The 72089-nt window shown below is 37.4% G+C and overlaps 3 protein-coding genes and 1 long non-coding RNA gene across 7 annotated transcripts in view; 2 read left to right on the top strand and 2 right to left on the bottom strand.

Moving 5' to 3' along the window:
• Positions 1–4608: 4608 nt before the first annotated feature.
• Positions 4609–11107, bottom strand: LOC131530097 (uncharacterized). Its single transcript, XM_058760218.1, has 5 exons — positions 11045–11107; positions 10460–10545; positions 6465–6621; positions 5121–5216; positions 4609–4932 (listed from the first exon to the last, which is right to left on the bottom strand). The coding sequence occupies exons 1-5, from the start codon at positions 11105–11107 to the stop codon at positions 4618–4620; spliced, it is 717 nt and encodes a 238-aa protein (XP_058616201.1). The 3' UTR covers positions 4609–4617.
• Positions 11108–15087: 3980 nt separating this feature from the next.
• Positions 15088–16392, bottom strand: LOC131531316 (uncharacterized). Its single transcript, XR_009268627.1, has 3 exons — positions 16266–16392; positions 15617–15984; positions 15088–15226 (listed from the first exon to the last, which is right to left on the bottom strand). It is a non-coding gene; the product is annotated as an uncharacterized LOC131531316 (long non-coding RNA).
• A 40-nt stretch (positions 16393–16432) lies between these two features.
• Positions 16433–59744, top strand: LOC131531290 (ribonuclease inhibitor). 4 transcript variants are annotated; one of them, XM_058761980.1, is made up of 8 exons: positions 16433–16569; positions 18731–18847; positions 42298–42468; positions 44873–45046; positions 55614–55787; positions 57807–57980; positions 58159–58320; positions 59117–59744. In XM_058761980.1, exons 4-8 carry the CDS (start codon positions 45015–45017, stop codon positions 59163–59165), a joined length of 591 nt encoding a protein of 196 aa, XP_058617963.1. In that variant the 5' UTR covers positions 16433–16569; positions 18731–18847; positions 42298–42468; positions 44873–45014; the 3' UTR covers positions 59166–59744. The 4 variants fall into 4 exon arrangements, with proteins under 4 accessions (XP_058617963.1, XP_058617960.1, XP_058617962.1 ...); XM_058761977.1 differs by having other exon boundaries at positions 59114–59744; XM_058761979.1 differs by having other exon boundaries at positions 59043–59744.
• A 4014-nt stretch (positions 59745–63758) lies between these two features.
• Positions 63759–72089, top strand: part of LOC131531227 (NACHT, LRR and PYD domains-containing protein 12-like) — a 17972-nt gene continuing 9641 nt past the window's right edge. The window contains 10 exon segments of the mRNA XM_058761866.1: positions 63759–63847; positions 64320–64454; positions 65684–65788; positions 66286–66370; positions 66539–66563; positions 66566–66733; positions 66957–68787; positions 69527–69697; positions 70873–71043; positions 72088–72089. The exon segment at positions 72088–72089 is cut by the window's right edge and continues 172 nt beyond it. Coding sequence (XP_058617849.1) covers positions 64411–64454; positions 65684–65788; positions 66286–66370; positions 66539–66563; positions 66566–66733; positions 66957–68787; positions 69527–69697; positions 70873–71043; positions 72088–72089 — 2602 coding nt within the window. The 5' untranslated portion in view covers positions 63759–63847; positions 64320–64410.

The following is a 72089-nucleotide window of genomic DNA, read 5'->3' as shown; positions in this document are numbered from 1 at the left end:
TTCTTCACTAAGCATTCGTGTGTATGATTGTTTCAATGTTTGGAGCCAAAAACTAAACGATGAATATGTGAGGGAAATTAATTAGACATGCTGATGCAATTTTAATGTTATTTATCATTCTTTCTTTTTTGACATTTATGTTTGTCAAATAAAAAAAATAGTTTTAGTTACTTTACGTTTTTAAATAGCCTATAATTGAAAAGGATTGCTAACAAACTGTAAAGATAAGTGTGTCAGTCATGTCAGTGTGAGAAGTGTGTGTTTTCTTCAATAGAGCTCTGTATTGCTGGAAAGCACTCAGACTCAGAATAAAGTGAGATGATCTGCTGCTGATCCTGAATGGCTTGTTTAATGAGTGTTAACAGTCTGAGGCTCATCAATAATAATAGAGCTGCTGAAAATCCTCTAGGCTATATTTGTTAATAGCTCCTGTTTTCACCTCATATTATGCAGATCTCCTGTAAACTGTCAGTTAAAGTTCATTTCATTCTTATCGCAGACTTAAACTATGCAGTTACTATTATGATATCTACAAGACACAAATGTCCTAACAGCATTTATTTCATCATTAGTCTGTGTTAGACTTTGTTAAAGTCTGTTGGCAAAAACGTGTGCAACAATTTTATAATCAGTATTTAACAAGGTTATCGGACGTAGATTATCTATATATCTACAGTTTTGTTTTTTTCGAGTTTAATTCTTTTAAATCATCCAAAAAAAATCTATAAAAGTTAGAAGTTATCCCATCAGGACCGGGTGATTTATTTAATTTGAGGTTTTTCACAGCTATATTTGGCACTTTTTTTTAAATAAAGAAGAATGATGGAACATTACAAAAATATATTAACAAGTAAATCCAGATACACAAAATATAATAGCAATCTTAAACTGTAGAGCAGGGTTTAAGAGGAGAAATTAAATAAATCAAATAAACAAATAACCACATAGGAAAAACTAAATAATAAATAAACATTAAAAAACACAGAAACAACTAAACAAGAGTACAAATTTTCTTCCTTTATCCTTGGGACATATTCAAAGACTGCAGCGGGGGAGCTATACCAGAAGAAGAAAAAAAATCTCCATGAAATCTAACAATATAAAGGGGATGGAAAAGTTGTAAACATGCATAAAGTCTTCATAAGACAGAATGTTTCCACTCTCATAGAACATATCTATAACAAAACACAGTATATATTCCTTTCAAACCACCTATGCAAAAATAATGATTTATTCATAGAAACAGGGCCTAAAATTAACACTCGCCAAGCGCCAAATGCGAGTAAAAATCGTCGTTGGCGAGTATATGTAACAGTGTCAGTCGCCAGTTGGCGGGTAAAACATTTTCTGAAATATAACAATGCGATGTAGTGGGAACAACGGCCAGTTTTAAAAAGGATTCGCTGTTTCTGACGTGAGTGAATAAAATAATATTTTCCGAAGACAAGATCCTCGTGAAGATAAGCTACAACAGCGAATCAAATAATAGGATACAAACAGGCTGATAAGGTCAGAGCAGTGTGATGGCCCGCTTGTCCCTAGACACGGTTCTAATAACTTTTACCTGAGAAGATATTGCTCATTTCGGAAGATTAACTTTTCCCTTCTTTATCCTTCATAACCCGAGAATGTGGCGACACATACCTGGGCTTACGATGCAGTGAAGTTTGAAAGGTTGCTCGTTCGGCTGAACACAACATGATTGTAAAACATACTTGACTGTTTATTTAAGCAACATTTTAATAGGTAATTTCTGAATTGTTTTGTTTCTGTGTTTGCTGACTAAAACATTTATCACAGCAGGCGACGAGCATGTGAGGGAAAATGTTCAGATCTGAGCGATTTTGTTTTGTATGTTCGTTCGTATGATTATCTTGATGTTTGAGTGATTATGTTGCTGGTAATGGTCTTTATTTTTAAAGGTTTTATAATTTGTCAGTTTCTGGACATACCAAAAAGATGTGTTTGTGATCCAGTTACTAGTTCATGCTTTGAATCAAACTAAAACAATATGCAACAAATTTCAGTGATATCATTATCATTAGTGTCAGTCTTTATATTACTGATATATGTTCTGTATCATTTTATGAGACGATCATATTATGCTTTAATAGAGCAGTTTTATAGTCTTTCAACAAATATTCGTATGGAAATAATCACTATCCACATACTTGTATAACAAGTGAGATGTTCTGCTGCTGATCCTGAATGGCTTGTTTAATGAGTGTTTATAGTCTGAGGCTCATCAATATTATCAGCTGCTGAAAATCCTCTTTATTTCATGTCAATAGATCCTGTTTTCACCTCATTTATTATGCTGATGACTTCAGATCCGTAAATTGCCACATTAAGCTCATTTTATTGGTGTGAACAGACTTAAGCAAACGACAGACATCAGCTATTGTGCCTCCCTTTAATAAGTATTATTGAAATTAACTCTCCTGAAAATACTGGTAACTTATTTGAAATCCTTACTTTTCTGGAAATGAGTAATTTAGGAATGACATGCTATACCTACTTGATCATTATCTGGATTTTTCAATGCATCTGAATACACTTGTATTAAATGTCCATACTCTATCCACTAATATTCCCTTACCCGGATTTCCTCAAATTCCTGCCTGTTTCTAGCATTTTTAGATCAACTGTAGGTTGAGGCAGAATCTAAAACTGTTGATAAGGTCATTCTAGGGACAATACTTAATCCCTTAATACCTAATTATTCTACTAAACCTTCAGTTATCCATCCAAATCTGTTACATTCCCGTTATCCATACTCCCAACATTTCTCTGGAACATGTATTGTGGGATGTGAGTTATCCCGAGCCATTAAGTTTGCCCAGTATACTGCAGTTAACTGTTGTCTTCTTAAATTGAGAGGCATCTCACCCAATTCTACTTGTAACACTGAAACGGGAGATGACCTATACGTATCCTTAATGCATGTGCTTGAATTGTTTCTAATTTTCCAAGATGTGTCTTTGCTACAGAGCCACATACTACACAGACATAGTCCAGTATAGATCTGATTAACATTATGTAAGTTGTTTTTAATGCCACACATCTAATTATATTCAACACTTTCTTGCATTTATCGTCCATCCATTTAATGTGTTCTTTCCATGTAAGTTTACTGTCTAACCACACACCTAGAAATCTTATTTTAGACACCTGTTCTAGATTATGATTTTTGTGTCAACTCCTTTCCTTTTGTTAGTGAAGAGGACTACCTTTGTTTTTTTCCACAGAGAATTTGAACCCACACTGAAATGACCATTCTTCAACCACTTTTAATGCACTTTGCATTTTCCGCACCACATACTCTATATTTCCACCCCTGCCACTGTAAAAAAAAAAAAGTTGAGTAAACTTAAAATAATAAGGCAACCTATCGCAAGCGCTTTTTTGAGTAAACTCAACAAACAGGGACTGAAGTCCACGCAACTTAAAAGTTTACATTAACGTTACAAGTTGTCACAACTTAAATAGTCATGTTTACCTAATGAAAAACAGAACTAAATATTTTTTGTTCAATGAACACAAATAGGCCTATTATTTATAGGCCTAGACTGATTCATTATATAATACTTAAATAGTCTAATTAAAGAAGAGACCATAACATGGGTCAAATAACTTTTTTTTTTTTTATTTAAACGTTTTGCGTCTAATACACAGCAATAACATAACAGTATAAATTATTGCATTTTAACTTTGTTCATTTTACACTGAACTCGATGCATTGTACATACTAATGCATGTTAAAGAAATCCACAAAACAGGTGTTAATTATACCATACAACATTAGGTGTCCTGTGCCATGATGCACATGTACTTAAAATTTTTGGTTGATTTTTAAATTAACAAATATGTGAAAACTACTATTTTGCATATTTTAATATCAACCTAAAAGTTCAAAAAGTATTTACTATTATATCCAAGAAACAAAAAATAACATAGCATGAGCATATCACAAACCCTACTCAGCAGCTATAAATACACTGTACATTTTTCTTGTCAAAACATTAATATCGAAACAATTATGATATGCCTGTAATCCAATCTTGACCTAGATCCTTGGACATACCAGTGTCTACACCTAAATAAAATACAATTACTTTGTCCAGGAAAAAAAGGTGAAAGGAGAAACTCCAGCCTGAAGAGATCGTTCACCCAAAAATGAAAATCCTTTCATCATTTACTCGAGTTTACAATCAAGTTGTTCTAAACCTGTCTGAGTTTCTTTCTTCTTTTGATCACAGAAGAAGATATTGTGAAGAATGCTGGTAACCGATCAGTTAAAGGTAGCCACTGACTGACATAGGATTAAAATATTATAAAAGTCAACTCTTTGGTTGCATTCTTCACAATATATTATCTGTTCAAAAGAAGAAAACCACACAGGTTTGGAACAACATGAGGGTGAGTAAATGATGAAAGAACTTTCATTTTTGGGTGAACTATCCCTTTAAGGCAAAAGCTGAAACCAAAAAAAAAAAAAAAAAAAAAAAACTTAGCATCGATTAACACACTGAAAGAAAACAGTAGGTGTTTTTTTTTTTTTTAGGTCAGTAACTACAAAAACCAATGGAAGAACGTCATTCGAATGGCTTCATCCATTTAGCAAAGTTTGGATTTCAATGACTGCACTTTCGCTGAGCAGGTACCACCTAGATCCATGAAGATTTTTTGGATGACTTCAAAAGTATACTTCAGTTCTTTTGGATATTCCATGTTAAGTACATACAAGAGGCCGAACAAATATGCAAATGCAGATGGAAGATCTTTAATGTCCTCAAGCACAATGGCCTCTTCCAAGATTATGGCCATGTTGGTTACAGTAGGCAGTGATGTGACAGCGGCAACATTATCTTCGACCACAGTAAGGATTCCGATCTTTACATCTTTGGTGCTGCGGTTCACCGGATCCGTATCCTGGGAGAAAAATGGATGGGAGGTGGGTATTAAAAGAAGTGCAAATTTACATATAATAATAATAATAAGAAGAAGAAGAAGAAGAAATTATTATTATTGCTATTATTTGTGTAAATAAACTGAATGCATGTAAAATATACATAGTTTACAAATGGTTTTGGAAATAGGGTATGAAAATGGTAATTTACCAGGCACATCTTCAGCAAACACGCAGACTTCTCACGCAGGAAAAGTGGCAATCCCTCAAGAACAGTTTTTTCCCGATGTGTGGTAATGTCACTATCCTAAAAAGAAAGGGAAAAAAACAAAACACATTTTGTTTATAAAATCTGCAGACTACTATGTCCTTAACTGCTCAACTGCTTTAGGAGTTAAAGGTACAGTACACCCAAAAATTATTCTGTCATCTTTTACTCTCCCCCATGTCATTCCAAACCCATAACTTGCTCTCTTTTATGGGTTCTTCTCTCTTTTAACACCAAAGATTATTTTTAAAAATGAAGTAAAGATTGCTCTTTTCTGTACAATGGCATCAAAAAGATGCAAAATCATGAAAAGTCCACAAAACTCCTGCATTTTTTCCTAATTGACACAGACTGACTTTATTCTATATCCCTAATCCTACCCAATACCTAAAAGATGTTATTGGGTATTAAATTAATGTGTCAATTGTATATGTTATGTCAAATGTCAATTGATTTTATTATGTTTTAATTACTGTTATGTGTTTAGAAAGCTGTAAGTACTGCAGTATTTTGAATATATTAAATAATATGAATACCTATTCATCCAGCTTGTCCAGAAGACTCTTCATTCCCTCTCCAAATGCATCTGTTCTCTTTCTGTAGAGTTTCAGGAGAGGTGTTGTGTATTTTTCAAGGGACGTGTTGAACTTCCCCAGGAGGTCAACATTACAGATACGAAAAAACTCCATGCAGATCTATAAATTGGGGGAAAAGAAAGGAATCACCAGAAGGTTTAGCTACTATAACTAAGATTTTGTTTCTAATAGTAATAAAAATTAAAATAATAGTAATTAATATTGACTCTAAAATAAGAAAACAGAACAGAACATAGCATAGCATAACAACAATTGCTATTAAATGGCTTACCTCGTCCTTTAGAAAAAGTGCAGGCCATCTCTCTCTGATCTCCTCAACTAATGGCTGGATCTCTACAACCTCTTTGCGGCGAAGAGAAAATGTTTCCTGCATCTTCTGTTGAATGAACGCTCAATCGATCCTTTTTTTTTTCTTCATTTCACCAACCATACTTAGTCTCACTTCCTCAAGCGAGTCATCTGTCTGGCCCTCTGGATGGTCTGGTAAAAAATTTACCTCTGCTCTTTTAGGCCTTTTTATGTTGGTTGTCACACCCTCATGCGATTTTCTTTTAGTGTTGACGCTTACTTCTGAACAACCAGCCTCTCTCAATTTAGCTCGATAATTGCCAAGCTTAAACTTTATACTCATAACCCATCCATCCCAACCTGTGCGTTTGCCAGGTTCTAGAAGGCAAGGATGTTTTTGTACTAGAGCAGAGGCAATTGACTGGATCTCATAGGCATCGGGGTAGGCTTTTATTTCAAAAATTGCCTGCACAATCTTGTCCAGAATCTCACACTTCATGTCCCTTGGGACAGTCAGAGGCTTCTTTGTCTGATGGTAGATGTCATTGGCTTTACGCAGTCTGAGTTCCACATCCAGAGAAAAAGTAGGTATGTTAAAAGTAGAGGGCCACTGTTCAACACTTCTAAGATTTCTTGACGCAGACGATTCAGGGATTTGGACATCACTTTGACAGCTTGTTATGCTTGTATCAAGTGAGGATAATGAACTTGTATCAGTTAAGTCCAGTGGAGAAGATGTTTCTTCCCACAGAAGATTAGATTAGATTAGATTCAACTTTATTGTCATTACACAAGTACAGGTACAGGGCAACGAAATGCAGTTTAGGTCTAACCAGAAGTGCAATAGCAGCAAGTGCAGATATACAATGGTTGAATAAGTGCAGGACAAGGATATGTACTGAATATATGTATAAATATATATAGAAAGATGGTTATTACTAAAAACAGAATTTACAGGTGAATATGTATAGTGAATAAATATATAAATGGCTATTACTATAAACAGAATATACAGGTGATATGTACTATCAATATAATATATATACAGATGGCTATTACTATAAACAAGGTGTAAAAGTGCAGTGGAAGTGATTGCATATTACAATTAAGACATACGGTGCAAAATGTTAATGTAAACATTGATAATGTAAACAACAGTCGGCAGTGCAAATGAGCATAATCCAATTTAGGTATGGTAGTGCAAGATACAAAAGTAAACAGTTGTTACTGTAATAAAAATTTACATTCAGTAGTGCAAATAAGGCCGATGTGAGGTAGGAGAGAAGAGTTAACAATATATGAGGAAGTGGATCAACGGGGGTTAGAGTTCAGTAAAGAGACAGCTCTGGGGAAGAAACTGTTCTTTAATCTGCTGGTCCTGGTCCGGAGGCACCTGAAACGCCTGCCGGAGGGCAGGAGAGAAAACAGTCTGTGGGCTGGGTGAGAGGAGTCCTTAAGGATGCTGCGAGCACGATGCAGACAGCGTTTCTTCTGGATGTGTTCGATGGCAGGTAGTGGAGTCCCTGTGATGCGCTGGGCAGTTTTCACCACCCGCTGCAGTGCCTTGCGCTCCGCAACAGAGCAGCTCCCATACCATACTGTGACACAGTTGGTCAGGATGCTTTCTATTGCGCAGCGATAGAAGTTCACCAGGATAGCCGAGGAGAGCTGATTCTTCCTCAGTGTCCTCAGAAAGAAGAGGCGCTGGTGAGCCTTCTTGACCAGGCTGGAGGTGTTGGTTTTCCACAACATGTCCGCCGAGATGTGGATCCCCAGGAACTTGAAACTGGAGACACGCTCAACAGCCATTCCATTGATGTGGATGGTGTCGTGTGTGTCTCTTGACTCCTTCCTGAAGTCCACGATGAGCTCCTTCGTTTTGGTGGTGTTGAGGAGCAGGTTATTTTCAGTGCACCATGTGGCCAGGTGCTGGATCTCCTCCCTATAGGCAGTCTCATCGTTGTTACTGATGAGGCCAATCACCGTGGTGTCGTCTGCAAACTTGACGATGGAATTAGATCCGTACACAGGCTTGCAGTCGGAGGTGAAGAGGGAGTAGAGAAACGGGCTTAGCACACAGCCCTGTGGTACACCAGTGTTAAGTGTGATGGATGTGGAGCAGGTGAATGCTGATCGAACATTCTGGGGTCTGTTGGTCAGGAAGTCCAAAATCCAGTTGCACATTGAGGTATTGATGCCCAGGTCTCCAAGTTTGGCTATTAACTTGGTTGGAATGACAGTGTTGAATGCTGAGCTGAAGTCAACAAACAGCATACGTGCATAAGTGTTCTTATTGTCCAGGTGAGTGAGCACAGAGTGCATTGCCATGGAAACTGCACCCTCTGTGCTCCTATTGCTACGGTAGGCAAACTGGTGTGAGTCCAATGTGGATGGTAGAGAATCTTTTAGGTGTTCCAGGACCAGCCGCTCAAAGCACTTCATGACGATGGGTGTGAGTGCTACAGGGCGGTAGTCATTAGGGCACCTCGGACTAGAGTGTTTTGGCACTGGCACAATGGAAGTGCATTTAAAGCATGTTGGTACGGCTGCTTGGGCAAGAGACAGATTGAAGATGTCTGTAAAAACCCCAGCGAGCTGCTCCGCACATGCCCTGAGAACACGACCAGGGATGTTGTCTGGTCCAGCAGCCTTGTGCGCGCTGATCCGGCTCAGTGCCTTGCAGACATCTGTGGAGGAGAGTATGATTGGTGGGTGGTCAGCTGAGGGATTGAGCTTGGTGGCAGTTTCTCTGTTGTCTCTTTCAAAGCGAGCATAAAAGTAATTTAGCTCATTCAGGAAGTTGACATCAGTGGCTGCGGGGGTGGAGTGGGTGGGTTTGTAGTCACTGATGGCCTGAATGCCCTGCCACATGCGTCAAGGGTCAGAGTTGGAAAAGTGTCCCTCTATCTTTAGATTGTAGCAGTGCTTGGCCTTTTTGATGCCCCTCTTCAGGTTTGCTCTGGATGTGCTGTAGGCTTGTGCATCTCCTGATCTGAAGGCAGTGTTGCGTGACTTCAACAGGAGTCGCACTTCCCTGTTCATCCAAGGCTTCTGATTTGGATATGTGGTGATCTGTTTCTGGGTTGTAACACTGTTGATGATGATATTGATATGATCCAATACAGAGGAGGTGTAGGAGTCAATGTCTGTGTGAGCGCCACTGGTGGCTTGAGAAGCAAACATACTCCAGTCTGTGTGTAGAAACCTTTCCTGGAGTGTGGAATCTGCCCCCGCAGGCCACACCTTGATGGTCTTCACTGATGGCTTCACACGGTTGATGAGGGGTGCATATTTGGGGTGAGGAACAAAGAAAGGTGATCTGACTGTCCCAGGTGGGGAGGGTGTCGCAACGTAAGCTCCAGCCATGTTTGTGTAAACATGGTCTAAGGTTTTGTTTCCTCTGGTGTGACAGGAAACATGCTGGTGAAACTTGGGTAGCACTGACTTTAAGTTTGAGTGATTAAAGTCACCTGCAACAATAAAAGCCGCTTCCGGGTGATCAGTCTGTTGTTTACTGATGGCTGCGTGAAGTTCTTTCATAGCAAGCTTGGCATCAGCATCCGGGGGAATATAGGCTGCAGTTATAATGGTGGAAGTGAACTCCGCGGTAGATAAACGGTCTACATTTAACCATGAGAAACTCAAGGTTAGCTGAACAATGACTCCCAACAATAGCAGAGTTTGTGCACCAAGCTTTGTTAATGTAAATGCACAATCCACCACCTCTGGTCTTACCGAGCCATCTAATGTTCTATCCGCCCGAGTGTGTGGCGTCCCGCTAGCTCAATAGCGGTGTCCGGTATTCCGCTGTTTAACCAGGTTTCCGTGAAGATTAGGACGTTACAGTTCAAAAGTTTCTTGCTGTGTGTGATACTGAGTCGAATCTCCTCCATTTTGTTCACTAGCGACCGTACATTGGCAAGGAAAATGCTGGGTAAAGAGAGCCGGTGTGGTGTTAGCCTTAGCTTAGCTCTTAGTCCTCCGCGCTTCCCCCGCCTTTGTTTACGATCTCGACGCCGCCTGCGAGCACTTCCGCCCGGCCGGGTAGGGTGCATAGCCTCGGGTGTCCTAGCGATCTCAGGAAGGAGTCGAAGATTGTCCATAAAAGTGTCGGAAATTCGCAAACCGATATCCAAAAGCTCACAACGGGTGTACGATGTAAAGGCACAACTGTTCTGCACGAACAGGCCCGAGATGAGTAAGAAAAATACCGCAAAATTGCAGAATCTGGAGAGACCCAGAGCCTCGCGATGTACTCGCGCCGCCATCTTGGGAACTGATAAACTGTCATTCAAGTTACAAAGTTCATTGTTAAAGTCCGGGTCTTCAAATTGTAGTGAGAATTCAGATTTCAGCTGTAATGTCTCTTTAAGGAAAGACGTCAAACTCTCCACAGACTCAGGTCTTTCAGGCAGCTTCACCCTCCTGATGTTGGTAGGGGAAATGTGAACCCGCAGCAACATGCTCTCTATAGAAGGCAGAACCTAGAATCAGTCAAAATCATTCATTCACAGGGACACATTTATTTTTTATATTTAAATGAATATATACAAGTGTGTGGAATATAGTGACGCAACTCTCAACTTTGATCTCCTAATGAGCTAAAAACACTTTTGGAGTCACAAGCACTTTCATACCAACTTTGTATGCTGTCAATGGATGGAAGTCATTCAGCATGTCAGGATCAAGAACAAGAATGTCACTAAAACTGCTTTCCTTTATCTCAAAGGACCTGAAATGTTCAAGATACCAGGCTGACATTTTTTTACAAAGGAATGACACATCTTTGGGGGTCACTACACAGTTCAGTATTTTGTAAAAATCCGGCAAACCACTACATTGTCCTGCAGAGATAATCATGCCAGCTGTATATTGAACTCCATGCAAATGAATATTGGAGGAGAGACACACCTGGCTTGTATTTGGATAACGTCTCTCAATTGCTGACTTAAGTGGGGCTTCAAGAGAACCAAGTGTGAATACCTTTGCTTTCTCCACATATAGTGATTGTTTGAAAAAGTCCTCACCATCCAGATAATAAGCCATCATTTGTTGATGCTTCATGGAAAGTGTCAGTAGAACATTTTTAAAGTTTTTAGTGTCATGGATTACTTTTTTTAAAGTAACTGTGCTTCGCCTCGAAGCGCATTGTCCAAAGTGACACCAGTGGTCCAAAACAACGAATCAAATGAGGGTAATGGTTTATGAAATGATGTTTTGGACGTAGAGAAAAGTTTGGAAAAGTTTCAGTCAGTAAGTTTTGGTGGTCTTTGATTTTGCTCTCTAGGTAACAAAGAGACTCCTCTGAAAATTTTGAAGATAGAGCTACCTCAATAATGACCTTCAGGTCCATTAGAATCTCCCAAGAGGGTTCATTTTCAGGAATTTTGTGACCTATCATAAGAGGTAGCAAACGTAATAGCGTCCAGTTCTCATGTGCATTACCAATTACTGTACCCTTGGTGAAACTCGACTTGGTTAATACCTTTGGCTTGTTAACCCTGTCTGAATCTTTGTACGGGAAGGACTTAATGAAGTGATTGATCTCATCAAATGAAATGTTTCCTTTCGAAATTAAATCTTTCATGCACAAAGTCAATTCTACAGGTACAATGCCTTCCAAAAAATCATGTAAGGCATCAGGAGGGAAACCAGGGTTCTGGTTTCCCTCCTGATGCATAAAACGAGTGTGCCATGAAATATGTAATGTGTGATGTAAAGATCGCGAGTGAAAACAAAAGAAAAGCTTACAGCGGCATGAGTCATGACTGTCATGTTAGTCTGATGGGAACAAACTTCCTCTGTAAGTGATTTTAAAACATTAGACAGTACCCAGATTTGAAGAATACAATAAGATTTCACTTCTATTGTTAATAAAATTTTGGTAGGCTACTATGAGATGGATAGCGTAAGTGTCATATAATTCAGATGGGCTACCTGTTATTTTTATGGTATATCAAAAAGTGTATATTTTTAAATGTCATTGTTGGTACATTTTACCAGTACTTACCATACTTTCAAAACAAAAATTAAAATAGGAAAAATATGCAATATGAAAATAATTTAAGAAAAAATGTGTTTTACAGAGAGAGAAACAAAACAAAAACAAGATTTGGTTTTCAAAAAGCCTTTTTCCAAAAGGTACATCTGGAAAAAGGGGGTCGTCTTATATTCGGGTCAATACGGTATATTACATAATGAATAATTATTTGAAATTAAAACTGGCCAATATTTTTCAGTCAACACAGTTTCCTTTTATCTCTTCCTTTTTAAAGCATTTTCTTTTTAATGGCAGCATCCAGGAAGTGACATCATTTGAACATTTGAGTTTCAGTCCCTATTTTGTTCCCCTGAGATAGAAAGTCTCCCCTATATTATTTATTAGTTTAATTTTTTCCCTTCATTTTTTACAATTCTTAAGGTATTTTTCTACTTTAAACACTAAACCTGATGAATTACTTTATAACCTAATGTTTCTCAGTCTCACTGATGAAGCATCAAGAATAAACACCAACCTGTTTGTTCTTCAGTGTGTTTCATTCTGCAGGGTTCTGGATCTCTCATGTTCTCTCTGTCCTTCAATAAACTCTGTCTCTGCAGATTTCACTTCTTCCTGATGCTCGTCTTCACTTGTAGACTGATGGGAATATTCCAGCATTTATTGCTGAACTGCAGTGGGAGGAGCTTCACTGAAGGTGTGATTGTTGTGGGAGGAGCTTCACTGAAGGTGTGATTGATGTGGGCGGAGCTTCACTGAAGGTGTGATTGTTGTGTTTCTGTTTGTGTTAGATTTGTAATATTTACAAATATAAAAATTTTAAGAATAAAATCAAAAGAATAAACAGAATATTTTCGCATGTGTTTTTGCGGGGGTTTTGTATTCGTCATCCTTTCCTATCAAAATGCATGCTACGGATGCGAAAACGCTGAAAAAAATCCTGATCCAAATTTTTTTATGACGGACGAAAAGTTTCGGAGGCAGTGTGTAAATGTGATTGACACAACATGAGGTTGTATTTATTTTTTAACGTGCGAACATTTCTGACAAAATTTTCGGACTCTGTGTGCAATGACCTGTACAGGTATGTAACCTGATAGTGTTTCCATAATTCCTTTCATTTGAGTTTAAAGTTTTGTTCATCAGTTTTTACTTTGTTTTGTTTTACATTAAACAGTTTAACACAGACTAATGAAATAAATGCTGTCAGGACATCTGTATCTCGTAGATATTAAAGTCTGATGATAAGAATTAAATGAACTTTAACTGGCAATTAACAGGTGATCAGCATAATGAATGAGGTGAAAACAGGGGCTATTAACATGAAATCGAGGATTTTCAGCAGCTGATAATATTGATGAGCCTCAGACTATAAACACTCATTAAACAAGCCATTCAGGATCAGCAGCAGATCATCTCACTTTATTCTAAGTATATTATTCTGAGTGCTTTCCATTAGAAATACAGCTCTATTGAAAAAAACATACTTCTCACACTGACATGACTGACACACTCATCTTTACAGTTTCTGTTTGCAGTCCTATTCAAATATAAAAACGTAAGGTAACTAAAATTTGTTTTTTTTGTTTTTTTAATTTTACAAACATAAATTTCAAAAAAGAAAGACAGCTAAATAACATTAAAATCTTGAGATTGATTTATATTATTTTCCCTCACAGATTCATACTTCAGCTTTTGACTCAAAACACTGAAACAATCATAAACACGAATGTACAGAAAACAAACACTGGAAGAAAATGAAAAGAAAAAAAAATCGCCCATGAATTTAAATAAAAAATGGTTATTTTAGTCTTTTAGCCGTTGATGGAAAAAAAATCCATGCATCTCTCGGAAGAACATTAACACGATTTCATTAACAAAGCACTATAGTGCAGTATACTGCTATAAGAAGCCCACGTGAGAGAACACGTCATCATCGAACGTGAATGAGAACAGCGACGAGGGTGTTTACAAATGTATTATAAATCAAAAACACGGTTCCTTGTGTTTAAATCGTGTTTGTTGAGCTACTGTAGAGTAAACTGTTAACTTGTTGAGGGTGTAAGACGCTAGTCAGTATATTTGTGATTTTTCTGTAAAAACATGTTTTATTATGTATAGCGAACAGGGGAGCTCCAGAAAACACGTCTGCAAAGTGAATTTACATGAACCATGTACATCTTAAAGACAATTACTAAATGTCTATTTAATATGTGACAGGAAAATGTTTGAAAATAATTTCATATGAGCACATCACAACATGAATCAGACATGATCTGAGTGAGGTATGTGTGCTATTATCCTAGAATTCACTGTCAACACTGTTTATATGAGATGAATGGAATGTAAATGAACACATCTACATAAAGTAACTAAACACAAGTTATCTGTTTTATTTGTCCATTAGTATTGTTGATAAATTGAGGAGCATTTGTGTTGGATAAATTGTTAACACATCAGCAACTACCTCAACATGTAAATATAGTATTGAGCAGATAAAGCACAGAGGTGACTGAATCTTGTCTGATGTTACAGAGACAGATGAGACACACGTGTGTTTATCCGGTGAAGAGTGACTGATGAAGGAATGCTGCCATCAAAGACTTTGAATGAGTACACTACAGAAATGAATAAAACATATTTTAAATGTTAAGTTGTAGTTTATTTTAATTACTGTAATTTTAAACAGAGTAAAGAGCCTTGCTGAAGGACACACTGATGGTGACGACTGCAGAGATCAAACCAGCAACCTTCTGCTGACCAGGTCACTACACCACAGTAATAAAGTAATGAAGCCATATCAAAAATTATCATGCTATTATAAACATGAAATTAAATTTTGCAAGAAATGGAATGCTAAAAACATGAAATGTAAAATGTTTTACTCTGTGTAAATGTGTTACAGGTAGTGGTGTTCATGGAGAGCAGCACACAGATGTTTGGAGCAGACACAGAGTTCAGGGGCATCATCGTGGTCTTCCTCATCCTCTCTGTGTACTCAGGCAACGACAGACTCGATGTCTGTTTCCCATCCATGATCAGATTCAGTCTGACAGGAGCAGTGAGGGGTGTGATGGACGGCAGAGACAGGTGAAGGTGGACACGGTGGTCAGCTGCTTCATCAGAATAAAGCTGTGTTGAGATGCAGTAGGATGTGGGTTCACCGTCTGTAAATACATTATTGTTAGAATAATGAATAAAGCTTTGTTTCATGTGTCGTTGACTTAATTATTTTCATGGTTACTTTTATTCTTTTACTCATATTCATGTTAACTGTTGTTGTCAGTAAATAAAATATAATTGTTTCATTAATGCATGCATTCATTCTTACTTGACTGAACATTGAGATGTATTCACCTTGGCTGCATTTGTCTAGTGTGTATTCATGCATAGCTATGGCATATGACAAAACAAATTACATTTTGCTTATTTTACTAAAATTATATATATAATGAATTAATTATTGGTCAGCATTTATCATTACTATTGTAAGTGTTGGGGTGGGCTAGCAATGCATTCTGGGGTAATCTTATTTTTAAAATAGTAGTAATACTTACATTTTTCAAGTATAATATCAGCATTCTTCTCCAAAGTCAAGATCTTCCAGCAGCTGATCGACGTCTCCTTTGTGCAGATATTGCAAACGCTGCAGAAAACTGTACTATGTAGGGTTGTGGAGTTACTGATGCTATTGATGCTTATTATTATTATTACTGCAGACCTTATAATTACATTTAAGCTCAGGGAAAGATGGTTCTATCTTTAACAATGAACAATCATAATAGAAAACATAAATATAATGGGTTTGCATAGTATGAGAATATACACACAGCAAAAAAGGCACAGTTACAAGGGTAAATATATTTGAATAATATTCATATAGTCATAATGCATCAAAAAAAAATCATTTGTTGTTGTTATAAGCCTGAGGGATGAAACAAACAAAAACAAAAAGTTAAATTCAAAAAGAAAAAGATGAAAACAGGAGATTTAAGCTGGTTTGTGGGTGAAAAATCTTGAACATAAAATAAAGAAATTAACAACATATTCAAAAGAGAACAATAAAAAAATAAATATAAAAACTTAAATCAACCCAAAATGTTTTGGTTATACTACAATCACAATAAAAGGGCAGCTGTTTCTTCAAGACCACAAAATGAGCAAATTTCATCAACATCAAAATATTAACAAATAGATTAATTAAACCTGTGGCTCATATCTTTTAAGTTGATGTTGCTCTTGTAACGTCGTAAGTCACATGATAAAGTCACCATGGCGGATGAAGTCGGGATCGCATTCATAGTTTAAGGAGATTTGTCTGTAGAGAACCTACTCTTTTAGGGCTCGATAAACTAGTACTTATTGAAATTAAGTACCGACTCATTGAGTGCGATTCCGAACGCAGCCAGAGCTTCGCCGTTTTAATCAGGATTTGGCGCGGTTTTGATATTGGTTTCGCCTCGCGGTGCTGACGTCATCACTCACGCGCGTCAGCTTGGAGGTTTCTGAGGTGAGCAGTTCACGCTATTTTATGTAATTGTAAAATACACATTATACAGTTTGTTTCATCAATATTTTACGGTGCTTTTTTTGTGAATGGTTTCATCCGGCGCTGTTTGTGTATCTGCTAACTACATCACTTTAAAGAAGAAGGTTTTACGGTGTGTCTGTTTTTCTTCACACAATAATTGGTAAGATGTTAACTACTTTGAATGTTATTAATGTAGTAATAAAAAAATCGACTATATTTACATTCATGTAGACAAATCACAATGTTTGACAAAGGGTTTATACCAGCAACCAAAGTGAGCTGATCTGCTGATCCTGAATGGCTTGTTTAATGAGTGTTTATAGGTTCATCAATATTATCAGCTGCTGAAAATCCTCTTTATTTCATGTCAATACATCCTGTTTTCACCTCATTCATTATGCTGATGACTTCAGATCTGTTAATTGCCACATTAAGCTCATTGTATTGATGTCAACAGACTTAAGCAAAAGACACAATCAGTTATAGCGACATTAGAAGATATAAGTCATTAATCTGTGTAAGCATCATAACGACATTTATTTCATAAATCTGTAATAAACCATGCTTTAAACACAAAACTAAAACACAATAAGTTAAATAATTTGTTAAGTAACTCCACTGGTAGGTTATTTGTTTCTTGCAAATTTGTAAATTTATTTTCCAAAGTTTATTGTATTTTTATTTTTTCTTACCTTGTTTATATATTTGGTATCTTTTAAATTCTGTAGTCCTTAGTTTTTACTATATTATGTTATCTATATGTTAATGAAAGGCAAGATAAAATGTAGAAATAAAATATGTGGATGAAATTGACTTGGTCGGCATTGCTGGGAACGCCCACAAAACATCATATCCGTTTATGCCGTGGGGAAAACAAACCGTTCGAATTAATGTACGGAGACCTTGTTAGACGCTTTATCTTTATGATTTATCTTTTTGTTATGATTTCGATTGATTTTTGCTTGGTGCAATGCTGAAAAGTTGCTGTGTGGCGTTCTGTACCTCTAATAAGTAAAAAAATAAAAATAAAAACCCGATCTGAAGACTTATATACTGCCGAATAAACTGACGGAGGTAGCACAATCTGAGTGGGTAGCACACAACATCAGAACTCCGACAGCAGTTATTATGGATATACAACGTATGAACATATCAAGCTTAATATTCATATTTATGTAATATTCATCAACTTCAATGACCCGTCAATTAGTCCCGTCCCCTTGCACCGCAACCCAGTTCTCATTACAGCAACCCTCCTTCACATTTTTGGGGCGTTTTATTACCACTTGTAGCTTATAACCACAGTTTTACTACAAATACCATGGTTAAACTATGGTTAGTGTAGCAAAACATTTTAATTAGTTTTTACCATGGTTTACCTATAATAACCATGTTTTTTTTGGTTGTAACCACGGTTAATTTTCGTAAGGGATATTTTCATGTTATTTTATATCTTTTTATTTTACGGCGTGTATTTGTGAAAATGATGAGGCTATACGTTTAGCACACACCACATAATGCTGTGCATTTCACTTCAGTAGACCTTTAATGTTACCTATGTTTTGTCAATGTTAAAATTATTTTTAATATATAAATAAAAAAGTATGACAGGCTTTTACTCTAGTCTTTATCACTTTATTAAGATTAAGCAAAACAAAACGACTAATGTTTACTTTCACAAGCCGTCACGTATAGGCTTGTAGTAAGCTGTCTCTTGCCTGGAGACTCAATCAGGTAAAAGTATCGAAATGACACCTCTGGTCATTTCATTGGGTCGTTTGTCCAGTCACAGATACCGTACAGACAGTCCGACACAATACGGCTCAGTTTTTCGACGTATCGTGCTCTGTCGAGCAGCAGAAATGATTTTGCGTACACCATTCTGGGTCAACACCATGCTTTTCCAATGAGGGGGAAAGGTTCGTTTTCCCCCACGCTGACTCTGCCCACACAGCTATGACACGACACCGACCAAGTCAATAGCCTATTTTAGAAATAAAAAGAGAATTTGTGGATTATTATGAAATGCTTTGCAATTAATTTACTTAAAAGAGATTGATATTTGAACATAAATACTTAAATTGTGTGAATTAATGTAAAAATATAAACTCAGTAACTGATTTATCTTTCATTTTGGCAGATCTCCTCTTTCAGTGAAGCTCCTCCCACAACAATCACTCCTTCAGTTAAGCTCCTCCCACTGCTGTTCAGCACTTAATGCTGGAATAAATGCTGGAACACACTGAACAACAAACAGGTTGGTGTTTATTCATGATCCTTCATCAATGAGGCTGAAGAACGATAAGAATATAAGGCGTCAATCGGTTCAACAGATTTAGTGGTTATGGTGGAAAAAAACTTTGTGAAGTAGTGGAAAAACATAGTAATATAGGGGAGACTTTATATGCGTAGGGTACAAAATAAGCCTTGAAATTCAGTTGTCTTTCATTTTCTTGTTTTGATCAAATGATCAGTGAAAGGAGGTCTGATAAACATTCACTCTGATTGTCAACATCAGAAAGCCAAGACATACCCTTCACAACCCTGACACTGATTTTGCTTATATATTTTTTCAATAAATAAACATTAAATGTACTAAAATTAAACCAAATTCAGAAATGGACAAGTGGGTGGCAGATTTCAGGTCATTGCACACTGAGTCCGAAATTATCGCACATTAAAAAATAAATACGACCTCACGTTTTGTCAATCACGTTTACACACTGCCTCCGAAATTTTTGTCTGTCATAAAAAAATTCGGATCGGGTTTGATTTTCTGAGTTTTTTTGCATCCGTAGCAAGCATTTTGAGAGGTGTTTTGACAGTTCAGAACCACCAAACAAGTGAACGCCAAAATCCAGAATGGTGATTGTCAAGTTCATCCACTTTGTTTTGCAGCACAAAGCACTGCAAAGGTCCTTGCACACTGAGTTCACAGAAACTGGTGGTGTTCTTTTTAATATATGGCTCCAGTAACGCTTTTTTTTTTTTTTCTTCGCAACGTATGAATTAATACGCATCGGACTCAGTGTGCGTTTCTGCGTGTGACAAATTTTTTGAATGACGAATACGAAAAATGCATAAGAAAATTTTGGACTCGGTGTGCAAGGACCTTTAGCATAAAAGTTTTATTTTTAGATAAACTTGTATTTCATAGTGTAACGTTCTTTTGCTTATTACTTTGGTAACAGGGTTTGATGAATGCAGTCAACATGGATTGAGATTTTCACATCATACTCTAGAAAGCATGAATGCATGATATATTGGCAAACATGTTTGTGTTTAATATTATTATGATTAAGGCCCCTTCACACCAAGGAAGATAACCCCAATAGGGTCTGGCTGCAGACATGCACTTGCACTCTCAGACACCTGCACTTCCGCAAGTGACGTCACTTGCAGTCTTTTTTGTTTTTTATTTTATTTTATTTATTAAGCATTTTTTAAATCGAATCTCTCAACATTTTACACAAGTAACCAGGTGATGAAGACAAGAAAAAATAAATTCAATTATGAAGTCACTTGCACTCGTTACTTGCACTCTTGGCTGCCTGCGACGTCACTTGCAATTCACACAAATCATGTGTGTTGCCATGGAGACATGACACTGTGGAGGTTAAACGATTAAAACTAATTTAATATCATAACATACAGGGTCCTGCAAGTCATCTGTAAGAGAAAAAGACAAGACCCACAAATCCGTCGCCACAGAACAGCGCGCTTTTAAACCTCCCGTAGAAAATCATAAACACTTAATATGGCTTAATGTGTTAAGATAGTGCTATTAAAAGATCAAATTCAATATACAGTTTATTTATATAATGTATATGTATTTCCTCCCATATCGCAAAACGTGGCATAATGTGGCATAATGGACTGAGATTATAAAGACCAAACTCCTCTTCATTATTAAAACATAATTAATAAGCATTTTCCCATTTTGAATAAAATGTCTACAGCCCTTTTGTATCATTGTGTTTGTCCATTATGCTACATTACTGTTTTATTTATAAGTATTTTCTACGGGAGGAAAATGTTTAATGTGCAACTTAACGCATTGCGTTCTGGGCTCGCTTGCCTACACGCAGTTGGTTCTTTTAGTCTTAATGCGCGTTCATATTGTCTGTATAGTTTGCATAACAATAAGAAATTAAAGCTGCAAGCAGCGATGAATGGGCCCTCGCACCCGGGCTCACCGCCGACCGGTTGCTTCAGGGAGAGAGGGAACGGTGAGCAATATGCATTTAAAAAGGCAAACATAGAGGAATATGTCAAAGTTATTTATATGTGCCAAACCTGCTGCCAGCTGGTGGCGCTATGTCTATAACTGAATATTGGCATGTAGATGTCTTCAGGGCAGCACTTTTATCAAACATATGAAGTTTGATGCAGATTGAAAGTAGTATGTTTGAGTTATTATAAAGCATGACATTTCCTATTGCCAAAAGGTGGCGCTATGATTATAACTGAATATTGGCCTTTAGGTGTCTTCAGGCCATGACTCTTACCAAACATGTGAAGTTTGGTGCAGATTGGACATTGCATGTTTAAGTTAGTGTAAAACAAGCCATTTCCTGTTGCCAGCAGGTGGCGCTATGACTGTACCCGAATACGGGAATGTAGATGTGTTCAGGACAGGCCTCTTATCAAACTTGTTAAATTTGGGGCAGATTGAACACAGCATGCCTGAGTTACAGCAACTTCCTGTTTCACTGCATTACTAGCATGCTTTAGCACTAAGCTAAGTGTTGCTAGCATGTTTTAGTATGCTTGTAGCATGCTGCCAGCCTATTTATCACTTGTTGACACTTTTTAATATGCACCTAGGAGTCCATTACAATGTTAAACATGTCTCTTCCTGTTGCCAGCAGGTGGCGCTATGACTATATCTGAATATGAGCATGTAGATGTGTTCAGGACTGAACTCCTATGAAACGTGTGAAGTTTGGGGCAGATTGAACACTGCTTACCTGAGTTACAGCAACTTCCTGTTTCACTGCATTACTAGCATGCTTTAGCACTTAGCTAAGTGTTGCTAGCATGTTTTAGTATGCTTGTAGCATGCTGTCAGCCTATTTATCACTTGTTGACACTTTTTAATATGCACCTAGGAGTCCATTACAGTGTTAAACATGTCACTTCCTGTTGCCAGCAGGTGGCGCTATGACTATATCTGAATATGAGCATGCAGATGTGTTCAGGACTGAACTCCTATGAAACGTGTGAAGTTTGGGGCAGATCGGACATTGCTTGCCTGAGTTACAGCAACTTCCTGTTTCATGGCGAAACATCAAACTTTGTCAGGCCCCCAGGAGACGCCTTGACGAAAACTCTAGATCTTCGCAATTTAACATCACAAAGGCCTTATGATTACACTCAGCAAATTTGAAGACGATCCGATTAAAACTGTAGGAGGAGTTCGTCAAAGTACGAAGCCTGGAAATTGCAAAAACTGCACAAAAATCGAACAGGAAATTCAAAATAACGTACTTCCTGTTGGGGTTTGGATTTTGTACCAAGAGGCTTTTTTGTAGGTAATGGTGTGTTACATGTGTGTACCGATTTTCGTGCATGTACATAAAACGTAGCTCGAGGCGCACTCTTTTGAAATATTATAGGTGGCGCTATTGAGCCATTTTGCCACACCCACTTCTGAAACCCATATCAGATGTAAATTTTCGCCAGTTCTGACCCGTGTGCAAAGTTTCATGAGTTTTGGAGCATGTTTAGGCCCTCAAAAATGTGATTCACTTTGGAGAAGAAGAAGAAGAAGAAGAAGAAGAAATATAGCTGCAAGCAGCAATCACGGGGCCAAGCACTACAGAAGCAAGCAACAGACCAACTGCAGAAATTGGTCATTGAAGCCATTTTAGGATGTTTTTAGTCAAAACGGCTGAAAAATCACATAGAGCTATAGCAATATGAGTTATTGGCTTATCAATTTTGACCAATAGGTGTCACCATTTTCAAATCGATGTGGTGTGTTCTGTGTGAGGTGACAATGGCACACACAAAGTTTGGTGTCAATACGCCAAAGCATTTCAGAGATACAGCTTCAAGTGTCATAATGGCGTCATGCCACAAATTCGTTGCTGAGGTATGCGAAAACGGTTTTGTGTATCGACACGAAATCCATAACTTTTCGTCAGCATGGTCTGGAGATGATATGATTCAAATTTGGTGAAAATCGGACAAACGGTTTAGGAGGAGTTCGAAAAAGTATGTTTTCCACATAAATCAAAATGGCGGAAAGAAAGTTCGGCTTATTATGACATAATTGGTATGTATGTTGTCGGCATGACCCAAGGAATAATTTGAGAACAGTTTCATTACAATCGGCTAATGCAGTCAAAAGTTATTAGCATGTTTGGAAATTTCATTATTAATGATTAATTAATGGTTTATTACTCTTGACCAATAGGTGGCACCGTTACCAAACTTATGTAGCGTGGTCAGTGTGAGGTCACAATGTCACGTACAAAATTTGGTGCGAATATGTCAAAGTTTCGCTGAGATACAGCCTCAGATGCAGTGTAGCATCTTTCCAGCCAATTCGTTGATGCGCCAAACGAAAACCGTGAAATATATCGACACAAAATCCATAACTTTTTGCCAGCATGGTCTGAAGATGATCCGAGTCAAATTTCGTGAAAATCGGACTTACGGTCTAGGAGGAGTTCGAAAAAGTAGGTTTTCAACATGAATCAAAATGGCGGACAGGAAGTTTAGCCAATTATTGCAAAATTGGTATCGATGATCTCGGCATGACCCAAGGAATCTATCAACATCAGTTTGATTACAATAGGCTAATGTAAGCAAAAGTTATTAGCATTTTTATAAATTTCATTATAACGTTTGACCAAAAGGTGGCGCTGCCCCCAAACTTTTTAAGTACCATCAGGGCATGGGGCCGAAGAACCACACTGAGTTTCATAACGATAAGTTAATGCGTTCGTAAAATATAGCATTTTACGACGAAATTCAACATGGCCGACGGCCAAAATGGCTGACATGGGAAAATTTCACTACGGAAGAAGAAGAAGAAGAATAATAAGAAATCTAACGGTTTCAATAGGTGCCTCCGCACCTTCGGTGCTTGGCCCCTAATAATAAATCTAACGGTTTCAATAGGTGCCTCCGCACCTTCGGTGCTTGGCCCCTAATAATAAATCTAACGGTTTCAATAGGTGCCTCCGCACCTTGATTGCTTGGCCCCTAATAAATCTAACGGTTTCAATAGGTGCCTCCGCACCTTCGGTGCTTGGCCCCTAATAAATCTAACGGTTTCAATAGGTGCCTCCGCACCTTCGGTGCTTGGCCCCTAATAATAAATCTAACGGTTTCAATAGGTGCCTCCGCACCTTCGGTGCTTGGCCCCTAAATATAGCTGCAAGCAGCAATCACGGGGCCAAGCACTACAGAAGCAAACAACAAACCAACTGCAGAAATGAGTAATTGAAGCCATTTTAGGATATTTTTTGTCAAAACGGCTGAAAAATCACTTATAAACCTAAAGCAATATGATTTATTGGCTTATCACGTTTGACCGATAGGTGGCGCTGTTATCAAATCGATGTGGTGTGTTCTGTGTGAGGTGACAATGGCACACACAAAGTTTGGTGTCAATACGCCAAAGCATTGCAGAGATACAGCCTCAAGTGTCATAATGGCGTCATGCCACAAATTTGTTGCTGTTGTATGCAGAAATGAGTAATTGAAGCCATTTTAGGATGTTTTTTGTCAAAACGGCTGAAAAATCACATATAAAACTATAGCATTATGAGTTATTGGCTTATCAATTTTGACCAATAGGTGTCACCATTTTCAAATCGATGTGGTGTGTTCTGTGTGAGGTGACAATGGCACACACAAAGTTTGGTGTCAATACGCCAAAGCATTGCAGAGATACAGTCTCAACTGTCATTTTGGCATCATATCTCAAATTCGTTGCTGTGGTATGCGAAAACGGTTTTGTCTATCGACACGAAATCCATAACTTTTGGTCAGCATGGTCTGGAGATGATATGATTCAAATTTGGTGAAAATCGGACAAACGGTTTAGGAGGAGTTCGAAAAAGTAGGTTTTCCACATAAATCAAAATGGCGGATAGAAAGTTCGGCTTATTATGACATAATTTGTATGTATGTTGTCGGCATGACCCAAGGAATAATTTGAGAACAGTTTCATTACAATCGGCTAATGCAGTCAAAAGTTATTAGCATGTTTGGAAATTTCATTATTAATGGTTAATTAATGGTTTATTACTCTTGACCAATAGGTGGCACCGTTACCAAACTTATGTAGCGTGGTCAGTGTGAGGTCACAATGTCACGTGCAAAATTTGGTGCGAATATGTCAAAGTTTCGCTGAGATACAGCCTCAGATGCAGTGTAGCATCTTTCCAGCCAATTCGTTGATGCGCCAAACGAAAACCGTGAAATATATCGACACAAAATCCATAACTTTTTGCCAGCATGGTCTGAAGATGATCCGAGTCAAATTTCGTGAAAATCGGACTTACGGTCTAGGAGGAGTTCGAAAAAGTAGGTTTTCAACATGAATCAAAATGGCGGACAGGAAGTTTAGCCAATTATTGCAAAGTTGGTATCGATGATCTCGGCATGACCCAAGGAATCTAACAACGTCAGTTTGATTACAATAGGCTAATGTAAGCAAAAGTTATTAGCATTTTTAGAAATTTCATTATAACGTTTGACCAAAAGGTGGCGCTGTCCCCAAACTTTTTGAGTACCATCAGGGCATGGGGCCGAAGAACCACACTGAGTTTCGTGACGATAAGTTAATGCGTTCGTAAAATATAGCATTTTACGACAAAATTCAACATGGCCGACGGCCAAAATGGCTGACATGGGAAAATTGTATATGGTTGTACTCGGCATGATGCACCGAATCTAAAGAGACCAGTTTTGTGATTTTTAGCCTAACCGTTCACAAGTTATAAGCAAAAATATGCATTTATCATATCTCCTGACCACTAGGGGGCACAGCGCCGAAACACTGCAGGTCTTCTCAGGTCATGCTTGTTATAACACCCACCAAGTTTCGTCTCAATATGCCAAACTGTTGCGGAGATATAGCCTCGGATCCATTTTTGCGTGGTTTTCGGCAAATTCGTTAGCATGTTTTTCGAAAACGCTTGGACGAATCGACTTGAATTCCATAACTTTTTGCCTCCATGGTCTGTAGATGATCTGAGCCAAATTTGGTGAGAATCGGACTAATCGTCTAGGACGAGTTCGACAAAGTAGGTTTTACGAACAATTGAATATAGCGAAAAAACTAAACCTTACGATTTTTGAATTTTGGACTTCATTCGACTCGGCTTGAGCCAAAGAATACGAGGAAAAAGGAATTTTCATTTTGTGGCTTACGGTTCAAAAGTTATTAGCATTTCAAAAGTGAAACTTTGGACAAGTGGTGGCGCTAGAGAGTTTGAGATAGAGACTCCAAATTTGCTTTGGTTACTATTGAGACTATCCTCTATCAGTGTGCCAAATTATACAACTTTCCCGCAATCGGTTCTATGGGCTGCCATTGACTTTGCGGCGGAAGAAGAAGAAGAAGAAGAAGAAGAAGAAGAAGAAATATAGCTGCAAGCAGCAATCACGGGGCCAAGCACTACAGAAGCAAGCAACAGACCAACTGCAGAAATTGGTCATTGAAGCCATTTTAGGATGTTTTTTGTCAAAACGGCTGAAAAATCTCACATAAAGCTATAGCAATATGAGTTATTGGCTTATCAATTTTGACCAATAGGTGTCACCATTTTCAAATCGATGTGGTGTGTTCTGTGTGAGGTGACAATGGCACACACAAAGTTTGGTGTCAATACGCCAAAGCATTGCAGAGATACAGCCTCAAGTGTCATTTTGGCAGCATATCTCAAATTCGTTGCTGTGGTATGCGAAAACGGTTTTGTCTATCGACACGAAATCCATAACTTTTGGTCAGCATGGTCTGGAGATGATATGATTCAAATTTGGAGAAAATCGGACAAATGGTTTAGGAGGAGTTCGAAAAAGTATGTTTTCCACATAAATCAAAATGGCGGAAAGAAAGTTCCGCTTATTATGACATAATTGGTATGTATGTTGTCGGCATGACCCAAGGAATAATTTGAGAACAGTTTCATTACATTCGGCTAATGCAGTCAAAAGTTATTAGCATGTTTGGAAATTTCATTATTAATGATTAATTAATGGTTTATTACTTTTGACCAATAGGTGGCACCGTTACCAAACTTATGTAGCGTGGTCAGTGTGAGGTCACAATGTCACGTACAAAATTTGGTGCGAATATGTCAAAGTTTCGCTGAGATACAGCCTCAGATGCAGTGTAGCATCTTTCCAGCCAATTCGTTGATGCGCCAAACGAAAACCGTGAAATATATCGACACAAAATCCATAACTTTTGCCAGCATGGTCTGAAGATGATCCGAGTCAAATTTCGTGAAAATCGGACTTACGGTCTAGGAGGAGTTCGAAAAGTAGGTTTTCAACATGAATCAAAATGGCGGACAGGAAGTTTAGCCAATTATTGCAAAATTGGTATCGATGATCTCGGCATGACCCAAGGAATCTATCAACATCAGTTTGATTACAATAGGCTAATGTAAGCAAAAGTTATTAGCATTTTTAGAAATGTCATTATAACTTTTGACCAAAAGGTGGCGCTGTCCCCAAACCTTTTGAGTACCATCAGGGCATGGGGCCGAAGAACCACACTGAGTTTTGTAACGATAAGTTAATGCGTTCGTAAAATATAGCATTTTACGACAAAATTCAACATGGCCGACGGCCAAAATGGCTGACATGGGAAAATGTTATATGGTTGGACTCGGCATGATGCAATCGAATCTAAAGAGACCAGTTTTGTGATTTTTAGCCTAACCGTTCACAAGTTATAAGCAAAAATATGCATTTTTCATATCTCCTGACCACTAGGGGGCACAGTGCCGAAACACTGCAGGTAGCCTCAGGTCATGCTTGTTATAACACCCACCAAGTTTCGTCTCAATTTGCCAAACTGTTGCGGAGATATAGCCTCAGATCCATTTTTGCGTGGTTTTCGGCAAATTCGTTAGCATGTTTTTCGAAAACGCTTGGACGAATCGACTTGAATTCCATAACTTTTTGCCTCCATGGTCTGTAGATGATCTGTGCCAAATTTGGTGAGAATCGGACTAATCGTCTAGGACGAGTTCGACAAAGTAGGTTTTACGAACAATTGATTATAGCGAAAAAACTAAACCTTACGATTTTTGAATTTTGGACTTCATTCGACTCGGCTTGAGCCAAAGAATACGAGTAAAAAGGAATTTTCATTTTGTGGCTTACGGTTAAAAACTTATTAGCATTTCAAAAGTGAAACTTTGGACAAGTGGTGGCGCTAGAGAGTTTGAGTTAGAGACTCCAAATTTGCTATGGTTACTATTGAGACTGTCCTCTATCAGTGTGGCAAATTATACAACTTTCCCGCAATCGGTTCTATGGGCTGCCATTGACTTCACTACGGAAGAAGAAGAAGAAGAAGAATAAATATAGCTGCAAGCAGCAATCACGGGGCCAAGCAGTACAGAGAGAAACAACAAACCAACTGCAGAAATGAGTAATTGAAGCCATTTTAGGATATTTTTTGTGAAAAAGGCTGAAAAATCACATATAAACCTATAGCAATATGATTTATTGGCTTATCACGTTTGACCGATAGGTGGCGCTGTCATCAAATCGATTTGGTGTGTTCTGTGTGAGGTGACAATGGCACACACAAAGTTTGGTGTCAATACGCCAAAGCATTGCAGAGATACAGTCTCAAGTGTCATAATGGCGTCATGCTACAAATTTGTTGCTGTTGTATGCAGAAATGAGTAATTGAAGCCATTTTAGGATGTTTTTTGTCAAAACGCCTGAAAAATCTCACATAAAGCTATAGCAATATGAGTTATTGGCTTATCAATTTTGACCAATAGGTGTCACCATTTTCAAATCGATGTGGTGTGTTCTGTGTGAGGTGACAATGGCACACACAAAGTTTGGTGTCAATACGCCAAAGCATTGCAGAGATACAGTCTCAAGTGTCATTTTGGCATCATGCCTCAAATTCGTTGCTGTGGTATGCGAGAACGGTTTTGTCTATCGACACGAAATCCATAACTTTTGGTCAGCATGGTCTGGAGATGATATGATTCAAATTTGGTGAAAATCGGAAAAACGGTTTAGGAGGAGTTCGAAAAAGTATGTTTTCAACATAAATCAAAATGGCGGACAGGAAGTTCGGTTCACTATGATGTAATTTGTATGTATGTTGTCAGCATGACCCAAGGAATAATTTGAGGCCAGTTTCATTACAATCGGCTAATGCAGTCAAAAGTTATTAGCATGTTTGGAAATTTCATTATTAATGATTAATTAATGGTTTATTACTCTTGACCAATAGGTGGCACCGTTACCAAACTTATGTAGCGTGGTCAGTGTGAGGTCACAATGTCACGTACAAAATTTGGTGCGAATATGTCAAAGTTTCGCTGAGATACAGCCTCAGATGCAGTGTAGCATCTTTCCAGCCAATTCGTTGATGCGCCAAACGAAAACCGTGAAATATATCGACACAAAATCCATAACTTTTTGCCAGCATGGTCTGAAGATGATCCGAGTCAAATTTCGTGAAAATCGGACTTACGGTCTAGGAGGAGTTCGAAAAAGTAGGTTTTCAACATGAATCAAAATGGCGGACAGGAAGTTTAGCCAATTATTGCAAAATTGGTATCGATGATCTCGGCATGACCCAAGGAATCTATCAACATCAGTTTGATTACAATAGGCTAATGTAAGCAAAAGTTATTAGCATTTTTAGACATTTCATTATAACTTTTGACCAAAAGGTGGCGCTGTCCCCAAACTTTTTGAGTACCATCAGGGCATGGGGCGAAGAACCACACTGAGTTTTGTAACGATAAGTTAATGCGTTCGTAAAATATAGCATTTTACGACAAAATTCAACATGGCCGACGGCCAAAATGGCTGACATGGGAAAATGTTATATGGTTGGACTCGGCATGATGCACCGAATCTAAAGAGACCAGTTTTGTGATTTATAAGCGAACCATTCACAAGTTATAGGCAAAAATATGCATTTTTCATATCTCCTGACCACTAGGGAGCACAGTGCCGAAACACTGCAGGTAGCCTCAGGTCATGCTTGTTATAACACCCACCAAGTTTCGTCTCAATATGCCAAACTGTTGCGGAGATATAGCCTCAGATCCATTTTTGCGTGGTTTTCGCAAATTCGTTAGCATGTTTTTCGAAAACGCTTGGACGAATCGACTTGAATTCCATAACTTTTGGTCAGCATGGTCTGAAGATGATCCGAGTCAAATTTCGTGAAAATCGGACAAACGGTTTAGGAGGAGTTCGAAAAAGTAGGTTTTACGAACAATTGAATATAGCGAAAAACTAAACCTTACGATTTTTGAATTTTGGACTGGATTTGACTCGGCTTGAGCCAAAGAATACGAGGAAAAAGGAATTTTCATTTTGTGACTTACGGTTCAAAAGTTATTAGCATGTTTGGAAATTTCATTATAACTTTTGACCAAAAGGTGGCGCTGTCATCAAATCGATTTGGTGTATTCTGTGTGAGGTGACAATGGCACACACAAAGTTTGGTGTCAATACGCCAAAGCATTGCAGAGATACAGTCTCAACTGTCATAATGGCGCCATGCCACAAATTCGTTGCTGTTGTATGCAGAAATGAGTATTTGAAGCCATTTTAGGATATTTTTGTGAAAAAGGCTGAAAAATCACATATAAACCTATAGCAATATGATTTATTGGCTTATCACCTTTGACCGATAGGTGGCGCTGTCATCAAATCGATTTGGTGTATTCTGTGTGAGGTGACAATGGCACACACAAAGTTTGGTGTCAATACGCCAAAGCATTGCAGAGATACAGTCTCAAGTGTCATAATGGCGTCATGCCACAAATTCGTTGCTGTGGTATGCGAGAACGGTTTTGTCTATCGACACGAAATCCATAACTTTTGCCAGCATGGTCTGAAGATGATCCGAGTCAAATTTCGTGAAAATCGGACTTACGGTCTAGGAGGAGTTCGAAAAAGTAGGTTTTCAACATGAATCAAAATGGCGGACAGGAAGTTCGGTTCACTATGATGTAATTTGTATGTATGTTGTCAGCATGACCCAAGGAATAATTTGAGAACAGTTTCATTACAATCGGCTAATGCAGTCAAAAGTTATTAGCATTTCAAAAGTGAAACTTTGGACAAGTGGTGGCGCTAGAGAGTTTGAGATAGAGACTCCAAATTTGCTGTGGTTACTATTGACACTGTCCTCTATCAGTGTGCCAAATTATACAACTTTCCCGCAATCGGTTCTATGGGCTGCCATTGACTTCACTACGGAAGAAGAAGAAGAATAAATATAGCTGCAAGCAGCAATCACGGGCCAAGCAGTACAGAAGCAAACAACAAACCAACTGCAGAAATGAGTAATTGAAGCCATTTTAGGATATTTTTGTGAAAACGGCTGAAAAATCACATATAAACCTATAGCAATATGATTTATTGGCTTATCACCTTTGACCGATAGGTGGCGCTGTCATCAAATCGATTTGGTGTGTTCTGTGTGAGGTGACAATGGCACACACAAAGTTTGGTGTCAATACGCCAAAGCATTGCAGAGATACAGCCTCAAGTGTCATAATGGCGCCATGCCACAAATTTGTTGCTGTTGTATGCAGAAATGAGTAATTGAAGCCATTTTAGGATGTTTTTTGTCAAAATGGCTGAAAAATCACATATAAACCTATAGCAATATGATTTATTGGCTTATCACGTTTGACCGATAGGTGGCGCTGTTACCAAACTTATGTAGCGTGGTCAGTGTGAGGTCACAATGTCACGTGCAAAATTTGGTGCGAATATGTCAAAGTTTCGCTGAGATACAGCCTCAGATGCAGTGTAGCATCTTTCCAGCCAATTCGTTGATGCGCCAAACGAAAACCGTGAAATATATCGACACAAAATCCATAACTTTTTGCCAGCATGGTCTGAAGATGATCCGAGTCAAATTTCGTGAAAATCCGACTTACGGTCTAGGAGGAGTTCGAAAAAGTAGGTTTTCAACATGAATCAAAATGGCGGACAGGAAGTTTAGCCAATTATTGCAAAATTGGTATCGATGATCTCGGCATGACCCAAGGAATCTATCAACATCAGTTTGATTACAATAGGCTAATGTAAGCAAAAGTTATTAGCATTTTAGAAATGTCATTATAACTTTTGACCAAAAGGTGGCGCTGTCCCCAAACTTTTGAGTACCATCAGGGCATGGGGCGAAGAACCACACTGAGTTTCGTGACGATAAGTTAATGCGTTCGTAAAATATAGCATTTTACGACGAAATTCAACATGGCCGACGGCCAAAATGGCTGACATGGGAAAATTTTATATGGTTGGACTCGGCATGATGCACCGAATCTAAAGAGACCAGTTTTGTGATTTTTAGCCTAACTGCTCACAAGTTATAAGCAAAAATATGCATTTTCATATCTCCTGACCACTAGGGGCACAGTGCCGAAACACTGCAGGTAGCCTCAGGTCATGCTTGTTATAACACCCACCAAGTTTCGTCTCAATATGCCAAACTGTTGCGGAGATATAGCCTCAGATCCATTTTTGCGTGGTTTTCGCAAATTCGTTAGCATGTTTTTCGAAAACGCTTGGACGAATCGACTTGAATTCCATAACTTTTTGCCTCCATGGTCTGTAGATGATCTGAGCCAAATTTGGTGACAATCGGACTAATCGTCTAGGACGAGTTCGACAAAGTAGGTTTTACGAACAATTGAATATAGCGAAAAAACTAAACCTTACGATTTTTGAATTTTGGACTTCATTCGACTCGGCTTGAGCCAAAGAATACGAGGAAAAGGAATTTTCATTTTGTGACTTACGGTTCAAAAGTTATTAGCATTTCAAAAGTGAATCTTTGGACAAGTGGTGGCGCTAGAGAGTTTGAGTTAGAGACTCCAAATTTGCTGTGGTTACTATTGAGACTGTCCTCTATCAGTGTGCCAAATTATACAACTTTCCATAAGCGGTTCTATGGGCTGCCATTGACTTCACTACGGAAGAAGAAGAAGAAGAAGAATAAATATAGCTGCAAGCAGCAATCACGGGCCAAGCAGTACAGAAGCAAACAACAAACCAACTGCAGAAATGAGTAATTGAAGCCATTTTAGGATGTTTTTGTCAAAACGGCTGAAAAATCACATATAAACCTATAGCAATATGATTTATTGGCTTATCACGTTTGACCGATAGGTGGCGCTGTTATCAAATCGATGTGGTGTGTTCTGTGTGAGGTGACAATGGCACACACAAAGTTTGGTGTCAATATGCCAAAGCATTGCAGAGATACAGTCTCAAGTGTCATTTTGGCATCATGCCTCAAATTCGTTGCTGTTGTATGCAGAAATGAGTATTTGAAGCCATTTTAGGATGTTTTTTGTCAAAACGGCTAAAAAATCACATATAAAGCTATAGCAATATGAGTTATTGGCTTATCAATTTTGACCAATAGGTGTCACCATTTTCAAATCGATGTGGTGTGTTCTGTGTGAGGTGACAATGGCACACACAAAGTTTGGTGTCAATACGCCAAAGCATTGCAGAGATACAGTCTCAACTGTCATAATGGCGTCATGCCACAAATTCGTTGCTGTTGTATGCAGAAATTAGTAATTGAAGCCATTTTAGGATGTTTTTAGTGAAAAAGGCTGAAAAATCACATATAAACCTAGAGCAATATGAGTTATTGGCTTATCAATTTTGTCCAATAGGTGTCACCATTTTCAAATCGATATGGTGTGTTCTGTGTGAGGTGACAATGGCACACACAAAGTTTGGTGTCAATATGCCAAAGCATTGCAGAGATACAGTCTTAACTGTCATTTTGGCATCATGCCTCAAATTCGTTGCTGTGGTATGCAAGAACGGTTTTGTCTATCGACACGAAATCCATAACTTTTCGTCAGCATGGTCTGGAGATGATATGATTCAAATTTGGTGAAAATTGGACAAACGGTTTAGGAGGAGTTCGAAAAAGTATGTTTTCCACATAAATCAAAATGGCGGAAAGAAAGTTCGGCTTATTATGACATAATTGGTATGTATGTTGTCGGCATGACCCAAGGAATAATTTGAGAACAGTTTCATTACAATCGGCTAATGCAGTCAAAAGTTATTAGCATGTTTGGAAATGTCATAATTAATCATTAATTAATGGTTTATTACTCTTGACCAATAGGTGGCGATGTTACCAAACTTATGTAGCGTGGTCAGTGTGAGGTCACAATGTCACGTACAAAATTTGGTGCGAATATGTCAAAGTTTCGCTGAGATACAGCCTCAGATGCAGTGTAGCATCTTTCCAGCCAATTCGTTGATGCGCCAAACGAAAACCGTGAAATATATCGACACAAAATCCATAACTTTTTGCCAGCATGGTCTGAAGATGATCCGAGTCAAATTTCGTGAAAATCCGACTTACGGTCTAGGAGGAGTTCGAAAAAGTAGGTTTTCAACATGAATCAAAATGGCGGACAGGAAGTTTAGCCAATTATTGCAAAATTGGTATCGATGATCTCGGCATGACCCAAGGAATCTATCAACATCAGTTTGATTACAATAGGCTAATGTAAGCAAAAGTTATTAGCATTTTTAGAAATTTCATTATAACTTTTGACCAAAAGGTGGCGCTGTCCCCAAACTTTTTGAGTACCATCAGGGCGTGGGGCCGAAGAACCACACTGAGTTTCGTGACGATAAGTTAATGCGTTCGTAAAATATAGCATTTTACGACGAAATTCAACATGGCCGACGGCCAAAATGGCTGACATGGGAAAATTTTATATGGTTGGACTCGGCATGATGCACGAATCTAAAGAGACCAGTTTTGTGATTTTTAGCCTAACTGCTCACAAGTTATAAGCAAAAATATGCATTTTCATATCTCCTGACCACTAGGGGGCACAGTGCCGAAACACTGCAGGTAGCCTCAGGTCATGCTTGTTATAACACCCACCAAGTTTCGTCTCAATATGCCAAACTGTTGCGGAGATATAGCCTCAGATCCATTTTTGCGTGGTTTTCGGCAAATTCGTTAGCATGTTTTTCGAAAACGCTTGGACGAATCGACTTGAATTCCATAACTTTTTGCCTCCATGGTCTGTAGATGATCTGAGCCAAATTTGGTGACAATCGGACTAATCGTCTAGGACGAGTTCGACAAAGTAGGTTTTACGAACAATTGAATATAGCGAAAAAACTAAACCTTACGATTTTTGAATTTTGGACTTCATTCGACTCGGCTTGAGCCAAAGAATACGAGGAAAAAGGAATTTTCATTTTGTGACTTACGGTTCAAAAGTTATTAGCATTTCAAAAGTGAATCTTTGGACAAGTGGTGGCGCTAGAGAGTTTGAGTTAGAGACTCCAAATTTGCTGTGGTTACTATTGAGACTGTCCTCTATCAGTGTGCCAAATTATACAACTTTCCCGCAATCGGTTCTATGGGCTGCCATTGACTTCACTACGGAAGAAGAAGAAGAAGAAGAATAAATATAGCTGCAAGCAGCAATCACGGGGCCAAGCAGTACAGAAGCAAACAACAAACCAACTGCAGAAATGAGTAATTGAAGCCATTTTAGGATATTTTTGTGAAAACGGCTGAAAATCACATATAAACCTATAGCAATATGATTTATTGGCTTATCACGTTTGACCGATAGGTGGCGCTGTTATCAAATCGATTTGGTGTGTTCTGTGTGAGGTGACAATGGCACACACAAAGTTTGTTGTCAATATGCCAAAGCATTGCAGAGATACAGTCTTAACTGTCATTTTGGCATCATGCCTCAAATTCGTTGCTGTGGTATGCGAGAACGGTTTTATCTATCGACACGAAATCCATAACTTTTGGTCAGCATGGTCTGGAGATGATATGATTCAAATTTGGTGAAAATCGGACAAACGGTTTAGGAGGAGTTCGAAAAAGTATGTTTTCCACATAAATCAAAATGGCGGAAAGAAAGTTCGGCTTATTATGACATAATTGGTATGTATGTTGTCGGCATGACCCAAGGAATAATTTGAGAACAGTTTCATTACAATCGGCTAATGCAGTCAAAAGTTATTAGCATGTTTGGAAATTTCATTATTAATGATTAATTAATGGTTTATTACTCTTGACCAATAGGTGGCGATGTTACCAAACTTATGTAGCGTGGTCAGTGTGAGGTCACAATGTCACGTACAAAATTTGGTGCGAATATGTCAAAGTTTCGCTGAGATACAGCCTCAGATGCAGTGTAGCATCTTTCCAGCCAATTCGTTGATGCGCCAAACGAAAACCGTGAAATATATCGACACGAAATCCATAACTTTTGCCAGCATGGTCTGGAGATGATATGATTCAAATTTGGTGAAAATCGGACTTACGGTCTAGGAGGAGTTCGAAAAAGTAGGTTTTCAACATGAATCAAAATGGCGGACAGGAAGTTTAGCCAATTATTGCAAAATTGGTATCGATGATCTCGGCATGACCCAAGGAATCTATCAACATCAGTTTGATTACAATAGGCTAATGTAAGCAAAAGTTATTAGCATTTTTAGACATTTCATTATAACTTTTGACCAAAAGGTGGCGCTGTCCCCAAACTTTTTGAGTACCATCAGGGCATGGGGCCGAAGAATCACACTGAGTTTCGTAACGATAAGTTAATGCGTTCGTAAAATATAGCATTTTACGACAAAATTCAACATGGCCGACGGCCAAAATGGCTGACATGGGAAAATGTTATATGGTTGGACTCGGCATGATGCACCGAATCTAAAGAGACCAGTTTTGTGATTTTTAGCCTAACCATTCACAAGTTATAGGCAAAAATATGCATTTTTCATATCTCCTGACCACTAGGGAGCACAGTGCCGAAACACTGCAGGTAGCCTCAGGTCATGCTTGTTATAACACCCACCAAGTTTCGTGTCAATATGCCAAACCGTTGCGGAGATATAGCCTCAGATCCATTTTTACGTGGTTTTTGTAGAATTTATTCGTGCATTATTCGAGAACGGTTTGACTAATCGACTTGAATTCCATAACTTTTTGCCTACATGGTCTGTAGATGATCTGAGCCAATTTTGGTGAGAATCGGACGAACCGTCTAGGACGAGTTCGAAAAAGTAGGTTTTACGAACAATTGAATATAGCGAAAAAACTAAACCTTACGATTTTTGAATTTTGGACTGGATTTGACTCGGCTTGAGCCAAGGATTCAGAGGAAAAAGGAAGTTTCGTTTTCTGGCTTACGGTTCAAAAGTTATTAGCATTTCAAAAGTGAAACTTTGGACATGTGGTGGCGCTAGAGAGTTTGAGATAGAGACTCCAAATTTGCTGTGGTTACTATTGACACTGTCCTCTATCAGTGTGCCAAATTTTACAACTTTCCATAAGCGGTTCTATGGGCTGCCATAGACTTGACGGAAGAAAAAAAGACCGCTAACAAACACAATAGGTGCCTCCGCACCTTCGGTGCTTGGCCCCTAATAATAAATCTAACGGTTTCAATAGGTGCCTCCGCACCTTCGGTGCTTGGCCCCTAATAATAAATCTAACGGTTTCAATAGGTGCCTCCGCACCTTCGGTGCTTGGCCCCTAAATATAGCTGCAAGCAGCAATCACGGGGCCAAGCAGTACAGAAGCAAACAACAAACCAACTGCAGAAATGAGTAATTGAAGCCATTTTAGGATATTTTTTGTGAAAAAGGCTGAAAAATCACATATAAACCTATAGCAATATGATTTATTGGCTTATCACGTTTGACCGATAGGTGGCGCTGTCATCAAATCGATTTGGTGTGTTCTGTGTGAGGTGACAATGGCACACACAAAGTTTGGTGTCAATACGCCAAAGCATTGCAGAGATACAGCCTCAAGTGTCATAATGGCGTCATGCCACAAATTCGTTGCTGTTGTATGCAGAAATGAGTAATTGAAGCCATTTTAGGATGTTTTTTGTCAAAACGGCTGAAAAATCACATATAAAGCTATAGCAATATGAGTTATTGGCTTATCAATTTTGACCAATAGGTGTCACCATTTTCAAATCGATGTGGTGTGTTCTGTGTGAGGTGACAATGGCACACACAAAGTTTGGTGTCAATACGCCAAAGCATTGCAGAGATACAGTCTTAACTGTCATTTTGGCATCATGCCTCAAATTCGTTGCTGTGGTATGCAAGAACGGTTTTGTCTATCGACACGAAATCCATAACTTTTGGTCAGCATGGTCTGGAGATGATATGATTCAAATTTGGTGAAAATTGGACAAACGGTTTAGGAGGAGTTCGAAAAGTATGTTTTCAACATAAATCAAAATGGCGGACAGGAAGTTCGGTTCACTATGATGTAATTTGTATGTATGTTGTCAGCATGACCCAAGGAATAATTTGAGGCCAGTTTCATTACAATCGGCTAATGCAGTCAAAAGTTATTAGCATGTTTGGAAATTTCATTATTAATGATTAATTAATGGTTTATTACTCTTGACCAATAGGTGGCACCGTTACCAAACTTATGTAGCGTGGTCAGTGTGAGGTCACAATGTCACGTACAAAATTTGGTGCGAATATGTCAAAGTTTCGCTGAGATACAGCCTCAGATGCAGTGTAGCATCTTTCCAGCCAATTCGTTGATGCGCCAAACGAAAACCGTGAAATATATCGACACAAAATCCATAACTTTTTGCCAGCATGGTCTGAAGATGATCCGAGTCAAATTTCGTGAAAATCCGACTTACGGTCTAGGAGGAGTTCGAAAAAGTAGGTTTTCAACATGAATCAAAATGGCGGACAGGAAGTTTAGCCAATTATTGCAAAATTGGTATCGATGATCTCGGCATGACCCAAGGAATCTATCAACATCAGTTTGATTACAATAGGCTAATGTAAGCAAAAGTTATTAGCATTTTTAGACATTTCATTATAACTTTTGACCAAAAGGTGGCGCTGTCCCCAAACTTTTTGAGTACCATCAGGGCATGGGGCCGAAGAATCACACTGAGTTTCGTAACGATAAGTTAATGCGTTCGTAAAATATAGCATTTTACGACAAAATTCAACATGGCCGACGGCCAAAATGGCTGACATGGGAAAATGTTATATGGTTGGACTCGGCATGATGCACCGAATCTAAAGAGACCAGTTTTGTGATTTATAAGCGAACCATTCACAAGTTATAGGCAAAAATATGCATTTTTCATATCTCCTGACCACTAGGGAGCACAGTGCCGAAACACTGCAGGTAGCCTCAGGTCATGCTTGTTATAACACCCACCAAGTTTCGTGTCAATATGCCAAACCGTTGCGGAGATATAGCCTCAGATCCATTTTTACGTGGTTTTTGTAGAATTTATTCGTGCATTATTCGAGAACGGTTTGACTAATCGACTTGAATTCCATAACTTTTGCCTACATGGTCTGTAGATGATCTGAGCCAAATTTGGTGACAATCGGACTAATCGTCTAGGACGAGTTCGACAAAGTAGGTTTTACGAACAATTGAATATAGCGAAAAAACTAAACCTTACGATTTTTGAATTTTGGACTTCATTCGACTCGGCTTGAGCCAAAGAATACGAGGAAAAGGGAATTTTCATTTTGTGACTTACGGTTCAAAAGTTATTAGCATTTCAAAAGTGAATCTTTGGACAAGTGGTGGCGCTAGAGAGTTTGAGTTAGAGACTCCAAATTTGCTGTGGTTACTATTGAGACTGTCCTCTATCAGTGTGCCAAATTATACAACTTTCCCGCAATCGGTTCTATGGGCTGCCATTGACTTCACTACGGAAGAAGAAGAAGAAGAATAAGAAATCTAACGGTTTCAATAGGTGCCTCCGCACCTTCGGTGCTTGGCCCCTAATAAGAAATCTAACGGTTTCAATAGGTGCCTCCGCACCTTCGGTGCTTGGCCCCTAATAAATATAGCTGCAAGCAGCAATCACGGGGCCAAGCAGTACAGAAGCAAACAACAAACCAACTGCAGAAATGAGTAATTGAAGCCATTTTAGGATATTTTTTGTGAAAAAGGCTGAAAAATCACATATAAACCTATAGCAATATGATTTATAGGCTTATCACGTTTGACCGATAGGTGGCGCTGTTATCAAATCGATGTGGTCTGTTCTTTGTGAGGTGACAATGGCACACACAAAGTTTGGTGTCAATATGCCAAAGCATTTCAGAGATACAGCCTCAAGTGTCATAATGGCGTCATGCCACAAATTCGTTGCTGTTGTGTGCAGAAATGAGTATTTGAAGCCATTTTAGGATGTTTTTAGTCAAAACGGCTGAAAAATCATATATAAAGCTATAGCAATATGATTTCTTGGCTTATCACATTTGACTAATAGGTGGCGCTGTTATCAAATCGATGTGGTCTGTTCTTTGTGAGGTGACAATGGCACACACAAAGTTTGGTGTCAATACGCCAAAGCATTGCAGAGATACAGCCTCAAGTGATTTTTGAATTTTGGACTGGATTTGACTCGGCTTGAGCCAAGGATTCAGAGGAAAAAGGAATTTTCATTTTGTGACTTACGGTTCAAAAGTTATTAGCATTTCAAAAGTGAATCTTTGGACAAGTGGTGGCGCTAGAGAGTTTGAGTTAGAGACTCCAAATTTGCTGTGGTTACTATTGAGACTGTCCTCTATCAGTGTGCCAAATTATACAACTTTCCCGCAATCGGTTCTATGGGCTGCCATTGACTTCACTACGGAAGAAGAAGAAGAAGAATAAGAAATCTAACGGTTTCAATAGGTGCCTCCGCACCTTCGGTGCTTGGCCCCTAATAAGAAATCTAACGGTTTCAATAGGTGCCTCCGCACCTTCGGTGCTTGGCCCCTAATAAATATAGCTGCAAGCAGCAATCACGGGGCCAAGCAGTACAGAAGCAAACAACAAACCAACTGCAGAAATGAGTAATTGAAGCCATTTTAGGATATTTTTTGTGAAAAAGGCTGAAAAATCACATATAAACCTATAGCAATATGATTTATAGGCTTATCACGTTTGACCGATAGGTGGCGCTGTCATCAAATCGATTTGGTGTGTTCTGTGTGAGGTGACAATGGCACACACAAAGTTTGGTGTCAATATGCCAAAGCATTTCAGAGATACAGCCTCAAGTGTCATAATGGCGTCATGCCACAAATTCGTTGCTGTTGTGTGCAGAAATGAGTATTTGAAGCCATTTTAGGATGTTTTTAGTCAAAACGGCTGAAAAATCATATATAAAGCTATAGCAATATGATTTCTTGGCTTATCACATTTGACTAATAGGTGGCGCTGTTATCAAATCGATGTGGTCTGTTCTTTGTGAGGTGACAATGGCACACACAAAGTTTGGTGTCAATACGCCAAAGCATTGCAGAGATACAGCCTCAAGTGATTTTTGAATTTTGGACTGGATTTGACTCGGCTTGAGCCAAGGATTCAGAGGAAAAAGGAAGTTTCGTTTTCTGGCTTACGGTTCAAAAGTTATTAGCATTTCAAAAGTGAAACTTTGGACATGTGGTGGCGCTAGAGAGTTTGAGATAGAGACTCCAAATTTGCTGTGGTTACTATTGACACTGTCCTCTATCAGTGTGCCAAAGTTTACAACTTTCCCGCAAGCGGTTCTATGGGCTGCCATAGACTTCGAGCGGAAGAAAAAGACCGCTAACAAACACAATAGGTGCCTCCGCACCGGTGCTTGGCCCCTAATAAGAAATCTAACGGTTTCAATAGGTGCCTCCGCACCGGTGCTTGGCCCCTAATAAATCTAACGGTTTCAATAGGTGCCTCCGCACCTTCGGTGCTTGGCCCCTAATAAGAAATCTAACGGTTTCAATAGGTGCCTCCGCACCTTCGGTGCTTGGCCCCTAATAAATCCAACGGTTTCAATAGGTGCCTCCGCACCTTCGGTGCTTGGCCCCTAATAATAAATCTAACGGTTTCAATAGGTGCCTCCGCACCTTCGGTGCTTGGCCCCTAATAAATCTAACGGTTTCAATAGGTGCCTCCGCACCTTGATTGCTTGGCCCCTAATAAGAAATCAACGGTTTCAATAGGTGCCTCCGCACCGGTGCTTGGCCCCTAATAAGAAATCCAACGGTTTCAATAGGTGCCTCCGCACCTTCGGTGCTTGGCCCCTAATAAATCCAACGGTTTCAATAGGTGCCTCCGCACCTTCGGTGCTTGGCCCCTAATAATAGGAAGAGCCGGCATCAAAAGAACAACGAAATATATTGCTGTGAATGCTTAGCTGTCACAAGCTAGTTATCTCTTTGCTAACTTTCCTCATCTCCTGCTTAAAAGCCAGAAAGATCTTGAGATTTTTGAAAATCATGATCTAGTGAACTTTTGCCCCCGAGTTTCTTTCAAATTTATTTTTGACGCTTGTCTTTCTTTTAAAAAAAATAATAAATTGTATTTAAATGTTCAACTGTTAACTTGAACTAGAGGTTTTCATTACAAACAGTGTTTGATAATCTTTAAATGTTTTGTGATGAATTGAATTGAACATTGAATTGAATCCAGCTTCATCTTCTCTTCTGCAGGTTTTTGGGTCCTGCTGCAGATGAAGCCTGTCAGTATGTGACTGGAATTCTGGGTAAAAACCCGTTACTCCTGAGAGAGCTGAAACTGAGTGGACATGAACTAGGAGACACACGAGTGAATCAGATCGCTGCTCTACTGCAGGATAAACACTGTCAACTCAACACACTGATGTGAGTATCTTACATCATTTCACATGTTACATGACTAGTAATGTTACAGTAGTCTATTTTAATTCTCATTTGAGTCCGACCCCATGTTATAAAGCTTGGAAGAGCTACATTTTTAATATAACTCTGATTATATTTGTCTGAAAGAAGAAATTCACATACATCTAGGATGGCTTGAGGGTGAGTAAATCATGGGGTAATTTTCATTTTTGGGTGAACTCTCCCTTTAAGTGCACAGGGGTTGGAGAAAATTATGTGAACACATTAGAAATAGCCAGTATTTTATTAATGTGTTTACCATCGTTTGTCTTTAATACAGCTTCCAACCTTCTCAGAATAGATTCATACAACTTTTAAACAGACTTCAGATCAATGTTGTCTCTAACTTCTGCTGTGACTGTGAATGTGATCATGAATACTGACTACAAACTGAGGATTGAAGACGGATTTAAAAACATTGACCACCAACGTATGCCCTCATAGATGAACTGAAACCCTTTAATGCTTGCTTTGATCGTATAAACACAGAAGCACCCATCAAAGCTGCGCCCCCACCTGACGACCTGACACTCACTTGTTTAACCAGTGAGGTGTGCTTCTACCTGAGCAGGGTGAACGCACATAAAGTGTCTGGCCCTGATGGTCTTCCTGACCGAGTGCTCAGGGTCTGCACAGAACAGCTGGCTGATGTCTTCACACACATTTTCAAGCTCTACTCGCTCCAGACCGTTGTCCCCACCTACTTCAAAACAGTCACCATTGTGCCAGTACCAAAACACTACAACTTTGCGCTCCATAAAAAAATATATCTAAATATGTCTCTGTGATTACTCTGTACAATGGCAAACTTGAATCTAATCTAATTACTGGTAGTGTTTGGACATAAATATGTTGGCAGTGTGTGAGCACAACCACCCTACAATGATAAAAATCCACCCACTCCTTGTTTTTTAATCCCCTTTAAACCAAATCAGTCTCATTAGATCTGCTGTTTTGATTCTCTGAGCAGTGTGACGTCACATTGTTTAGGCCCCGCCCACATCTGATGACTGACAGTCCTGCATTACCATAGTTTCTGCTCTCAGCGAGTTGTTTGGTTGTATAATAGATATGTAAAGGTAGATGCCACATTCGACCGCTCCAGATATGTTGTCATTACATTACATCCATTAATAATCCAGTTGAAGTGGCTGAAGCACTTCATTATTACTTCATTGATTCTGTAGTCAAAATTGCACAATGTTTTTCTGCTGAGTATAGACGGTTTCATTGGGCGCACGTGCCTGGCCCTAAGTTAACTTCCGGTCTGTGTTTGTTTATCGGTCTGGCTAATGGCACCGGCTACAAACGCAGTTAAAGTTAAGTTAGGGCCACAAAAGCGCACATGTGCAGTAACGTTTGTTTATGTTGTTGTCGTTGAAACCGTCTATACAGAAGTTTGTCCAGTTAATACAGTGGAACAAGCTCTTACTTTAAAACTGCACAGTTCAGTCTGAAGCGTCTGTCTAAACATTTGAAACATGAGCTCATTTCTGTCCGCTTCACTTGTTGTCCATACAGCAGGTCAAATACACAACCCAATATCCAATAATTTCAGTTAATAATACCAAAATTACACAAACATTTCACTTTTATCCAGTGAGACAGAACTGTTATCATTGTGTTTATTAATGGGACGCAACAGAATAGTTCTGTGCTGCTGTAGCAGAACATATTCATAGTGTTTATTGATGCTCATATCATCTCTCTGCCATCAAACCAGCAGATTAATGAACGTCTGACACAACCGAACAGAACCGGTCCAGACTGGGCTTTATTCTGTGCAGGCATTGGTTCTTCAGCCTTACCTGTTTCAGAGAAATATTACTGCACTTCACATCTACACCCAGACAAACCTACAGTTTTATTTAGATGTGCAAAGTTGAATCCGTGTATCAAAGCTGATCGAGTCACTGGACAGAGCAGAGCGGATGTGTTTACGATGTAGTGATGTGCAGACCAGCATCAGTTTAAGCACAAATACACAGCAGTCACAGCTTTTATTTTAGACAATATGCTCAGTTTTAGACACAAGATGAAATGGGAATTTTAGGAAAGGAATAAAAGATATGAAATATTGGTAACACTTTATTTTAGGGTCTCTGAACTAGTTGCTTATTAGCATGCATATTACTAGAATATTAGCCATTTATTAGTAGTAATTAAGCACATATTAATGCCTTATTCTACATGACCTTATTCTACATCCCTAATCCTACCCAATACCTAAATATATTTATTTACGTATATTATTTTCAGGTTTTAGCAACATTTTATTTATTGCACTGTATGGTGTTAACACATGATGAATTACTCTCACATGAACATAACGTGTCTGATTCATTGTCTTTTCTCTTTCTGTCTTCAGTCTGTATAGATGCAGTATTACAGAGAAACAGTGTCTCATCCTGACTTCAGCTCTGAAATCAAACCCATCACACCTGAGAGAACTGAACCTGAGCTGGAATAAACTCGGAGACTCTGGAGTGAAACACCTCAGTGATCTACTGATGAACACACAATGCAAGCTGCAGAAACTAGTGTTAGTATCATTATTACTCCTCCTAGAGCTTTAACTCTACAGACTCCAAACTCAGCCCAGATCTTCAGACTGATCTCGCCGGGTGTGCTATATCTTTTCTAACTGATCAGACTTATGGTTTTCATAAAACTGAAGATTAAAAATCATAAAATCCCATAGACTTACATTGACGGAATGTTCAAATGAGCCAAGACTATTCAAACTCCAACTGTCAAAATTCAAACTTAAACTCCCAGAATCCTTTGAGACTCAATCAAGCTTCCCTTCTATGTACTATTTCTAACCCATTCAAACTCATTCAAACTCATCTATCTAATATTTCTAATCTATCTATCCTAGCGACATGCTAATCATGCTAGAAAAATGTTAATCCTTACTAGAAATATGCTAGTAACATGCTAATCAAGCTAGCAACATGCTAGTCACTTGCTAATCATGCTAGAAACATGTTAGTGACATACTAATAACGTGCTAATCATGCTAGCAACATGCTAGTCACTTGCTAATCATGCTAGCATCATGCTAGCAGTATGCTAGTAACATGTTAATCATGCTAGAAACATGCTAGCGGAATGCTAATCATGCTAGTAACATGCTAGTCACTTGCTAATCATGCTAGCAACATGCTAGTCACTTGCAAATCATGTTAGCAACATGCTAGTCACTTGCAAATCATGCTGGCAACATGCTAGTCATGCTAGCAGTATGCTAGTAACATGATAATCATGCTTGAAACATGTTAGCGGAATGCTAATCATGCTAGCAACATGCTAGTAACATGCTAATCATGCTATAAACATGCTAGCGACATGCTAGTCACTTGCTAATCATGCTAGAGACATGCTAGCAACATGCCAGTCACTTGATAATCATGCTAGCAACATGCTAGTAACTTGCTAATCATGCTGTAAACATGCTAGTGACTAGCTAATAATGCTAACAACATACTAGTAACACCTTAGCAACCACCCCGGGTACCCTAGCAACCGCGTAGTAACACCCTAGCAACCATCCCGGGTATCTTAGCAACCGCGTAGCAACACCTTAGCAACCACCCCGGGTACCCTAGCAACCAGCCCGGGTGCCTTAAAAAACCGCCCCGGGTACACTAGCAACACCCTAGCAACCACCCTCGGTACCCTAGCAACCACCCAGAGTACCTTAGCAACTGCATAGCAACCACCCCGGGTACCCTAGCAACACCCTAGCAACCACCCCAAGTACCTTAGCAACTGCATAGCAACACCCTAGCAACCAGCCCAGGTACCTTAGCAACCGCATAGCAACACCTTAGCAACCACCAGAGTTAGCCTAGCAACCATCATAGCAACCACTCTAAGGTCCTTAGAATCTATCTATCTATCTAAAGTCTATCTGTCTTTCTCTCTATCTATCTATAATCTGATTCTATCTATCAGTCAAACTTTAAGCTTTTAAAATTACTTTAAACTTCAAACTATTTCAGACTGAAACCAATCAAACTTAAAACTTTTAACATTTTTCAAACTTAAACTTTTTAAACTTCTTAAACTTTTTTTAAACTTTTCAAACTTTTTAAACTTTCTGGTCCGGCTTTCTCAAGCCAACTTAAAGTTTGTCTCGACAAACGTTTTCATCTAGTTAATAGATGCTGACTTTTCCATTTGTTGACATGACATGGTTAGATTCAGATGGTAAATATATATTATGTTGGGTGTCCATTTTAGAGATAATCACCATGTTTAGAATGAAACATCATATTTAAAAACATATTAATCATATCATATAGTAAAATATCATTTGTTACTACTGCAAATATATATTCAATTATTATTGGATCTTCAATACTTTCAGAATCTTTACTTAAAATATATTTTAAAATACAGAAACAAAATCATTTTAATATGAATATATTTTAATGACAGTATATTTATTGAACAATTTTTTTTTTCAAAATAAGCAGAAAATAGTACAAACTTTGCTAAAGTAATCACTTTAAACAACTAATTTAAACCGTTTATATTCTTGAGGTGGGCCTTTAGCCCCGTTGTACCCGACTCTTAAAATGTCTTTAGATAAATTATAATTCAGAAACACAATTTTCTTGATTTCTCGCACTTAAACTCAATTTTCACATTTTTAATGTTATTTTATAAGTAGTTCTATAGTTGATTCTATATCTTAATCTACTTTGTTAATCTTTTTTTTCTGTTTTTGTTTATGGTCATATAATAAGGTTTTTGGCAATGTTTTATTAATTATTGGACTGTATGGTGTTAACACATGATGAATTACTCTCACATGAACATAACGTGTCTGAATCATTGTCTTTTCTCTTTCTGTCTTCAGTCTGTGGAGATACAGTATTACAGAGAAACAGTGTCTCATCCTGACTTCAGCTCTGAAATCAAACCCATCACACCTGAGAGAACTGAACCTGAGCTGGAATAAAATAAAAAACACAGGAGTGAATCACTTATGTGACGTACTGAAGGATTCACGCTGTAAACTGGAGAGATTGAGGTCAGTAACATTCACACACAAGAATCAAAATGATTAAAATCACTTCAACAGTTTAAACTAAAACACTTTATACTCAATATCTCACGATGAGTCTGAGTTCACATTATATTTGTGTAAAATTCTTCACATTAATGATTTGTTTGTAAGATGATCTCTTCCTCTGTTTGTCTCTTTCTAGTCTTTATGACTGTGGCATTACAGATGTTTCTTCTTTAACTCAGTCTTTGAGAAACACAAAAGCTCTGCAGTTTCTAAAACAGCTTAATCTGAGTGATAATATGATCAGAGACTCAAAGCAGCAGCTCATCGATGTGCTACGAGACTCAAACTGTGAACTGAGGTGAGTAAACTTCACTTTGTGATATTAAAGAGATTAATTTATGATATCTGAACAAATATTAACTTTCAAATATTTGTGAAAAGTTTATAAAATTATAATAAAATTATCATCAAGCTTTATTTCAAAGGGTTTGTGTCAGAATGAAATGTAAAGTTGATTAAAATGTTTAACACAAAGAAGGAAAGAGAACAAAAGCACACTGTCACAGCTTCATACAGCAACAGCTGCTTTATTAATTACATCAGTAATAGTGAATCATTACAGTCTGAAATAGATTTGTTCAGATTGAAGGAAAACGCTGGTAAAATCAGTCAATACTTTACACTTACTTTACTTTCTTTTATTTACTGAGAACAATACAAACATGTTTAAACTAGAGGACAAACAGCTTTAACAAGTGGAACATTTCACTGAAAGGTTTGTTTTAAAGCAAAATCACATTTGTATTTGTTCCTCATCATTTATTATATTTGGTGTACACTCGTTAGTATGTGTTTCTCTTTATATTGACTCAATAGAGACACAAACAGAATGCAATTCATGTTCTGAATGTATTATATTTAAAACACAAATACTGTTTCATAAATACGTATTCAAAATCAAGTATAATTAATCAGATCACAGGATTTTAATGCAACTTTTTACTCAAAAAAAAAAAAGCTGTGATTTGAAATATAGTAACTAATTTGTACTTCATTCCACTGAACTCTGATCATATTCTCTTCTATTCCACCTTACAGTGTAGATACACATCCATCACCAGAAGTCCCTGATAGAGTTCAATCACCAAAAGATGATAAATGCTGTATATCATAATTTGAAGTCGTCTTGAGAGGAGCAGTAAACATCAGGTGAAGATCCACAGAAGAGCTGCACTACTGCGTCTATGAGGAGAAATAAATGTGTAAATGTGATCCATACACGTGAAGAGACTCAGACTTTACAATGAAATAATGCAGCATGTGTGTTAGAAACATGATATTGAATGATTAATGTTGCTTTAGTATTCAAACTAATGATCATTTTGTTTAATTTAAAGCTGGAACAGAGGAAGAAGCTCAGATGAGTCTGTCTGGCTCTTCAGTTTAATAATATTTGTATTAAACTCATCCATAATTATTCAGATGTTTAAATGTGATTGTCAAGTGCAGCACTTAAATGTATCAAATGATATAAAGCAAATCTTCAATGTGAAATTTCCATGTTACTTAAAACATTTACATGATCTCTCTTATATTTTAGACACATTGTTATTCTGTTTAATGTTATATTAAGTTAGTTATGTGTCTGTCTGTTACTAACAATCACAAATCCTCTCATTACAACAAAAGCAGAAACACAATGTAAATAAAAGATGGATTGTGCAGTTTTGACAGATGAATTGATTAAAACGGGAGTTTTCACACACAGTGAGTTTGTGCTGAACTGACTGACAGCTTCAGTGTTTATAAATGCTGTGCCTTTTACTCGAGGTTTGTGTCGTTTTATTCACAATTTGAAGAAAAGTTTGTTTTTCATGAAACTGTGACTTCCTACACAAGTACAAAAAAGACAAATCTATATGTAAATGTTACAGTATTGTTCAAAATAATAGCAGTACAATGTGACTAACCAGAATAATCAAGGTTTTTAGTACATTTTTTATTGCTACGTGGCAAACAAGTTACCAGTAGGTGCAGTAGATTCTCAGAAAACAAACAAGACCCAGCATTCATGATATGGACGCTCTTAAAGCTGTGCAATTGGGCAATTAGTTGAAAGGGGTGTGTTCAAAAAAATAGCAGAGTCTGCCTTTGACTGTACAAACTCAAAACTATTTTGTACTAACGTTTTTGTTTCTAGGATTTAGCAATCCTGTGAATCACTAAACTAATATTTAGTTGTATGACCACAGTTTTTTAAAACTGCTTCACATCTGTGTGGCATGGAGTAAACCAACTTGTGGCACCTCTCAGCTGTTATTCCACTCCATGATTCTTTAACAACATTCCACAATTCATTCACATTTCTTGGTTTTGCTTCAGAAACAGCATTTTGATATCACCCCACAAGTTCTCGATTGGATTAAGGTCCGGAGATTGGGCTGGCCACTCCATAACATTAATTTTGTTGGTTTGGAACCAAGACTTTGCTCGTTTACTAGTGTGTTTGGGGTCATTGTCTTGTTGAAACAACCATTTCAAGGGCATGTCCTCTTCAGCATAGGGCAACATGACCTCTTCAAGTATTTTAACATATGCAAACTGATCCATGATCCCTGGTATGCGATAAATAGGCCCAACACCATAGTAGGAGAAACATGCCCATATCATGATGCTTGCACCACCATGCTTCACTGTCTTCACTGTGTACTGTGGCTTGAATTCAGAGTTTGGGGGTCGTCTCACAAACTGCCTGTGGCCCTTGGACCCAAAAAGAACAATTTTACTCTCATCAGTCCACAAAATGTTCCTCCATTTCTCTTTAGGCCAGTTGATGTGTTCTTTGGCAAATTGTAACCTCTTCTGCACATGCCTTTTTTAACAGAGGGACTTTATGGGGATTCTTGAAAATAGATTAGCTTCACACAGACGTCTTCTAACTGTCACATTACTTACAGGTAACTCCAGACTGTCTTTGATCATCCTGGAGGTGATCATTGGCTGAGCCTTTGCCATTCTGGTTATTCTTCGATCCATTTTGATGGTTGTCTTCCGTTTTCTTCCACGTTTCTCTGGTTTTGCTCTCCATTTTAAGGCATTGGAGATCATTTTAGCTAAACAGCCTATAAGTTTTTGCACCTCTTTATAGGTTTTCCCTCTCCAATCAACTTTTTAATCAAAGTACGCTGTTCTTCTGAACAATGTCTTGAACGACCCATTTTCCTCAGGCTTTCAAATGCATGTTTAGCAAGTGCTGGCTTCATCCTTAAATAGGGGCCACCTGATTCACACCTGTTTCTTCACAAAATTGATGACCTCAGTGATTGAATGCCACACTGCTATTTTTTTGAACACACCCCTTTCAACTAATTCAACTAATTGCCCAATTGCACAGCCTTAAGAGGGTCCATATCATGAATGCTGGGTCTTGTTTGTTTTCTGAGAATCTACTGCACCTACTGGTAACTTGTTTGCCACGTAGCAATAAAAAATATACTAAAAACCTTGATTATTCTGGTTAGTCACATTGTACTGCTATTATTTTGAACAATACTGTACTTTCTCTGCTCAGAAATCAGGGCACGTGGTGTAAGTAAGGTCTCCAAATATTTGTTTTTAGATTAATTTGATTTAATTATTGAAAAGTGCAGTAACCAATCAGTTAGATTTCTCTTTGTTAATATTTCTTCCCCTCCTTCAAATGTTTTATGGGTAAATATGTTTCCCTCATTTGTGTGGAACATTTTTGGAAAGTTCTTAGTCATTACTGTATAACAAATCAAACTAGAGTCATTTAAGCACCATAACTCTTATAATATCATGTTGCTTCACAATGGCCTCCAGTGTACTCTCCTCTTGAAGATGAATATCTGTCCATGTGAGAACAGATAAAGGTAGGTCTCTCCCGTCTCTCACACTTTTACTGTGTCTAATGGATTGAGATTTGAGTCTTCAATGTAAAGGATGTACAAAAATTTGGTTTATCACCTTTTTTCAATATACAGTCTTTTACCCATCATATTACATCTCAGTATTTATACAAACACTTTTAATTATTTAATCATTTATACTTCTCATTTTTCAATTTTCTGTTGCTTCATTACAATTGTACTGTCATTGCTCAATACAATATTTGTATAAATTTCCTATAATTAAAATCACACATCTTCTTACATATCTTGTCTATTTTCTCCATCAGTTTTTCTTCTGTACCAGACACCAGATCCAGATTTCAGTTATGTTTTTATAATACATAGCTAGGCATGATGCAAAGCTAATAATTTCCCCAAACTTTGATTTTCTAAATATCTAAACATTGTCAACAACTCTTTGCTACAGTAAATCAAAATGATCATAACATCACCCATAACCCTTTTACTATATACTGTTTTTATCATGTGTAGCAAGGCTCAAGGACGCTCTACAAGGTACACCAATACAACAAATACTCATTACAAAGAAACAATTTTGCGAAATCCAATATGCAGATAATTTAACCCATTTTGGCCAATAGCCGATGCCGATATATAATTATTTTTAATTTTGGTTAGTTTTTAACAAGAACTTATTTGTTGGAATTAAATAAACAACAATGAAGTTATTTTATAATGACAGTACATTGAAGATTTGAAAATAGCTATAAATAAACTATATATTAATCACTGCATTTTTTTTTTATCAGAATGATGCTGTTAACCTTAACATTTTATTTTATGATTTAACATTTGTAAATGATCTAAGCAAAAGAGTTGTAAAAATTCAGAATTTTTAGAGCTCATAATTTGTTTTAAAAATATAACACGTTACACATTAATGAATGAATAATTAAATATAAAATTATTTAATTTAAGTGTTATGTTTGTGTTTTTTTTTTTTGTCATGTAAGCTATAACTTCTGACGTTTTAAATCAAAACAAAATCATGATTATGGCATCAATTACTGCTTTATTTAATCATAAACAGTCTAAATATATCAGTCTAAATATTATTTGTGTATTTTCCTTTCATTTTATTAGAAGTAGGCCGACAGCGCCCCCTACAGAATTAATACTCCTCACCGAGCGTGCGTTAGGACACTGATTCCAGGTCTCCTGAGAGGATGGGCAATATAATTTATTTTATTACATTTCCTGAATCCAAACAAAACGCAGCAAAATATCCCTAATCATTCAACCCCAATCCAGATGAAGACAAAAACGTTAATGTTATCTTGTGCTTCAGCAAGGTATCTCTGGCTAAAACTAGCTAACGTTAAAGTTAGTGAGTCCATGCTAATGTACAAACCTAAATAGTGGACTGTTCTCGTGTCTTGTACAGTGTAGGTCAAAAACACATAAACGAAGGTCTACATTTCACCGTTTCTTCATATTAAACTGGTTAAATGTACATTAATTTAATCGTACCCTGCGATACATGAACAGTGTTGATCCTGCATGTTGTCATCCGTGATCGTAATATGAGACTTCTCCCGCTTGCATTGTGATCTGTAAACCCTCGCTTCGAGTTACCCTCCGTATTTATTTTAACATATTTTATAAATCCCTCCATGGAATATTTAATTCCCATTTGGTGGCCTTCTGTGTCCAAAATTGTGCAAAAACATCGTGGGACAATGTTTTCACTGCAGCTGTCATTGTAAGACAGTGAGCAACTCCGTTTGTTTGTCCGAGGGAGCAACAGTAACTAAGGGGCGCAGAGCTTACTGATAGGTCAATTGTACACACACACACACACACACACACACACACGTGCACACACACACACACACACACACACGCACACACACACGCATTCAGTGTCTGAACCTGCAGTTCCTCTCATAATGAGCAGAATTGCTGTTGCATCAACAGACATCAGTTAAATAAAACTATCCAGAGATGATCTAAACCCAGATCATGTTCCCTGTTAGTGGATCAAGTGTTTGAATTCTGCTACATAGCAATAATAATAATAATAGTAATAATAGGAAGATCCGGCATCAAAAGATCAACGAAATATATTGCTGTGAATGCTTAGCTGTCACAAGCTAGTTATCTCTTTGCTAACTTTCCTCATCTCCTGCTTAAAAGCCAGAAAGATCTTGAGATTTTTGAAAATCATGATCTAGTGAACTTTTGCCCCTGAGTTTCTTTCAAATAATTTAATTTTGACGCTTGTCTTTCTTTTAAAAAAATTAATAAATTGTATTTAAATGTTCAACTGTTAACTTGAACTAGAGGTTTTCATTACAAACAGTGTTTGATAATCTTTAAATGTTTTGTGATGAATTGAATTGAACATTGAATTGAATCCTGCTTCATCTTCTCTTCTGCAGGTTTCTGGGTCCTGCTGCAGATGAAGCCTGTCAGTATGTGACTGGAATTGTGGGTAAAAACCCGTTACTCCTGAGAGAGCTGAATCTGAGATTACATGAACTAGGAGACACACGAGTGAATCAGATCGCTGCTCTACTGCAGGATAAACACTGTACACTCAACACACTGCTGTGAGTATCTTACATCATTTCACATGTTACGTGACTAGTAATGTTACAGTCGTAATTACTGGTAGTGTTTGGACATAAATATGTTGGCAGTGTGTGAGCACAACCACCCTACAATGATAAAAATCCACCCACTCCTTGTTTTTAATCCCTTTAAACCAAATCAGTCTCATTAGATCTGCTGTTTTGATTCTCTGAGCAGTGTGACATCACATTGTTTAGGCCCCGCCCACATCTGATGACTGACAGTCCTGCATTACCATAGTTTCTGCTCTCAGAGAGTTGTTTGGTTGTACCATAGATATGTAAAGGTAGATGCCACATTCGACCGCTCCAGATATGTTGTCATTACATTACGTCCATTAATAATCCAGTTGAAGTGGCTGAAGCACTTCATTATTACTTCATTGATTCTGTAGTCAAAATTGCACAATGTTTTTCTGCTGAGTATAGACGGTTTCATTGGGCGCACGCGCCTGGCTCCAAGTTAACTTCCGCTCTGTGTTTGTTTATCGGTCTGGCTAATAGCATCGGATACAAACGCAGTTAAAGTTAAGTTAGGGCCACAAAAGCGCACATGTGCAGTAACGTTTGTTTATGTTGTTGTCGTTGAAACCGTCTATACAGAAGTTTGTCCAGTTAATACAGTGGAACAAGCTCTTACTTTAAAACTGCACAGTTCAGTCTGAAGCGTCTGTCTAAACATTTGAAACATGAACTCATTTCTGTCCGCTTCACTTGTTGCCCATACAGCAGGTCAAATACACAACCCAAATATCCAATAATTTCAGTTAATAATACCAAAATTACACAAACATTTCACTTTTATCCAGTGAGACAGAACTGTTATCATTGTGTTTATTAATGGGACGCAACAGAATAGTTCTGTGCTGCTGTAGCAGAACATATTCATAGTGTTTATTGATGCTCATATCATCTCTCTGCCATCAAACCAGCAGATTAATGAACGTCTAACACAACCGAACAGAACCGGTCCAGACTGGGCTTTATTCTGTGCAGGCATTGGTTCTTCAGCCTTACCTGTTTCAGAGAAATATTACTGCACTTCACATCTACACCCAGACAAACCTACAGTTTTATTTAGATGAGTAAAGTTGAATCCGTGTATCAAAGCTGATCGAGTCACTGGACAGAGCAGAGCGGATGTGTTTACGATGTAGTGATGTGCAGACCAGCATCAGTTTAAGCACAAATACACAGCAGTCACAGCTTTTATTTTCGACAATATGCTCAGTTTTAGACACAAGATGAAATGGGAATTTTAGGAAAGAAATAAAAAGATATGAAATATTGGTAACACTTTATTTTAGGGTCTCTTAACTAGTTGCTTATTAGCATGCATATTACTAGAATATTAGCCATTTATTAGTAGTAATTAAGCACATATTAATGCCTTATTCTACATTACCTTATTCTACATCCCTAATCCTACCCAATACCTAAATATATTTATTTACGTATATTATTTTCAGGTTTTAGCAACATTTTATTTATTGCACTGTATGGTGTTAACACATGATGAATTACTCTCACATGAACATAACGTGTCTGATTCATTGTCTTTTCTCTTTCTGTCTTCAGTCTGTATGGATGCAGTATTACAGAGAAACAGTGTCTCATCCTGACTTCAGCTCTGAAATCAAACCCATCACACCTGAGAGAACTGAAGCTGAGCAGGAATAAACTCGGAGACTCTGGAGTGAAACACCTCAGCGATCTACTGATGAACACACAATGCAAGCTGGAGAAACTAGTGTTAGTATCATTATTACTCCTCCTAGAGCTTTAACTCTACAGACTCCAAACTCAGCCCAGATCTTCAGACTGATCTCGCCGGGTGTGCTATATCTTTTCTAACTGATCAGACTTATGGTTTTCATAAAACTGAAGATTAAAAATCATAAAAATCCCATAGACTTACATTGACGGAATGTTCAAATGAGCCAAGACTATTCAAACTCCAACTGTCAAAATTCAAACTTAAACTCCCAGAATCCTTTGAGACTCAATCAAGCTTCCCTTCTATGTACTATTTCTAAACCATTCAAACTCATATATCTAATATTTCTAATCTATCTATCCTAGCGACATGCTAATCATGCTAGAAAAATGCTAATCCTTACTAGAAATATGCTAGTAACATGCTAATCAAGCTAGCAACATGCTAGTCACTTGCTAATCATGCTAGAAACATGTTAGTGACATACTAATAACGTGCTAATCATGCTAGCAACATGCTAGTCACTTGCTAATCATGCTAGCAACATGCTAGTCACTTGCTAATCATGCTAGCAACATGCTAGCAGTATGCTAGTAACATGTTAATCATGCTAGAAACATGCTAGCGGAATGCTAATCATGCTAGTAACATGCTAGTCACTTGCTAATCATGCTAGCAACATGCTAGTCACTTGCAAATCATGTTGGCAACATGCTAGTCACTTGCAAATCATGCTAGCAACATGTTAGTCATGCTAGCAGTATGCTAGTAACATGATAATCATGCTAGAAACATGCTAGCGGAATGCTAATCATGCTAGCAACATGCTAATCATGCTAGCAACATGCTAGTGACATGCTAATCATGCTATAAACATACTAGCGACATGCTAGTCACTTGCTAATCATGCTAGAGACATGCTAGCAACATGCCAGTCACTTGATAATCATGCTATCAACATGCTAGTAACTTGCTAATCATGCTGTAAACATGCTAGTGACTAGCTAATAATGCTAACAACATATTAGTAACACCTTAGCAACCACCCCGGGTACCCTAGCAACCGCGTAGTAACACCCTAGCAACCATCTTAGCAACCGCGTAGCAACACCTTAGCAACCACCCCGTAATAGATGCTGACTTTTCCATTTGTTGACATGACATGGTTAGATTCAGATGGTAAATATATATTATGTTGGGTGTCCATTTTAGAGATAATCACCATGTTTAGAATGAAACCTCACATTTAAAAACATGAATCATATCATATAGTAAAATATCATTTGTTACTACTGCAAATATATATTCAATTATTATTGGATCTTCAATACTTTCAGAATCTTTACTTATTAAAGTTATTTTGTTTCTGTATTTTAAAATATATTTTTATATGAATATATTTTAATGATAGTATATTTATTGAACAAAAATTATTTTATTTTTCAAAATAAGCAGAAAATAGTACAAACTTTGCTAAAGTGATTGTTTTGAACAAGTATTAACTTGGACATTATTTTAAAATCATTATTTTATCTGAAGTATTTGTATCAATACCGTGTGGGGGGTAAAAGACCCCTCTTGCCTCCTCATACATTTATACGATTTTTAAAGAAAATAAACAACTTGAATGATTTATTTTCACAAAATCTGTTGCTCCATTAATGTTCAATACAACGTATATATTTTTTCTGCAATTATATATTTTAGGCGAGTGAATAGCACAGTTATTCTTGAGGTGGGCCTTTAGCCCCGTTGTACCCGACTCTTAAAATGTCTTTAGATAAATTATAATTCAGAAACACAATTTTCTTGATTTCTCGCACTTAAACTCAACTTTCACATTTTTAATGTTATTTTATAAGTAGTTCTATAGTTGATTCTATATCTTCATCTACTTTGTTAATCTTTTTTTTCTGTTTTTGTTTATGGTCATATAATAAGGTTTTTGGCAATGATTTATTAATTATTGGACTGTATGGTGTTAACACATGATGAATTACTCTCACATGAACATAACGTGTCTGATTCATTGTCTTTTCTCTTTCTGTCTTCAGTCTGTATGGATGCAGTATTACAGAGAAACAGTGTCTCATCCTGACTTCAGCTCTGAAATCAAACCCATCACACCTGAGAGAACTGGACCTGAGCTGGAATCAAATAAAAAACACAGGAGTGAATCACTTATGTGACGTACTGAAGGATTCACGCTGTAAACTGGAGAGATTGAGGTCAGTAACATTCACATACAAGAATCAAAATGATTAAAATCACTTCAACAGTTTAAACTAAAACACTTTATAATCAATATCTCACGATGAGTCTGAGTTCACATTATATTTGTGTAAAATTCTTCACTTTAATGATTTGTTTGTAAGATGATCTCTTCCTCTGTTTGTCTCTTTCTAGTCTTTATGACTGTGGCATTACAGATGTTTCTTCTTTAACTCAGTCTTTGAGAAACACAAAAGCTCTGCAGTTTCTAAAAGAGCTTCATCTGAGTTATAATATGATTGGAGACTCAAAGCAGCAGCTCATCGATGTGCTACGAGACTCAAACTGTAAACTGAGGTGAGTAAACTTCACTTTGTGATATTAGAGATTAATTTATGATATGTGAACAAATATTAACTTTCAAATATTTGTGAAAAGTTTATAAAATTATCATCAAGCTTTATTTCAAAGGGTTTGTGTCAGAATGAAATGTAAAGTTGATTAAAATGTTTAACACAAAGAAGGAAAGAGAACAAAAGCACACTGTCACAGCTTCATACAGCAACAGCTGCTTTATTAATTACATCAGTAATAGTGAATCATTACAGTCTGAAATAGATTTGTTCAGATTGAAGGAAAACGCTGGTAAAATCAGTCAATACTTTACACTTACTTTACTTTCTTTTATTTACTGAGAACAATACAAACATGTTTAAACTAGAGGACAAACAGCTTTAACAAGTGGAACATTTCACTGAAAGATTTGTTTTAAAGCAAAATCACATTTGTATTTGTTCCTCATCATTTATTATATTTGGCGTACACTCGTTAGTATGTGTTTCTCTTTATATTGACTCAATAGAGACACAAACAGAATGCAATTCATGTTCTGAATGTATTATATTTAAAACACAAATACTGTTTCATAAATACGTATTCAAAATCAAGTATAATTAATCAGATCACAGGATTTTAATGCAACTTTAAAAAAAAAAAAAGCTGTGATTTGAAATATAGTAACTCATTTGTACTTTGTTCCACTGAACTCTGATCATATTCTCTTCTGTTCCACCTTACAGTGTAGATACACATCCATCACCAGAAGATGATAAATGCTGTATATCATAGTTTGAAGTCGTCTTGAGAGGAGCAGTAAACATCAGGTGAAGATCCACAGAAGAGCTGCACTACTGCGTCTATGAGGAGAAATAAATGTGTGATAAATGTGTAAATGTGATCCATACACGTGAAGAGACTCAGACTTTACAATGAAATAATGCAGCATGTGTGTTAGAAACATGATATTGAATGATTAATGTTGCTTTAGTATTCAAACTAATGATCATTTTGTTTAATTTAAAGCTGGAACAGAGGAAGAAGCTCAGATGAGTCTGTCTGTGCAGCACTTAAATGTATCTAAATATATAAAGCAAATCTTCAATGTGTGAAATTTCCATGTTACTTAAAACATTTACATGAGCTCTCTTACATTTTATACACATTGTTATTCTGTTTAATGTTATATTAAGTTAGTTATGTGTCTGTCTGTTACTAACAATCACAAATCCTCTCATTACAACAAAAGCAGAAACACAATGTAAATAAAAGATGGATTGTGCAGTTTTGACAGATGAATTGATTAAAACGGGAGTTTTCACACAGTGAGTTTGTGCTGAACTGACTGACAGCTTCAGTGTTTATAAATGCTGTGCCTTTTACTCGAGGTTTGTGTCGTTTTATTCACAATTTGAAGAAAAGTTTGTTTTTCATGAAACTGTGACTTCCTACACAAGTACAAAAAAGACAAATCTATATGTAAATGTTACAGTATTGTTCAAAATAATAGCAGTACAATGTGACTAACCAGAATAATCAAGGTTTTTAGTATATTTTTTATTGCTACGTGGCAAACAAGTTACCAGTAGGTGCAGTAGATTCTCAGAAAACAAACAAGACCCAGCATTCATGATATGGACGCTCTTAAAGCTGTGCAATTGGGCAATTAGTTGAAAGGGGTGTGTTCAAAAAAATAGCGGAGTCTGCCTTTGACTGTACGAACTCAAAACTATTTTGTACTAACGTTTTTGTTTCTAGGATTTAGCAATCCTGTGAATCACTAAACTAATATTTAGTTGTATGACCACAGTTTTTTAAAACTGCTTCACATCTGTGTGGCATGGAGTCAACCAACTTGTGGCACCTCTCAGCTGTTATTCCACTCCATGATTCTTTAACAACATTCCACAATTCATTCACATTTCTTGGTTTTGCTTCAGAAACAGCATTTTTGATATCACCCCACAAGTTCTCGATTGGATTAAGGTCCGGAGATTGGGCTGGCCACTCCATAACATTAATTTTGTTGGTTTGGAACCAAGACTTTGCTCGTTTACTAGTGTGTTTGGGGTCATTGTCTTGTTGAAACAACCATTTCAAGGGCATGTCCTCTTCAGCATAGGGCAACATGACCTCTTCAAGTATTTTAACATATGCAAACTGATCCATGATCCCTGGTATGCGATAAATAGGCCCAACACCATAGTAGGAGAAACATGCCCATATCATGATGCTTGCACCACCATGCTTCACTGTCTTCACTGTGTACTGTGGCTTGAATTCAGAGTTTGGGGGTCGTCTCACAAACTGCCTGTGGCCCTTGGACCCAAAAGAACAATTTACTCTCATCAGTCCACAAAATGTTCCTCCATTTCTCTTTAGGCCAGTTGATGTGTTCTTTGGCAAATTGTAACCTCTTCTGCACATGCCTTTTTTTTAACAGAGGGACTTTGCGGGGGATTCTTGAAAATAGATTAGCTTCACGCAGACGTCTTCTAACTGTCACATTACTTACAGGTAACTCCAGACTGTCTTTGATCATCCTGGAGGTGATCATTGGCTGAGCCTTTGCCATTCTGGTTATTCTTCGATCCATTTTGATGGTTGTCTTCCGTTTTCTTCCACGTTTCTCTGGTTTTGCTCTCCATTTTAAGGCATTGGAGATCATTTTAGCTAAACAGCCTATAAGTTTTTGCACCTCTTTATAGGTTTTCCCTCTCCAATCAACTTTTTAATCAAAGTACGCTGTTCTTCTGAACAATGTCTTGAACGACCCATTTTCCTCAGGCTTTCAAATGCATGTTTAGCAAGTGCTGGCTTCATCCTTAAATAGGGGCCACCTGATTCACACCTGTTTCTTCACAAAATTGATGACCTCAGTGATTGAATGCCACACTGCTATTTTTTTGAACACACCCCTTTCAACTAATTCAACTAATTGCCCAATTGCACAGCCTTAAGAGGGTCCATATCATGAATGCTGGGTCTTGTTTGTTTTCTGAGAATCTACTGCACCTACTGGTAACTTGTTTGCCACGTAGCAATAAAAAATATACTAAAAACCTTGATTATTCTGGTTAGTCACATTGTACTGCTATTATTTTGAACAATACTGTACTTTCTCTGCTCAGAAAGCAGGGCACTTGGTGTAAGTAAGGTCTCCAAATATTTGTTTTTAGATTAATTTGATTTAATTATTGAAAAGTGCAGTAACCAATCATTTAGATTTCTCTTTGTTAATATTTCTTCCCCTCCTTCAAATGTTTTATGGGTAAATATGTTTCCCTCATTTGTGTGGAACATTTTTGGAAAGTTCTTAGTCATTACTGTATAACAAATCAAACTAGAGTCATTTAAGCACCATAACTCTTATAATATCATGTTGCTTCACAATGGCCTCCAGTGTACTCTCCTCTTGAAGATGAATATCTGTCCATGTGAGAACAGATAAAGGTAGGTCTCTCCCGTCTCTCACACTTTTACTGTGTCTAATGGATTGAGATTTGAGTCTTCAATGTAAAGGATGTACAAAAATTTGGTTTATCACCTTTTTTCAATATACAGTCTTTTACCCATCATATTACATCTCAGTATTTATACAAACACTTTTAATTATTTAATCATTTATACTTCTCATTTTTCAATTTTCTGTTGCTTCATTACAATTGTACTGTCATTGCTCAATACAATATTTGTATAAATTTCCTATAATTAAAATCACACATCTTCTTACATATCTTGTCTATTTTCTCCATCAGTTTTCTTCTGTACCAGACACCAGATCCAGATTTCAGTTATGTTTTATAATACATAGCTAGGCATGATGCAAAGCTAATGATTTCCCCAAACTTTGTTTTTCTAAATATCTAAACATTGTCAACAACTCTTTGCTACAGTAAATCAAAATGATCATAACATCACCCATAACCCTTTTACTATATACTGTTTTTATCATGTGTAGCAAGGCTCAAGGACGCTCTACAAGGTACACCAATACAACAAATACTCATTACAAAGAAACAATTACAGTGGACATTGGACATTTGACCAATTCAGTAACAAAATAATGAAGTTTAACACATTTAACACATAAACTGTAGTAAGGACATAGAAACAGAAAACACATGGGACAAATACACAATGCAATTTAGTGATAGTGTTGATTAAACAAATATGTTTTAAGCTTTGATTTAAAATCACTGAGAGATGTGACTGTTCCGAGTGTCAGGGGCAGCGAATTGCAAAGTTTGGGTGCCGTAACAGAAAAGGATCCGCCGCCCATTGAAGATAGGAAGAACACAAAAGGCACACAAAGAAGTTCTGAACAAGGAATATAAGAAGAGAGTAGGTCAGAAAGATAGGAAGGAGCAAGACCTTTGAGTGCCTTAAACGTGAGCAGAAGACTTGTGTATTGCACACGAATAGATTCAGGCAACCAGTGAAGATGAAATAGAATAGAGGTGATGTGAGCAGATTGTTTTGTGGAAGTTAACAGTCTGGCAGCAGAGTTTTGAATGTACTGCAGATGAAATATGGAGTGAGCTGGTAAGCCAGAGTAAAGAGCATCACAATAGTCAAGGCGAGTGGTAATAAACGCATGCACTAATGATTACGCATCTTTTCTATTGAGGAAAGGATTCAGTTTTTCTCTACAAGGAAAAACTTGTCTTTTGTTTTTCTGATTCTGATGCAGGATTTTGAGGACGGTGGTAAAGACAGGGATATGTAGATGAGCTCAAAATATTAGAGAATAAATTACACTGAGAGTAAATAAGACAGCTGTGGTATTTGTCATTTAAACTTATATTATATTAAAAAAACAGTGTTGTAAATCTTTAATAAGGGTACAGAAAGCAGTAAATAATGAAGAAGACTCTAAATGCATTAATCAGTCTAATATTTCCTCATGTAGGATTTAAAATACATAAATTATAACTAAATTTTGGATTGTACAATTATAAAAATGCTAATTTTTAGCTCTAAATAAGCAGTAAATTGCTGTTTTGTCTTTTTTAAACGCACATAAGTTTATGAGTTACAGTCTCAGTTTTTCTCTTTTAATAGACATTAGATTCAAAACTATTTAAACCTTAAATGACAGATTGTGAAAAGCACATATATCTACATCACAGCAACCTGTGAAACTGAACAGAGATGGTAAATTCAGAAAACAAGAAAAATAACTGGGCATTTTCTATTTGTATGTAGAAACTGAAAGTTCATTATAATTAATTGAGTTCTGAACTAATTCAAACACTGCACATTTAGCATGTTTTCTTTATCAATCACACCTGATTCAACTCATCAGCTCATTAGCAGCAACTCCAAGACCTGAAATGGGTGTCAGACAAAGCAGTGTTGGGGAACCTCTGGGCTAATCCATGCTGCATACTCCGGTACAGTAGGTGGCGGTATGTACCTGATAAATCATGATTGTAATCCGTCATAAAACCAATAATAAGAAGAAGAAGAACAGAGATCACAAACCGAAAGTGATTTAAAGACTTCTGGATTCTGTTCCTACACAAGATCGTCTGAACTACTGCAAGTAAGTCTGAATACTTTCACGATTACAGTTATTTAGGAGAATGATGAACGGGTTTCAGAGCTATATGAAGCGTGGTTTGTTAAGTTATAACTTATACCTGTCGCCGAAGTAACAAACACCGAGAAACAGAAAGATATTAAAACAAACCGTTTAAAGACGACGCATATTTAACAAGTCTGTAATAATGTAGCATTAAGAATAATTATAAAAGTGTTATTTTATTTCCCCTTTTTAAACCCGAGCAAAACTAATCTTCTTTTAAACTTCTTAATGCTCCGAAAGTTGCTGCAGTAATGTTCATGTAAATAAAGGCATGTGTTGTGAGTGATCTGAAGAGATTATGATCCAGTTACATGGCAGTATATTTGTAGCATATGTTATTTTTATATTGATTGTTTGATAACTCAATCATTCACCACTAGTTATTTTCTTCATAATTTATTCCTCTGAACTCTCATGATGTTGATCTCAGACAGAGACACATTGTCATGTCCAGGTCCTGATGAGCATCTGATGGTCTTCAGAGACACAAAGATCTCAGTGTTGAGCTGTTCATCTGCAGTATGTCAGAGAAGAGAGGAAAGATGAGTCTCTCACAGAAACAGAGGTAAGACTGAGTCTGCTTTCACAGAAAACAACAACACACTTCAACAACAGTGTTTTCTCTCACTATTGTCATCTCAAATGCTTTGCAAAACAAAGTAGAACTTCCTATAAAAGTTTTAGATTGGTTAAAACAGGTTTAAAATGATTGTTATATTTAATGATTATTCTTATGATTAAATAAAAACAAATAATTATTGACATTGATTATTATAAATGCAGAGTACAGAAAACTGCAGTGTGACGTGTTATCATGCAGGAGGCCTACAACTAGAAGTGTTTAGAAAGGTCTAAGGAAAAAAATACTGGGTTAAACACAACCCAGCGCTGCGTAAAATATGGACGAACCCAGCGATTGGGTTGTTTAGACCCAGAAGGTTGGGTTAAACATTTAACCTATTGGTTGAAAACAACCCAGCATGTGTTCTGTCCAATATTTACCCAGCACTGGGTTGTATTTAACCCAGCATTTTTTAGTGTATATAATATTATAAAATAATGACTTTACCTCATTCTGTGACATGAAACCATGTCAGATCACAAAAGGAAGTTATTTCAAACACTCGAGTGATGTTATGAAATGAATTTGTAGAAAAAACGTCAGTAAATGTTCACTTCGTTGGACAACAGGTTTGTAAACCGGCTCAACTGGCACTTCAGCCTTTCATTAAAGATGAACTCTTGCTTGTAGAGCTTCAAGACATGGTACAGAAGTGAATAGTAATGAAAAAGTTCCCGCTTGACTGTAAATCACTGTCGCTTGTTTTAGATGATAGGTTTATATGGTCTTGAAGTATGATGTAGATGAGTTTGATTTTGATTATGTGGTTTTGATTAGTTGGTGTATATAATGGGAGGGCCGCATTAGAAGTGTTTGTGCTGAGAAAGTGAATGATGCTGAAGCTGTAAATAATGAAAGGATGGGTGAGTGTTGAAGCTGGGCTCAGTGCACTATTGCTAGGGAAGATATAAATGAGGGAGAAGAGAGATGACTGAGACTGAGGAGAATGTAGGTTAATGTGGCTCAATGGTAGAAATGAAGCTCATGTGTTACGTGAGGATGCTGCTGCTGTGACAGAAGAGAGCTTGAACTCTGGACTGTGATTGAAGGAGATTTATACTTTTCTGTTTTTTCCATTTGAGGTATATATTGTAGTTTCCTTTTTAAAATTTGTGAAATTGATTGTATTAAATAAAGAAAAAAAGCTCTCTCTCTGTTCTTTGTGTCATTAGTGTGAGATCAGGCTCACATGTGTCCAGCTCTGTGTCTGTGAAGAGTGACCGGTCAAAAGATGAACCACCGTTCTTCAGTGAAGAAACACCATCAGCTGCTGAACGGTATTTCATGTGTTTTGTATTATATAGATAATTTCTCCACTGGGATATTTGTTTATGGAAATTAACTAAATAAGACAATAAATCACAGATCATAATATCTGCTTTCCTTTTTATTGGTCTGTCTGGAGCTTCTTTCCAGTAAAACAATTACACAAGCAGCAACAAGGAGGCATACATTCACCATAGAGACATGAATATGTCCATCCATCTGTTTAATTAACATTTGCAGCATTAAAATATTTCAAAAGAGACTGAAGAACTCCTGTAATACAGTTTATTATTTTTTTTTCTATTATTTATGTCATTAGTTCTCTCCTTATAGGACAGAAAAACTTAAATTTGCTCTGAAATAGAACCTTTTCTTTAACAGCATTAACTTATAGCTGCAGCATTAACAGCTGATGTTGGCTCTTTATCTTTAATTTAAACAAAAATGGCAAGAGATTTCTCTAATGTTTTGCCTTAACTGCATTTAATTTTATTTGCCATTTTAACAGGCTGCAATATGAGACATTAGATTCAGACTTCCAGATTAACAGCAACCACAAGAATTTCACAGACAAACTCCTAGGAATCTTCCAGGTAGGAAAACACATGTTCAATAATGTTTATATTTATAACAAACAAATAGTTTACTGAACAACGCTTGCAAGAATATTCAATAGAAATTTGATTTCTGTTTTATCTTGATCATGTAACTTTTCTTTTAGGAACACATAAAAATGAAAATGTATTTTTCTTTGATTTTAGGATCTTGAAAATAAAATGATCAACTTCCTAAAAATGAGCTGGAAATGTTTAAAAAAATATTACAAAAAGAGAACACACAAACCTTTGTGAAGGATTTTAATGAGAACAGATGCAGTAACAAAGAAGCAGCTCTTGATCTCACGCTCTACTTCCTGAGAGAGATGAAGCAAGATGAAGCTGCTGATACTCTAGAAGGTAAGAGACTCTGTTCGCTGCTTCCAGCGCTGTTTCAATCTGTTTTCTGTTTCACGATCACTGTTATGACTCAGAGGAAGATCATTTGTTGTTCATATGCCTCTCATATTATGTTCATAACCTGCCCTGTCTCTTCCAATAACAGACTTCCTTTAGACTTCCACATTCTGCTCCGTACAAACCCAGAGACTAACCAATCTGTGTATTTTATTCCTGTGTTTAGATGAGCTCATCTTCATTCATCAGCTAAAATGTAGCCTAAAGAAGAAGTATCAATGTGTGTTTGAAGGAATTGCAAAGCAAGGTGACTCTACACTTCTGAACAACATCTACACAGATCTCTATATCACTCAGGGTTGTAGTGAACAGGTCAATACTGAACATGAGGTAAGACAGATTGAAGTTGCTTCCAGACGTCATGAATCGCAGGAGATGCAGGTTGAATGCAAAAATGTGTTTGAAGCACCTGAACAAGACAAGCAGATCAAAACTGTACTGACAAAAGGAGTTGCTGGCATCGGAAAATCAGTCTCTGTGCAGAAGTTTGTTCTGGATTGGGCCGAAGGAAAAGAAAATCAAGATATCAGCTTCATATTTCCTCTTCCATTCAGAGAGATGAACTTAAAGGAGCAAGAAAAACTAAGTTTGATGGACCTTATAACTCAGTTTTTCCCAGAGACCAAAGGACTGAAGCTTACAAGAAGAAATCATTTCAAAGTCTTGTTCATTCTTGATGGATTGGATGAATGTCGACTTCCTGTAAACTTTAAGGATAATGAGATGTGGTCTGATGTATCATCACCAGCCTCTCTGGATGTTCTCCTAACGAACCTCATCAAGGGAAATCTGCTTCCTTCTGCTCTCATCTGGATCACCACCAGACCAGCAGCTGCCAGTAAGATTCCTCCTGACTGTATCGACCGGCTGACAGAGATACGAGGATTCAATGATGCACAAAAGGAGGAGTACTTCAGAAAGAGATTAATGGATGAGAATCAGGCCAAAGAAATCATTGAACATGTTAAACAATCAAAGAGTCTCTTTATCATGTGCCACATCCCAGTCTTCTGCTGGATTTCAGCCACTGTTCTCCAGAACATTTTAGAGGAGAAAAGAAATAATGTTGTGAAAAACAATCAGGCTGATGATGCCTCCAAAACACTGCAGGAGTCAAATACTGAAGACACTCCTAAGACTCTGACACAAATGTACACACACTTTCTCAGATTTCAGATCCAGCAGAGCAGACGAAAGTATGATGGAGAATATACACCAGATGTTTCCTGGGATAAAGATGCCATCTTTTCACTGGGGAAACTGGCATTTCATCAGCTGGAAAGAAACAATGTGATCTTCTATGACACAGATCTGGAAGCCTGTGGTATTGACGTCTATAAGGCATCAGTGTACTCAGGCATGTGTACCCAGATCTTTAAGGAGGAAACGGGGATCGTTCTTGGTACCATGTACTGCTTCGTTCACTTGAGCATTCAAGAGTTTATTGCAGCTCTTTATGCACATCTGTTTCTAGTCATAAAGCAGAGAAGTATATTTGTTCATGAGTCTACAGAACAGGAAAACAAAAGTGAAACCATGATTGATTTGCTCAAGACTGCAGTGGACAAGGCACTAGAGAGTGATAATGGACACCTGGATCTTTTTCTTCGATTCCTCCTTGGTTTGTCACTCCAGTCCAATCAGAGACTCTTACAGGGTCTGTTCACAGAGCGAAATGGAAATGACCAGAGCAAAAAAGAAATAGTCCAGTACATCAAGCAGAAATGTGAAGCTGATCTGTCTACAGAGAGATCCATCAATCTGTTCTACTGTCTGAATGAACTGAACGACCAAACTCTGGTGAAAGAGATTCAGACCCACCTTAGAGAAGGAAGTCTCTCATCTGCTGATCTTTCACCTGCCCAGTGGTCTGCTTTGGCCTTTGTGTTGTTGACATCAGAGGAGGAGCTGGAGGAGTTTGAGCTTCAGAAATTCAAGAAATCAGACGAGTGTCTCATTAGATTATCAGCAGTCATCAAAACCTCCAAAAGAGCTCTGTAAGTTAAATTTTTTTTTTGCTTTCATCCTGAAAAATACATTTGTCTAGGGTTCCCATGCATCCTGGAAAACCTGGAAAATCAATTAGTGAAAACTTGTTCTGCAAAATTATTTTACAAATATTTTTGTGTTTTTCTTTAATTGTTTCAAGGAGAACAAAATGTTTCATTCTCAGCTAATGTTAGTAGATGGTTAGTCCATCAAATTTTTGCAGTAAATGTCAACAGATAATCAGCTACCTAGTGATTCTGATTTTATTTTAATGTATAATTCCAGCCTTTCTGCAGTATCAGTAGAACCAAATACCGGATCAGTGTGGTATTCGCTGATAGGCTGCTGCTTTCAAACATTCCTGTGCATATTTATTGTGAGCATTGTGTTTTTACAACATCTTTTACAGCATTGTGCATTGTAGACGATGTTGAGCACATGATCGCAATGGTAAAGGTGTTTAATCAGAATTCACTCAGTAATAGGGCTGTCGCGATTCGTTGATTTTATTCGATTTTTAAAAATCTTCGACTTCATTTTGCTGGCGTCGACTAACCGGCAAAATACCGGAAGTGGCGCATTTCACGGATGAGAATCCATACTACTCAGTAATGCTTTTCTTTGAAACCATGGAAGTAGCACTTTCAAATATAATTCATTGTAATTAAAGCTATAGATGACATATATTTATTATTTGTATTTAGAAAATGCATTCTATCTAATTCTGTAATCGTATTTCTCTTGTAGGTTAAATGATTGTGGCTTAACAGACAAAAGCTGTTCAGCTCTGGCTACAGTTCTTGGATCAGATTCCAGTCTGAAAGAGCTGAACATGAACAATAATAATCTGCAGGATTCAGGAGTGAAGCTGCTCTGCACTGGACTGCAAAATATGAAGTGTCATTTGGAGATACTGAGGTAAGTTTTGTGATTTGATCTGTCATTGACTCTGTCCTAAACTGACACATTGTGCTATACTGTTTACAGAATGTATTTGGTTATGTTCAAGGTAGGGATAACTTAACGTTCATTTGTATCTGATAATGCATATCTGTTTGTATATAATTGGATATCAAAAGCTAACATAAGATGTTTTCAGGCTATTGTTATTTTTGTATTACATTTACTGATATAATATACTGTATGAGAGTTCAAGGTTTTCCTCTTGAAGTCTGGACAATTTTTATAGTTTGCTTAAAATAAGTATCCTCTAAAACAAACTACATGAATAATGAAAATGTTCTCTCATGATGAAAAAGAAAAAGTTAACTAGTAAAGTAAAGACCTGTTATATAGCACTTTATACAATTCAGATAGTTTCAAAGCTGCTTTACAGGTATAAACAAGAAAATAGTGAATCAGTGATGAAAACAGAATTCAATTCTGCTGCAAAGTAACTCTAAAAAGACAATAGAAAATAGTCATTATTCAGTTAAAATCAGTTTAATGTTGATTCAGTTTGGTTCAGTAAATATGTAAAGTCCATCAATTTAAGAGTGAGTTTAATTCATTTATAAAGCAGCTGTGGAGAAAAACTGTGACAACATCAGCTCAGTTCAGTTCTCATCCAATAATTTCTATTTTAGTATTTCATATAGTATATAGTTACATGCTATATGTTGGATATTTCTGTCAGGGCCACTATCATCAAACATAATGACAATTTAATGTAACAACATAATTCAGGATGAAGTCTGACTCAATGAGGAATATCAGAAGGCCAAGTCCTGACTGCTGAATAATACTGAATGGACCTTATATAAGGAAGTAGTGATAGGCTTTGTATTCCTATAGGTAGACGTGAATCAGCTGATGCTTAAATTATTAACCTCAGAGACCTCAAGATAATAGAGCAGCACTTTTAAATGTATAACTCATTGCCATTAATGATATACACCTATTATTAATTTACATATTTTAAGTTTTATTCAAGCATGCTAGTTAGTATAATTAATTGATTCAAATTTCCTAGATAAAACAGTGTATATATTAAAATTTTGTTCATGTAAAAATAATTGGTATAAATTAAATTTTGTATTTAACAAATATATTGCATGTATCTAACTCTGTGATTTGTTTTATTTCTCTTGTAGGCTAAATGATTGTGGCTTAACAGACAAAAGCTGTTCAGCTCTGGCTACAGTTCTTGGATCAGATACCAGTCTGAAAGAGCTGAACATGAGCAATAATAACCTGCAGGATTCAGGAGTGAAGCAGCTCTGCACTGGACTGAATAATATAAATTGCAAATTAGAGATAATGAGGTAAGTTTTGTGACAATCCCTTTTGTTTGGTTAGAATTCAGATCCATCTGTTAATGTCACAAATTCGCTTATGAACTTCTGTTCACCTACCACCAGAGGTCACTCGCTCACCACATTGACTCTCACACCATACATCACACTGGACTGCATTTCCCATCATCCATTGCACTGATAACACATACACAGCTGATTACACTGATTGCACACACAGCTGACTGCACTGATCACACACCCTACATAAACCATGGACTTCCTCTTTGCCGAGTATTGATCTGCGTTTAGCTCTCTTCTAGCGCTAGCTGCTTTACCGTGCCATTCTGTGTTTCTGTTCAGTTCCAGTGTTGTTCTGCGTTTATCACTCCCCTAGTGTTAGCTGCTATACGGAACCTGTTTGTTGTTTTCTAGTTTGTGTTCCCTGTATTTACCCCTGTCTCACCCTTCGGACTTTATTCCCCTGCCTGGATTATTGGTGTGTACCTGGATTAACTCTTTTTGCCCTGCCCTGTTGGATACTGTTCGCTGATCGTCGACCCACGCTTGCCCTCATACTTGTGGGTGCCAGAGAGTAATCTAGCAGCTGTGTTTTGCACTAGCTGCAGACAAGAGAGTGAAGACTGAGAAACACTGTAATAAAGTGAATTACAATAGTCTAAACGAGTTGTTACAAAAGCATGGATCACCGTTTGGAAGTTACTCTGTGATAAGAAAGTTGACAGATGAAAACCCGGGTTAAAGTTTTGAGTTCTGAAACTTACAGGATGTTTTTATAGTACACCGACCTGTTACATGTCAAAAGACCAGATCAAGGGAAATGTAATTTCTCAGTTCATGACCCTTTTCAGTAACTGTAAACTGAAGGATCTCAGGTGAGCTGATGTGTAAAATATTAAAGGTCTCTAGGCCTTTTGGATTCAGTTGTACACTAAATTACACAGTAAACTGACAAGGAACACAAATAATTCACTTAATGGATTAATATTGTAAAGGTAATTTCTAGAATAACACATTAATCAGTTGAATGTTACATTTTCATTTCTATTTTAGAC

Source organism: Onychostoma macrolepis, chromosome 22 (assembly GCF_012432095.1).
Source record: "Onychostoma macrolepis isolate SWU-2019 chromosome 22, ASM1243209v1, whole genome shotgun sequence".
Classification (NCBI taxonomy): domain Eukaryota; kingdom Metazoa; phylum Chordata; class Actinopteri; order Cypriniformes; family Cyprinidae; genus Onychostoma; species Onychostoma macrolepis.
This window is presented reverse-complemented; position numbering and strand designations above follow the sequence as displayed.

Excerpts from the sequence above, each read along its gene's own strand:
- LOC131531290 (XM_058761977.1), top strand. The coding sequence starts at position 45,015 with ATGAACACACAATGCAAGCTGCAGAAACTAGT. Across the intron at positions 45,047-55,613 it reads TGCAAGCTGCAGAAACTAGT|TCTGTATGGATGCAGTATTA; the intron begins GTTAGTATCATT and ends TTCTGTCTTCAG. Across the intron at positions 58,321-59,113 it reads GACTCAAACTGTAAACTGAG|CAGTAAACATCAGGTGAAGA; the intron begins GTGAGTAAACTT and ends TCTTGAGAGGAG.
- LOC131530097 (XM_058760218.1), bottom strand. The coding sequence starts at position 11,107 with ATGGCTTATTATCTGGATGGTGAGGACTTTTTCAAACAATCACTATAT. Across the intron at positions 10,546-11,044 it reads TATATGTGGAGAAAGCAAAG|GTTCTGCCTTCTATAGAGAG; the intron begins GTATTCACACTT and ends GACTGATTCTAG. Across the intron at positions 4,933-5,120 it reads GTTTGCTGAAGATGTGCCTG|GATACGGATCCGGTGAACCG; the intron begins GTAAATTACCAT and ends TTTTTCTCCCAG.